At 45.1% G+C, this 72,089-nt stretch overlaps 1 protein-coding gene and 1 long non-coding RNA gene across 2 annotated transcripts; one reads left to right on the forward strand and one right to left on the reverse strand.

Annotated features, from left to right (window-relative positions):
- Nucleotides 1–3,223: 3,223 nt before the first annotated feature.
- Nucleotides 3,224–4,157, reverse strand: LOC123495030 (uncharacterized). Its single transcript, XR_012189721.1, has 2 exons — nt 3,925–4,157; nt 3,224–3,699 (listed from the first exon to the last, which is right to left on the reverse strand). It is a non-coding gene; the product is annotated as an uncharacterized lncRNA (long non-coding RNA).
- A 30,321-nt stretch (nt 4,158–34,478) lies between these two features.
- On the forward strand, nt 34,479–35,288 carry LOC109733895 (uncharacterized). Its single transcript, XM_020293111.4, has one exon. It carries the CDS (start codon nt 34,584–34,586, stop codon nt 35,205–35,207), a length of 624 nt encoding a protein of 207 aa, XP_020148700.1. The 5' UTR covers nt 34,479–34,583; the 3' UTR covers nt 35,208–35,288.
- The last annotated feature ends 36,801 nt before the right edge of the window (nt 35,289–72,089 follow it).

Here is a 72,089-nt window from a genome sequence, read left to right on the forward strand (position 1 = left end):
AGCATGAAGAAACTCGATACTCTCATGGTCTAAGGAATCATGCAAACGTTAACCATCTCTGTGTTATGTACCAATAAACTTGTGACGAATGAATCTCATAGCATAACATCAATCCGGGTCGATTCAACAGAAATGTTCTCTTAACATTGTGCCCTCAAGGTTGCTGACATAGACATGCCCATGATCAGGAAAACATAACCATCATGCAACACTTGAGCTAGTCTTAGAGGCCAGACTAGGAATACATTTTACCGTTTATTATTCCACACGTGCATATGAGTCTTCCTCCGAGCCTCGTGGTTATTGCAGACTCGAGAACCATAGCAGTTATAGCATGGAACATAAACATAATTATGAACTCGGAGATAAATAATATCATTTATTATTGCCTCTAGGGCATATCTCCTACATCATTAACCCTGCAACAACAACGGGAGGAGTGAGCAAAATAGCAAAACCAAGGACAACAGAAGGCAAAAGAAAGTCAACGGAGCACGAAAAATTGCAAGCGAGATTTTGAAAAGTCAATAGTGCATGCTTTTGAATAACCCAAAACATAGGTAATACTTCAGTCATTTCACGAAGACCCTAGATATATAGAGCCTACCATCCTTCTAGTTGTACTGCACACCAACTGTGACCAAATCCTGCAAGTTGCAGGTGGTTCATCACCAAAGGCGAACACAACAAAGGTGGACACCATAGAAACTGACTTTATACAAGTGAAAAGATAGTATAATGCAAGAATATAATAAGGACAGCAAATCAATCAAACTAAAAGCTCCTATAACACTATAGATGAACCATGGCAAGCATGAATTGGTCTAGTCTTGAGTCCAATGAATCAAAGAATAAATGGCTAAATCAAAGAATAAATGGCTATCACTACGTGAAGAGTAGGCAAATACTAACGAAAATTCTAATACAGAGTTAAAAAAATAGACATGGTGTCTCATGGCCTGCCGCTCATCGCCATATGATGCTACCGTCTGGATTACCGATCATCGAATCTGCAGATGGCATAATAATTTGTAGAACTAATTTAGGATACTTAGCAGGCTTCTACAAGCTTGAATTGAAGACACACTATTATTCCTGAAGAAAATAAGCAAGAGTCTACAAAAGTTCTTCCTTATCCTATATAATAACTTTGCAATGAAAAATAAAATATATTAAGAAACACATCAGGTGGTCATGCATGCAAGAGCACAACTATGCCATTTTGAATCGATGTCACAGATCTACCTTTCGAGAATGACCATAACTCGCAAAACTCAAAAGCATTGTCTTGCAAAGATCACCAACAGTCATCATGCAATGCATGGTGCTACTCTCTGAACCTTCATGTGAACCAACATCAAATTGGTAAGACAAATATTTCAGATATGAGGGTGTCCAAGGGGGGAAATTAGGAAACATGAGAGTGCAGAGTAGACTACTACCCGCATCTCCAGAAGTAAAGCCCTATTTCCATAAAACCAATCATGATACTTAGAACAATCATCAGAACCACAAGAAAACAGAACACCTACAAGTATGAACAAGAAAAATGAGCAGATTAGCATGGAAGGAAAGAAGTAGGAGGAGGAGGACCATGGAGACGAATTGTTGTTGCTTGAGTTGCGACACCACCGACAAGGACGATGAGGAGGTGGCGAGAAGCGCAGCGTCGTCCCCCTTCCCTGCTGGAGTTACGCCGCCACCGACAAGGAGGATGTGGAGGTGGCAAGAAGCGCGGTGTCGTCCCCTTTCCGCATCCTCTAGTGGCCCCTGGCCCATCACCAGCCTTGCTACTCCTTCCTTCACCTCCATATCCCCTGACTGGTCACTAGCATCACTGCTCCTCCCCCCCCCCCCACCTCCGTTCATCACCTCAACTGCGCAGATTCTGCTGCATATCGTCCTCCGCGACCTGGAGTGACGCGCAACGAGAAGAGTGGCAGAGGATGAGGCTGGTGGGATGGGGAAGAGGAGGGGCTCGTGGTAGGTGCGGGGATGGAGGAAAGGGCGGCGACGCAACAGGAATCAGTGGAGAGGAGAGGAGGCGACGAAAGAGGAAGGAACGAGGGTCGCGGCGACGTAGGGATCCTAGGACGGGAGGCGATTGGGGCTTGTGGACGAGAGGGAATTGGGCTAGGTTTTCACTGCACCCTGATTTTGCACCACGCAGCCCGCAAAAAACCCACTGACTGACCTGTGGACCCTAGAGACGATGGAGCCCACCAGTCATTCAGCGTCAGCCGAAGTCATGTATGTTGATGGTTGACTAGTTGACAGCAAGGTAATAACGAATATAGTAAAACGATCGAGCGGGGGAAAATCAAGCCTCCTTTGGTTCATAGGGCAGGAAAATCGTAGGAATTGGAAAATCATAGGAAATGAGATGACATGTATCTCATATCATATGAGTAGGAATAAGAAAGGAGATACCCTTTGATTCACATCATAGTATTTTTTCCATTGAGTCTAGGCTAATGTTTATTTTCCTACGAAATGTGAAGGATTGGAAGAATTCCTCCATAGGAATAGGATTCCATTTCTATAGACGAAATGGCTCTAAAGGAATTTTTCCTATAGAAATCCTATCCCATGATATTCCTACAAGGTTTGTCTACACCAAAGGAGGCATCCCTCCGTTTACTTAGGCCATTCCCAATGCTCCATGGTGTACAGGTGCTTAGCATGCCACATAGGCAAATAATCTGATGTGGCAAGGTAGTTAATAGGAGAGAGAAGATCTTGATGACCCCATGAAGAACCAACGCCACGCGCGGGGACCTATGCAAAAGACTTAAATGAAAGAAGTTTGCCCTATGCATTGTGAACTTCATGTGCTAAACTACGTTCATTGTGAAGCTTAGATGGGGTTCCAAGAGTATTAAAGAGTTTAGCACATGAAGTTCACAAACTAAGCATCTATGCATTGTGAACTTCATGTGCTAAACTCTTAATACCCTTGGAACCCCATCTAAGCACCAATGCATTGGACATAGCCTTATACCAGGCCACTATGAAAAATACATATTGCATCTTTATAAGGCCACTAACACAAAACGAGGTAAAAATTAATAAGGTTTTCTCATACAAGCAAACATGTTTAATACCGCTTGCATGCAGTGATAATTTCACTCGCTACTTCCTTGCTCCCCTCGGTCTCCTATTCGCTTGCTATTTATCTCTTGAGAGGTGTCAGTGAGTTGGCTTCCCGTGGGAGTAACTGATAAGAATCTGAACACAATATTCAATACTGCCTTGTCTCATAATGTAACACATAACAAAAGACAATTAAAAGGATAAGTTTTCAGCTCTTGGTTGCTTAAATAGAAAGCAACAAAAGCAAAAGGCTGCATTTTTATGAACGCTATATTCCAACCAGCCACGATGATTTTGACCAAGAACCATGAAAGCTGCTAAACCCTTTTCCTACCCATTTCCGTTCATATACATGATCAGTTGGTTGGCATGGACCCTTACTAATGTACTCCCTTCTAGCCAGATCTGTAATGTCTGGATCCAAATTCTCAATAGGTATTCTCTTACCAGGATCTGGTTCGGTATCACCGGGCTTAAGTTGAGGTGTAACATGAGGAACATCATCATTTGCTGCAATTGAAGGGCCTGTTTCTGTTACTATGGAATCAGTGCTTTGTGGTTGAAAAAAAGATGTCAGTGTCCTGGTTCTTTGTTCATCTTGTGTTCCTGTAAATTTGAACAAAAAATAGGAAACTACTTTATAATGCAACAACAAAACAACTAATCAAAGTAGTATTTTGAAGCATCATTTTGAATGGAACTAATATATTGAAAGGGTAATTTGAAGCATTAATCCAGAGAGCAAAAACATCTAACCGTTGGTGCTGCCTGCTTTGTCAAAGGAAATTAGGATTTGGGAGTGGGAGTGGTCACTGGGCAGAGGAGGAATACCTGGCCGGCTGGCCGGATGGTGGCGGGAGGCCGGAGGCGGGGCGAGGTCGCCAGACGCCCGGACGAGCGATTGCGTGTGGCGTCGCTGAACGAGAGTCCGGGCGAGGTCGTGGGGCATTGGGGCGAGCGGTGCCGCTAAACGAGAGGCCGGGCGAGGTCGCCGGACGATCAGATCAGATGGACGAGGACGTCGCCTCGGCGGACGAGCAGATGGATGGGGACGGGGTCGCCGGATTTGACGAGTGGAGCGGTGAGCGGCGGCCGATGGGTGGCCTTTTCTCTGCTTCTGCTCTCCTGTTCGAACGGCGGCTGGCTGCGCTCGATGCGTTGGGTTCAGTCGGGCCGAGAGGGGCAGGTGCTGGGCTGGGCTGTGCCTACGCCCCAGGCCACTTCTGAAATTTTCTATAATATAGGCTAATTTTTTTGCCATGGCCTTGGTAGCCCGGGGCCCAGCTACGGCTTTGCATGCGTGTATCAATTGAAATTAAGGTGTACGTGCATGTTTTTTTGAGACAAATGAGTACGTGCATGTATCAACCGAAATTAAAGTTTTACTTTGTTCAGTTGGGCCGTCAAGCTTTATTGGGCTGCATGGGTCAGGAAAGATTGATCGTGCCTGGGGAAACCGATCGTGGGGGGAGCTCCTATTGGGAAATCCCTATTCGCCGCTCGCTGCGGCAAAATGTCGGGCTACCGCAGATGGCAGCGCAGCGAACGACAAACCTGGGCCGGCCCACTTATACATAATGCATCCAACCGGTTTTAGAAAGTTCCCTGCACCGGGTTTTTTCCTGTATCATTTTTTCTGGTTCTTTTTCGGCTTTCTATTGTTTTTTCATTTCTTTTTTTTCGTTTTTTTTCTGTTTTTCGGCTTTCTATTGTTTTTCTATTCTTCTCTTCTTTTCAAAAAAAATAAAAAATTTAAATTTTGTTCGTGTTTCGAAAAATGTTCAGTCTTTTAAAAAATGTTCTCAAAATTAAAAATCTGCTCTTGTTACACAAAAAAGTACAAAAAACTTTCGAAAATTGGAAAATGTACCGGATTTCTATTTTTTGTTCACATATTAAAAATATGTTCGCACTTCCAAATTTGTTCGGGATTTTTCAAAATTGTTCTCCATTTCAAAAAATGTTCTCAAAATTCAAAAAATGTTCATACTTTAAAAAATTGTCCGCGCTTCCAAATTTGTTCAGGAGTTTTCAAAATTGTTCTCTGTTTCAAAATTTGTTCTCAACATTCAAAAAATGTTTGGGAATTGAAGAAAATGTTCCAGCTTTCCTAATTTGTTCACAAATTCAATAATAGTTCATGTTTTTCGATTTTATTCACAAATTCAATAAATGTTCTGGAAGTTTTAAAAAGTAAACATTTTTATTTTTTTTCCAGAAATTCAAGAAATGTGCCCCTTTTTCAAATGTTCACATCATCAAAATGTTCCTGTTTTACAAAATTTGTATGAAAATTCAAAAAATGTTTTTATTTTGAAGAAAATATTCATAATTTCGGAAAATTCAGTTGTAGGAGGTCTTGGATTCGACCCAATAAATGGACTGTAGTTCTTTGGATTTTTTGCGAATTAATGTTTAACATTAGTCTCTGTCGTATACGTCTTTAACTGTCGGGCTGCTAATTCAACATGACATGGTCTACGTCGCAGTGGTTTGCACGGCAGGCCAATTAGTGTGAAGTTGTGTGTTCGAGTTACAGCGCTAGCGTGATTTTCTTTTTTGCGATTTTTTCATCTCGGGAACGCGCCGCCGCGTGCCACTGTAAATGGGCCGGCCCACGATAGCCGCTCCTGTGCGAAGCGCCGGCACTTTGCCGCAGCGAGCGGCCTATAGGAGCTCCCCTCCTATTGAGCACTGTAGGCGCCGGTTCGCGCCGCTGGCGCTCGCAAGGAGGCGAAGTGGGCCGGCCCAGCAACGTGATATAAACCAAAAGGCAAAGGAAAAATGTCAGGTTAAAAAATCGGGGAGACGTCAGACTTGAACTCCCGACACCACAGTAGACACCCACACAAGTTAACCACTGGAACATGTTTAGTTTGTTGATTACTTGCGGAAAACTGAGCGATTTGACCTTTCATCAAGTAAAACATTAAACATATACTACTAGTATTATATACGCACTATTAATTATTTGACTAAAGAAAACATAAATATGACAAAGCATTCACTTGAACCATGAATTGAAATGAAAACTCCAAAAAATGGAAAAGTTCGTGAATTTGAGAAAAGTTCACCGAATTTAAAAAAACATTGAATTGAAAAAATTCATCCCATTTGAAAAAAAAGATCATCAAATTTGAGAAAGAGTTCATTGCATTTGAAAAAAATCATCCAATTTGAAAAAAGTTCATCCAATTTTTTAAAAAATCATCAAACTTGAAAAAAAGTTCATCGAATTTGAAAAAAAGTTCATTAATACTAATAACAATGTCAACGAATTTCAAATGTTCATTAAATTTGAGAATAGTTCATGGATTTTTGAGAAAAGTTCATCAAATGTTCACAAATTTTGAAAAAGTTCATCAATTTGGAGAAACGTCCATGGATTTTTTTAAAACGTTCGTTCATTATAAAGAAAAAGTTCATCAATTTACAATCGGGCATTTCAGAAAAAGAAATAAAGAAAAAAGGAAAAAGTACATAAAAATAGAAAAAAGAAAAAGAGATGCGAACTGGGAAATGAAAAAAAAGCGTGGAAGCAGTTTCCTAACATAAGTTCGTTATGGCCCTAGTGGTTAGCTCGGTGTGCTGGGAGGGGAGCTCCTGTACGCCGCTCTCTGCGGCAAACAGCTGCAGTTTCGCATAGGGAGGTCTCTTCCTGGGCCGGCCCATGAACAAGACAAATCGGTAGCGAGCACGAAAAAGAAAGACGCCATACGACGGGATCGACGCGCGCAACTTACCACAAGCTCTAAACTGTTGAGCTACGGAAGGTTACTGAACAAGAAACAACATCCAGCACAGATGCAACATATATATAAAATTTCGAAAGAATTTTCTTTAAAAAAAACCAGAGTTGCTTACTAACACAAAATTTTGAAAACTGAAACATTTTCAAAAACAGGAACATTTTCTGAATTTCTGAATGAATTTGGAAAAAGTAACATTTTCTGAAATTCCTGAAAAAAATTAATTTGTGAACAAATTTGGAAACCTGAACATTTGTTGAATTTGTGAACATGTTTAGAAAAAGAGGAACAGTTTTTTAGAATTCACATTTTATTTGAATTTTAGAAAAAACATGAATATTTTTTAAAGGCGAACAAATTTTGAATTGTGAACGAAACTTTTTGTAAACATAAATATTTTCAAAAACATGAACTTTTTTAGAATTTTAGAACAAACTTTTGAAATGGGAACAATTTTGAGAATAACGAACAAATTTTGAATTTTTAGAACAAATTTCGAAATGGAGAACAATTTTGAAAATCCCAAACAAATTTGAAATGTGAACAGTTTTTTAATACGTGAATTTTTTTTGAAAAATAAGAACATTTTTTGAAATTTGTGAATTTTATTTTTGAAAATAGGAACATTTTCTGAAATCCATGTCATTATTTGAAAAAATTTCAAATTTGGAACAAAAAATTTTAAACCAGGAAGTTTTTTTGAATTTGTGAACAAATTTTGTAAAACAGGAACTTTTTTTGAATTTGTGAACAAAATCTGAAAAATAGGAACAGTTTTTGAAATTCGGTAACAAAATTTGAAAATAAACATAAAAAGAAAAAAGGAAAAGAAAAAAAGGAAAAAGAAAAAAGAAAGAAACAGAAAAAAGAAAAGAAACAGAAAGAAGAAAGAAACAGAAAAAAAGAAAAGAAAAGAAAAACGAAAAAGAAGAGAAATAGGAAAAAGGAAAAGAAAAAAGAAAAAAACTGAAAAAAAGCCGGTTCAGGAACCTTCTAGAAGGTTCCCAAAACCAGAAAAAACCGGCGGGAAACATCATAGAAGGTTCCCAAAACCGGAGTATGCTGAAACGGGCCGGCCCACTCGGTCCCTCGTAGCACCTCCTCCTGTTCGAAGCATCGACACCTTGCTGCAACGAGCGGCGAGTAGGAATTTCCTGCTGGGAGCGCATAGATCTAGAGATCAATTCTCTAGCTCGCACCATTTTTGCACTTCAAAACAGATACAAGGAAACGCTAAATGGGCCGAGCCCAGCTAAGGCGCCTGTAGGCGCCGGTTTGCAGAAACAGAAGAAACCCGCGCCTGTAGCGCTAAATAGGATTTGCCGATCGTGGGTGCTTGACGGAAAGGAGCCAATATTAGGCAACTTTACTTTTATTAGATTTGTTTTTGTTAGATTAGATAGGAGGGTATTGATTGCATAGAGTCCAACACAGATACTTATGCAACTTTTACGAAAAAACAAATATATACGGGAAGGTGGAACCGTGGGGAGTGGGACTTCTTTCTGTAGCATTTGATTTTCCCTTTTTTTCTACACTTGTGTAGATCTATTTTTAAATCTCAGCCGTCAATCTTTTATGTCAACACAAAATTAACGGATATAAAGAGGTGACGAATGAAGAATTATGAATGCTTCCTCCTTTTAATATTTGGTATCAGGGCGAGGCCCGCAAAATATGAGGCCCTTTGCCAAACTCTAAAATGGGCCCTACTTTCACTAAAAAAACTACATTATTGTCAATAATTTTCTTCAACCTCAACATTGTTTTTTTTCACCGCCTGGCCATCTCTAGGGTTAGAATAATTGTCAAAATTATTATCACGTGCATGGTATTGATCAAGTGACCGATTATCAGAACACACTTGTGGTTTTTTTATAACAAACTTATTCATATCTCCTTTCTGAGACTAAGTTAAATCCCCAAATTTTTGTCTCTTGCTACAATTTTGCTAACTAAATTCATGTTTTCTAAATAAAGACATGCCATGGACCTTGCAGTACTAGATGCCTAATAGATGAAAAGAATAAACTTAGCTACAAGCTTTGGCAAAAGAAAATAGTGGGTGGAAGTCGGAACTCACAGTCGAGGCCTCACGGGGGATCACCGGTCATCGATGTGACAACACTTAAGTACTCGGAGATTGGGAGATGGCTTGAACTTTCGTTGCCTTCAGACCTTCCCTACCGTCTGCGGGCTGCCGTTCCTCATTGAGACCTGATACAAGTCATCAAGGCATCAAGAATCAAGAACTGAAGAAAAGATTAAACCTAAAAAGGATAAGGATTCTTGCCCGGTCCTGCCCTCCTGAGACGGAGCAGTGAGCAAGGAGCCAAGGGGGAGCCCTAACCTGCTGGGTGCCGCGTTGATGGCCACCAGCGATACTTGTGCGGAGGGAGCTCATCGGAGATGGCGACTCCGGCGAGACGGGGCCGGTTCAGCAGCTCCAACACCACCAGCTCGCACCAGAGATTCACCAGGAACACACTGGAGGAGTTGGTCGAGCTCGAGCGGCTCTTGAGAGGTGGGAAGCAGAAGAGGGGATCGCCGACGAACTCCGATCGGGGACGGCGGCCAGAGGCCTGCCCGGCCGGGCTGCGGCTATCTACGGCGTCGTGGTGTGTGTGTGAGTGGGTTGAGGTGCTCGGAGAGGCTGGGGAGTGGCTGTACTTATAGGCGAGAGAGGAGAGGGGCTCGGGCTCCGCCGGAGTTCTCCGGAGACGGCGCTCGGTGACGAGAGGCGTCAGTGAGAGGGGGAGAAGAAGACGTAGCTCACACGGGCACTGTGGGAGGGCGGAGACGAGCACAGGAGCGCGGGTGACGACGAGCACAGTGGCACGGGCGCACTGTGTGCTTGGCCGTGTCGTGCACGTGCCCGCTGCGGCGAGCTCCGGTGTCGGCCAGTGCCAGGGGAGAGTTAAGGGCGTCGGGACGATGATTGTGGCGAGGTTTGGCAAGGCGCGGCGAGCGGGGAAGTGAGCATGAGCGCAACAGAGGTTCGGGCACGACGCAGAGCGCGTCGGATGCATGCCAGCACGCTTGGACGAACACGGTCACCGCGTGAACTCTGGCATCACGCCGCGTAGTGCATTGAATTCATGTCTGGCATGTAGTCCTTAATGGTTTGGATTGAGCCAACGCTTTGAGTTGATCACAAGTGAACTGTGTGCGAGTGTATCTTCCTGGCAAGTTTCTCGATAGAAACTTGTAAGGTTAACTGAGAAAAATCTAGAAGTAGTTTAGGGCTGATCTTTGCTGGTTAGTAGTTTCTTAGGAGGGTAACGAAGCCCTAAAAATCTCAGCTTCATTTGATCAAGAAAAAATGCACTTCCTGTAGAAACTACATGTTCTATCCAGAACAGAAATGATTTTCTGTAGCAAAAATATTCCAAATGACTATGAAATATTTTTGCACAGGGAGGTGTGCCAAGGTTCACATAATATTCAGGAATTTTTTCAGATTTTTGTGTGCAAGAAAAATGAGGGTTGCTTTGGAGCATATGTTGCTGAAGTGGTTTTCACGGAAGAAAATGAATATTTTGCCATTTTGGGATATATCAGAGAGGAAATGATGGGTTTGAGAGAGAGGTGGGTCACTTGGGTGAAAATCAAGGACATGCCCAAGTGATTAAGTCCGAGTGAGTTGATTAAAAACTCCAAATTCAAATCAAATGGCTAAGAGATCCAGAAAAAGAAAAAGAGCAAAAACCAGGCTGTCATAATTAAAGTTGTATAATATTGCCATGGAACAATAAAAAAATATAGATACGGTGAAGTCATATCATTGCTCAACATGGAGAGGACTTTGCAAGGCCTATGAATTTTAGGAGGATATGCAAATAACCTTCGATCTTGGGCCCGAAGATCTAATTGACGATAATATCAACAGTTGGGGGGGATGTGGAGACGTTTCGAGATCTACCTCTTTGTGAGTTTGTCAAATAAATTTGTTAAGTAGTTTATATTGTTTATTTAAAAATCATTTACGTCTTACTTTCATTGACAACTTATTTCCATTTTTGAAAAAATGTACGGAAGATGGTAGAGAAAACCTAGTAAACTGATGGATCTGAACTAAGTTATGAGGAGAAAGATCATATCTCATTTATTATGGATGTTGAGAATTTCAATAACAATTATGAAACACCTCCATATTATGGTCAATACGTGCCACTAATGCACGTGTTGAACTACGGTAATATCCATGAAGATGGCATGGTAAGATTTTTATTATTATGACATCAGTGCATCTTTTCCATACATTCTTCTAAAGCTAGACTACAGTCCTAACTACGTTATTACTAGTCGTCAACCCGTGCATTCGCACGGGCTAATCAGAAAATTATAGAAATGTTTTATGGATGGGCCTTTCAAGTATGGACTGATACTCTTTGATATTTTCAGGCACAGTGCCACTAATAGTTGCATTATTTGATAATATGTGTATTGCTTAGTAACTGAGTTATTTATTCTTATCCCTCTCTTGACTTTAGTTTCTGTTCGTAGGCGTTACTGCTTCGACTATGAGAATTGAGCTGTTAGAATCTTTTTGAGTGCATATTTCTTCTGTATAGCTATTTGAAACATGCTTTATATTTGTCAGATTGTATATATGAATTTTCTTGTTAGCATTACTCCTTGATGGTTCTTGCTTCATCTATTTGCGATTGCTACACATAAAAGTGGAATGCATGTTTTGGTAAATTCATTTGACAGATGATCAATATTTATCGTTGAATTGATGTAAAGATGTTGTGTAGTAGCACAGAGAAATTCCATCTAAGTATTTTGTCTTAAAATCTCTCTTGCCTGTATTGCTGATTTCTTCTTGGTCTTTTACAACTATTTCAATTTTTTTGGGAAGTATAGATTGTTATTGTAATAAAATAGAGAGCAAAGAGGGAAGTTCTTTTCTTCTGTACTTTCGAACTACCTCTATATATCAATGTCAAGATTACGTCTCTCATAGAGATGCTACGTAAAAAAATAAAACACATAAAGGCGATACATTTTTTCCACATACTGTCTATTATGCATTCCAAGTCCTGTAGGGTTGGCCGCTGGATGCTGGATCATCAAACTTTGTTCCTCTCTCCCTTCCAAACAAAACCAAGAGCACGAAGAATATGGACAACTTACGAAAATAAGGGTGAAAATAAGATTTCAGGAGGAAACAGTTCTCGAGGAAGGACTTCAATGTGCTAACAAAAGGCAGCAACATGGTTGTGCCATAGACAGGTGATTAGTGACATGACAAATTATACTTGGCAACCCATGGGTTCACGCGCCCATGGACACCCGACCCGAATAGGTAGGGTATGGGTCGCTGACTCTGTCCATGGGTTTTATCCATGGGTTATAACCCGATTAGTCGTGAGTAGGGTATGGTATAGGTTTGTATCTGTTGAGTATAAGATTATTAGAAAAGACGAGATAGACTAGGATTTGTTCTGGCTTGTTTTGTACTTCAAGTACTTCATTGTACTCCTATATATATGCCCACGAGGCTCAAGCAATAAAACATCGAACTATTCCACCAATCCTCTCTCTCCCTTCTAACATGGTATCAGCCTAATCACGATTCAAACCCTAGCCGCCGCCACTTCCGTCACCCGCGCGCCGTCCTCGGGGCGGTCGGCCCCCATGACCGCCGCCGGGGGCCGCGCCGCCTGTACCTAGGGTTCGTCCGCTGGCCGTGTTGGCTCGCTGCCCTAGAGAGTCTTTTTTTCCGATCCTTTGATCCAGGTTTTCTCTCTCTCGCCGGTCGCTTTGATCGGCGTATTTTTTTTGGTTTTCCGGTCTATGTGATCCGGTTTGCGTCGTCCACCGCCGCCGTCGACCCCGTGTGCCTCTACTCCAACACCGGCGCGATCGGCCGGCTTCTTCACCGACCAGGCGGCCTCGCGCGTCGTCCGCGCGTCCGCCCGTCGGTCGCCCCGACCCGGCGGCCTCGCGTCATGCAGCGGCCCTTCGCCGCCGCCGTCCGCGCGATGACCCGCCCGTCGATCTACGCCGGCCGTCACCGCCCTGCTCCGACCGGTACTCCTGCATCACCCCAACCCGGCGGCCTCGCGCCATGCGGCGGCCAATCATAGCCGCCCTGCCGCTTGCGCCGCCGGCTTCAACTCGGACTCCGCTGCCACCGCGCCTCCACCGAGCGGCGTCCCCGACCTCGGCGCGATCGGATTGATCACCCGCCTACCGCTGAGACCCGCCTCATCTACGCCGTGCGACCGACCTGGCCCGTCGGTTGCGCGCGCCTCCGCTGGCCCCGTGAAGACCGTTCCGAGTTCAACGCGCCCCTCTACGGATCGAGCAACGGGCTGGCGCTGCGTCGCCCCGTCGGGCCGCAGCGCCGCCGCCCCGTGGTTCTTCTCCCGACTGCACCGACCCGCGTCACCGCTGCGTCGCCCCTTCGGGCCGTAGTACCGCGGCCCGCGGTCCACCGCCGCCCAGAGGCCATCTGCTCCAGGTCGTCCCCGTGGCAGCTCCGACCCTCGCGCCACCACTGCGTCGCCCCGTCGGGCCGTAGCGAGGATGGCACGCGGTCCACGCCGACGTCCCGAGGTCGTCCCCGCGGTTGCACCGACCCGCGCTCCTCCAGCGCGCCGCCCCTTCGGGCTGTCGCGCCGCGGCCCGCGGTCCCTGCCGCCACCCCGAGGTCTTCCCGCCGTCACCTAGACCTGCCCGCCGCCGCTGCGTCGCCCCTTCGGGCCGTAGCACGGCGGCCCACGGTCCACTTCGTCGTCCACGCGCGTCGACCTCCCGTGGTATGCGCCGCGCCGTCTCCCTTGGCGCGGGAACGCCACCGCCCGCGCCGGTCTTCGTCACGCTGTCAGGGTTCCTCGCCTACTTCGAGCACCGCCGCCGCACTTCTAACCTAGCCGCCGCCGCCGCCGCTCTTCTTTGGCCGCCGCTGTGACGCCCGGATAATCAAGCTACAGTAAACCTCTGCTAATGGTTCCACGTCAGCTCGGTTACTGTTGATAACTGGAGTTAGTTCAAAAACGATTCAAATTAAAATCTAAAATATAGGCAAACAGTAACATTTTCAAATATCAAAACTAAAATGTTCGGGTTGTGTCAAATAAATCGTAAGTAATTATGGTGGAGAAACCAAGCTTTGATAAAATATTTAAAGGCTCTAAAACAATTAAAACAATAGCGAAAACAATTAAACAAATGCCTATTGAATTTATAAAATGCCAAAACTATTTTATTATGGGTTAAGGATTAATCTCGCAGTAGTTTGTTGATAAATACAAATTTGGGCACTAGTGGTAACTTTTGTAAAACTAAAAAAATAAAAGAAACTACAAATAAAAAAAGAAAATAAGAAAAAGTAAAGACAAAACAAATAAAAAAAGGAAAGCAACCCCCCAACTGGGCTCCGGCCCAGCAACAGCCGGCCCAGCTGCGGCCCAGCACCACTCCCCTTGTCCCCTTGTCGGTGGAACCCTATCCACCCCGTCGCCCCCCACTACCCCTCGATCCCCCTCTCGCTATCTCTCCCCTCCCTCTCCCCCGATCCAATCGGGATCGGGCTCAGATGCTGCCCCGCCGCCGCTCCCCCAGAGGCCGCCGCCGGCGCCGAGCACCGCCACCCCCGGCCTCCTCCGCGCCTCTCCACTCCCTCGCGCGACGCCCGCCTGGAGCCGCGGCCTCGCCTCGTCGCCGACCCGACTCCGTCGCCGGCGCTCCCCGTCCCCGTCGCTCGTCTCCGACCTCCTCCCCACCGGACCACGTCGAGCCTCGCCGCCCCGCTCCTCTTCAAACGCCGGTGAGGGCATCGCCCTCCCCCTTCCCTGCCTCCGCTCCGTGCCCGCCCCGTCGTTCCCCATGTAGCTCTCGGCGCGCGCCCCAGGCCCTCCCCTGCTCGCCCGCCACACCGCACGCGCGCCCTCTGACCCGATTCGGCCGTGCCCTGGCCGCGCTTGCGCGTGCCCCCCCCCCCCCCCCGCGCGCTGGCCCGCGCCCACTTGGCCTCGACCGTGTCCTCCACGCCCGTGCGCGTCCGGCGCCTTGCCCGCGCGACCCCGCTCCGCCTTGCCGCCCGCTCGCGGTGGCCTCGGGCCCTGCTTGCCCGTGCTGCCGCGCCGGGGCTGCGCCTTCCGCCGCCCCCTGCAGCCTGTAGCCGCCGGCGCCTATCGCGCTCCCCCGCGCCTGCCGAAGGCCGCCACGGCTCGTCTCGCCGGCGCGCGTGCCCCGCAACTCCCCACGCCCGGTGTTGCTCCCGCTGTCGCCGGCCACCGAGGCCCCAGGCGCGCTCGCCCTCGCCTCTCATGGCGTCGGGTGCGAGCACCCGCTGCACCCCCTGAGCCACTGACACGGGGACCCCACCCCCAGAACGTAAAATAAAAAGATACAAAAAAGAATAAAATAATAATAATAATAATATATTAAAAACAATTAATTAATTAAAGAATTAATTAACCTAATTAATTTTTGATTAATTAAACTAATCTAATAACTAAACTAATTAAACTATTAGTTAATTAATTAATCAGTCAATGACAGGTGGGTCCCGCACGTCAGTTTGACCCAGTCAACGCCCTGTTGACTGCTGACGTCATGATGATGTCAGCAGGCACTATTCTGGATAATGTTGAATTAAATAAATTAAATAAATTCTAAAATGATTTAAAATTTTAGAAAATCATATAAAATAAACCGTAGCTCAGATGAAAATACTTTCTACATGAAAGTTGCTCAGAACGACGAGACGAATCCGGATACGCAGCCCGTTCGTCCGCCACACATCCGTAGCATAGCAAACCTATAACATTTCACCTCCGGTTCATCTGTCCGAAAACGCGAAACACCGGGGATACTTTCCCGGATGTTTCCCCTTTCGCCGGTATCACCTATCCCTACGTTAGGTCACCCCTAGCACAACGTATCGCCGCGTCTTGCTTTGTGTTACATTTGATTGCTCTATTATTTATTGTGTTCCCCCTCCGTTACTTCTTTCCGGTAGACTCCGAGACCGCTGCCGATGTTCGTGTGTTCGACTACATCGAAGACGACCCCTCCTACTTGCCAGAACAACCAGGCAAGACCCCCCCCCCTTGATCACCAGATATCGCCTATTCCTTCTCTATACTGCTTGCATTAGAGTAGTGTAGCATGTTACTGCTTTCGGTTAATCCTATACTGATGCATAGCCTGTCATTGTTGCTACAGTTGTTACCCTTACCTGCTATCCTACTGCTTAGTATAGGATGCTACTGTTCCATCAGTGGCCCTACACTTTTGTCCGTCTGCCATGCTATACTACTGGGCCGTGATCACTTTGGGAGGTGATCACGGGTATATACTATATACATTATATACATGACACATGTGGTGACTAAAGTCGGGTCGGCTCGAGGAGTACCCGCAAGTGATTCTGATGAGGGGGCTGAAAGGACAGGTGGCTCCATCCCGGTAGAGGTGGGCCTGGGTTCCTGACGACCCCCGACTGTTACTTTGTGGCGGAGCGACAGGGCAGGTTGAGACCGCCTAGGAGAGAGGTGGGCCTGGCCCTGGTCGGCATTCGCGGATACTTAACACGCTTAACGAGATCTTCGTATTTGATCTAAGTCTGGCCATTTGGTCTATACGCACTAACCATCTACGTGGGAGTAGTTATGGGTATCCCGGCGTCGTGGTATCAGCCGAAGCCTTCGTGACGTCAGCGACTGAGTGGCGCGCGCCGGATTGGACTGGAACGCCACTAGGCTAGGTCTGCTTCCGGCCGCGTACGCAACGTGCAGGTGTGCAATGGGCGATGGGCCCAGACCCCTGCGCGCATAGGAGTTAGACCGGCGTGCTGACCTCTCTGTTATGCTTAGGTGGGGCTGCGACGTGTTGATCTTCCGAGGCCGGGCATGACCCAGAAAAGTGTGTCCGGCCAAATGGGATCGAGCGTGTTGGGTTATGTGGTGCACCCCTCCAGGGAAGTTTATCTATTCGAATAGTCGTGTCCCTCGGTAAAAGGACGACCTGGAGTTGTACCTTGACCTTATGACAACTAGAACCGGATACTTAATAAAATGCACCCTTCCAAGTGCCAGATATAACCCGGTGATCGCTCTCTAACAGGGCGACGAGGAGGGGATCGCCGGGTAGGATTATGCTATACGATGCTACTTGGAGGACTTCAATCTACTCTCTTCTACATGCTGCAAGATGGAGGCTGCCAGAAGCGTAGTCTTCGACAGGATTAGCTATCCCCCTCTTATTCTGGCATTCTGCAGTTCAGTCCACCGATATGACCCTTTACACATATACCCATGCATATGTAGTGTAGCTCCTTGCTTGCGAGTACTTTGGATGAGTACTCACGGTTGCTTTTCTCCCTCTTTTCCCCTTTCTACACCGGATTGTCGCAACCAGATGCTGGAGTCCAGGAGCTAGAGATCCCGAGGATGATTCTACGTGGAGTTCGGCTTCGAGGAGTAGTTAGGAGGTCCCAGGCAGGAGGCCTTGCCTTTTCCATCGTTGCTACTTTTGTGCTAGCCTTCTTAAGGCAATCTTGTTTAACTTATGTCTCTACTCAGATATTGTTGCTTCCGCTGACTCGTCTATAATCGAGCACTTGTATTCGAGCCCTCGAGGCCCCTGGCTTGTATTATGATGCTTGTATGACTTATTTATGTTGTAGAGTTGTGTTGTGATATCTTCCCGTGAGTCCCTGATCGTGATCGTACACATTTGCGTGCATGATTAGTGTACGGTCAAATCAGGGGCGTCACAAGTTGGTATCAGAGCCGACTGCCTGTAGGGATCCCCCTTTCCAACTCCTTGGCCGAAGTTGATTCTAGTCATTGCTAAACTTTTACTAACATGGTTGTGTGGCTTACAGGCCCACGTCGCCATTGGGTGGTATTAGGATCTTTTATTCCTCGACCTTTACTCTGGGACTCTGAACTCTCTTCTATTCGGGTTGAATGATTTTGCTAAAATCTAACTTTAGGTTCTCGAAAACACTTTCTCCCAGAGAGCCCCTTCAGTCCAGATGATCGCCGGCTGCACCGAAGAATTTCGAAGATACTCTTCGATGTTCTCTCGAGACTTTGTGCCCGTTGCTTTTTCAATTCCCTATCACCGATATATCCCTATGGATAAATACATACACTTGCCGTTCATACCGTCAGTCGAGGTTGCTCTTGTTATTACTAGATACCACGAAAAATTTGCCAATATCTTGAGAATCCTTTGTGCCTACTGCCTTGCAGTTCCTTGCCACCTGAATACCCCTACGGATAATTTCTCGCCCTTATCGAGTATCCGTTCATCCCCAGTTGTTCATGTGTTTCACAATGGTCTTCGAAATACTATTCGATCCTCCAAAAATCCTTAGTAGCTTATTGCTCTGCAATACTTGTCTGCTTGCATTATGGATGCTTTCCATATGTCTGGCAATTTTCGTTAGTATCCTTAGGCACCGTCATTTTGATCCTATTGATTCAACATGAGTGCGAATGCACGCAATCGTCAGTTGATCCTTTTAAATTATCTTTCCGGCTCAGACGTCATTTTAAACATGAGCTGGATCTCGACCAATCAAATTGCCGTCGATTGTACCCCTAAGGCTATTCAACTTATCCATCCTTAATCAGAGCATTGCTTTGATCCCTTGTCTTGGAATTCATAATTCCTTTGCATTTGAGCTTTGAGTTAGTCAGTTGTTTCTATAATCCGATGCACTTGCATTCCTTCTTCCTTTGATAGAGTACCGATACTCACATCAGCTCCGTTGTAGACCACCAGACCTCTTGTTGGATTATTATCCGACAGTGTCCTCCATATTCAAATAACGTTGTGAGCCTTTCCACGGATATATAAAGCCTTTGGTAAATTGTATCCTCTGCTTTCTCAACCATGCTCTGTTTTCGAGCTGGTGATATTTACTATTGAAGCTTGTGGTATATGTTTCCACGATACCCCGATGGGTTGAACATATGCCTTCCTTAATATGTGTGAACTCGAAAGTTTTCACGAGTCATACTCTTCTGGTATTTTGCCAGATAAAATTTCAACACTACAACTTCTTCGAAAATGAGAAGTGAATGAAAGGTTATGCATTGGAGAAGTGGGAGTCGACCTTGAACCTTTGTGTTCATGCCCATGGACACGATGTAGATCCTATCATGGAAGCTTCTTATAATAATAACTATTTCCCTGGTATAATATCATCTGGTATCGGTGAATTGATCCTTTGCGATCGTGGTTCCGACCATGTTCTCCTTTAAATACCATTTCCTATGCAAGTTTAAGTAATTGTCTTCTATAGAGCAATACCCCAATCCACCCTCTACTTTGATCTGTCGTCGAGTATTGCCCCCTGGTATCTCGAGATTATCACGGAACCGCATAACTTCTTATGAGTTCTTCATCAAGTACTAAATTCTCACGGACTACTATTTTTCCTGGGTTTTGAGTGGTTAATCACTCGAGTACCCCGATAATTGAATCGAGTCTGCACTACGTTTCAACAACTTTTAGTAATGTTCCTTACTTACGAGTTTGTACCCGATCGCGTTATTCCTAGCCTGTTTGGCTATATCATTATCTTGATGATTTTAACTGTGCTACCTGGTCCTTATTCCCGGAGCACCACTTTCGACGATGAGCTAAGCTTACGTCGATTTTCCTCGTCATATCGTTTCACCTCGAACAACAAACTTGACCCCGAGTTTGTGTAGTATCCGTGGCTCCAATAATCTTTTGTTGCATCAGTCCTTTTGCTTGATGCAGTCGCTGATCAATTGCTTCTTCGTGGATCCCCTCGACAACAAAATGTCGTGATCATCATCAACATTTTGAGCTCTTCCAGGATATCAATCGAATTCATGATGAGAAATGTCATCCTTGCCCTCGATGATTTATCTTATCATCGACCACTTTATTGCCTTCCCTCCATCACAAACATGATCGTGTTTTGTGCTATACCTTGAGTTCCTTGCTATCCGGCGTTTGTTCTTCTTTACCTTGGAATATTACCATCTTTTATGTCAAGTATGTCATGAGAATTTCACCACCTCTTATGAGTTATTGATGCAAGTGATGCTTCTCGCCATCACCGTTCTTTTCTTGGTCCCCGTGTTCCAACCGGAATACCGGCAAATGGACTGTGATGTAAAAAAAAATCAAAACTTCTAGCAACCCTATTGCTTGTAAGTTAATGAATGATAGTTACATTCTTTGTGTTTTGGATATCGAATCACCATTCTAACATTGATCATGCTACCTAGGCCCATATGTCGGGTGCACCTTTCAACCAATGTTTAAATTGTGTATGATTTCCTCGAGCATACATCATTATATCATTAGATCTGACAAATGTTATCTCCTTGTTCACATAGTTGTGGAAATCCATCTTTTGGATGGATCCTTTTTGTTTCCAAATTCTGATCTTCACCTGTTGACCATGTCGATGCTATCTCGAAGCATGTCTATGGTACTCCGATTTTCAACGGGAACATTTGAAGCACAATGCTAAATGTTTCCTGCGCAATTATCCAAACACCGTTGTATGGGTAATATCATGAAAATTCTCTCCCGTACCTAAAGAGTTTTCTACATTATATCATGTCATGGATATCATGCTCTGCTTGTCCTTGGGAAGGATATACCCTTGAAATATGTGTTTAAACACATTTTCCTTTCCATTCTTCTGTTTAATCTGATAATCATATTTTCCTTTCCATTGTTTGGTTTAACCTTTCTGGTGATCTATATGATCTAAGCAGTAATATTCTCCTGCTTATGTAAACACCTCGGTGTACAACTCTGTCAGTAAGACCCTGTTACTATTGATGGTGAAATTTCAGTAACCACCGATGGACGAGAACTTTGCCTAATGGTCCGCCTCGTTTCAACGAGCAGGAAAATGGTTCTCTTCGTCCCTCGCCCTTGGTACCGATGATGTTGCCGACATAACTGACATGCTACTCTCTGACATGCCTTGCTATCATGACCGTGCAAGATGTCACCGCTCCTATTTTTACCACATGGTGGGCCCCTAACCCACAGAGGTGGGCCCATAACCCACAGTTCCACAGGATCAAAACCTGACTCTCCTATACCCCCTGTTCCCAAATTTATTCATCGCGCATGGCCTCGTATATGATTCACGGACCACCGTCATACTGATCTATACTGGCATCAGACATAATACTTATTCCGATTGCTTTGAACCCCCTTTCACACTTTTTTTCAGGCTTCGAACGATTGCCTACCCGTTTGAAACTTCTCATGGTACTTTCTTACTTGCTCTCGGCTTTTTCTTAAGATTTAGTTCGAGAGTTACTTTCCGCCACCTTCCCCGATGATATTGACCAGATAGTCAACCTTGCAGAGGTCCGTTCTCCCAGAATACCCCCTTATTCTTTCGTACGTACGATGGAGTTCCCGAAGAAAGGACGACAACGTCATCATGATGACCTGAAACAGCAGAATGAAGACATCAACGTAATGGATCAACCTCTTCGAGAAGAACAACCAAGACCAAGAACACTCCGTAGAATTTCGTAACCCGAACCTTCCCCCTTTACTTCCCTCTTAAATCTCGGGACGAGATTTCTTGTAGTGGAGGAGAATTGTGACGCACGGATAATCAAGCTACAGTAAACCTCTGCTAATGGTGCCACGTCACATCGGTTACTGTTGATTACTGGAGTTAGTTCAAAAATGATTCAAATTAAAATCTAAAATATAGGCAAACAGTAACATTTTCAAATATCAAAACTAAAATGTTCGGGTTGTGTCAAATAAATCGTAAGTAATTATGGTGGAGAAACCAAGCTTTGATAAAATATTTAAAGGCTCTAAAACAATTAAAACAATAGTGAAAACAATTAAACAAATGCCTATTGAATTTATAAAATGCCAAAACTATTTTATTATGGGTTAAGGATTAATCTCACAGTAGTTTGTTGATAAATACAAATTTGGGCACTAGTGGTAATTTTTGTAAAACTAAAAAAATAAAAGAAACTACAAATAAAAAAAAGAAAATAAGAAAAAGTAAAGACAAATCAAATAAAAAAAAGAAGGAAAGCAACCCCCCCAACTGGGCTCCGGCCCAGCAACAGGCCGGCCCAGCACCACTCCCCTTATCCCCTTGTCGGTGGAACCCTATCCACCCCGTCGCCCCCACTACCCCACTCCCCCTCGATCCCCCTCTCGCTCTCTCTCCCCTCCCTCTCCCCCGATCCAATCGGGATCGGGATCAGATGCTGCCCCGCCGCCGCTCCCCCAGAGGCCGCCGCCGGCGCCGAGCACCGCCACCCCCGGCCTCCTCCGCGCCTCTCCTCTCCCTCGCGCGACGCCCGCCTGGAGCCGCGGCCTCGCCTTGTCGCCGACCCGACTCCGTCGCCGGCACTCCCCGTCCCCGTCGCTCGTCTCCGACCTCCTCCCCATCGGACCACGTCGAGCCTCGCCGCCCCGCTCCTCTTCAAACGCCGGTGAGGGCATCGCCCTCCCCCTTCCCTGCCTCCGCTCCGTGCCCGCCCCGTCGTTCCCCATGTAGCTCTCGGCGCGCGCCCCAGGCCCTCCCCTGCTCGCCCGCCGCACCGCACGCGCGCCCTCTAACCCGATTCGGCCGTGCCCTAACCGCGCTTGCGCGTGCCCCCCCCCCCCCCCCGCGCCGGCCCGCGCCCTCTTGGCCTCGACCGTGTCCTCCACGCCCGTGCGCGTCCAGCGCCCGCGCTCACGGCGCCTTGCCCGCGCGACCCCGCTCCGCCTTGCCGCCCGCTCGCGGTGGCCTCGGGCCCTGCTTGCCCGTGCTGCCGCGCCGGGGCTGCGCCTTTCGCCGCCCCCTGCAGCCTGTAGCCGCCGGCGCCTACCGCGCTCCCCCGCGCCTGACGAAGGCCGCCACGGCTCGTCTCGCCGGCGCGCATGCCCCGCAACTCCCCACGCCCGGTGCTGCTCCCGTTGTCGCCGGCCACCGAGGCCCCAGGCGGGCTCGCCCTCGCCTCTCATGGCGTCGGGTGCGAGCACCCGCACCAGTGCGCCCGCTGCACCCCCTGAGCCACTGACACGGGGACCCCACCCCAGAACGTAAAATAAAAAGATATAAAAAAGAATAATAATAATAATAATAATAATATATTAAAAACAATTAATTAATTAAAGAATTAATTAACCTAATTAATTTTTGATTAATTAAACTAATCTAATAACTAAACTAATTAAACTATTAGTTAATTAATTAATCAGCCAATGACAGGTGGGTCCCGCATGTCAGTTTGACCCAGTCAACGCCCTGTTGACTGCTGACGTCATGATGACGTCAGCAGGCACTATTCTGGATAATGTTGAATTAAATAAATTAAATAAATTCTAAAATGATTTAAAACTTTAGAAAATCATATAAAATAAACCGTAGCTCAGATGAAAATACTTTCTACATGAAAGTTGCTCAGAACGACGAGACGAATCCGGATACGCAGCCCGTTCGTCCGCCACACATCCGTAGCATAGCAAACCTATAACATTTCACCTCCGGTTCATCTGTCCGAAAACGCGAAACACCGGGGATAGTTTCCCGGATGTTTCCCCTTTCGCCGGTATCACCTATCCCTACGTTAGGTCACCCCTAGCACAACGTATCGACGCGTCTTGCTTTGTGTTACATTTGATTGCTCTATTATTTATTGTGTTCCCCCTCCGTTACTTCTTTTCGATAGACTCCGAGACCGCTACCGATGTTCGTGTGTTCGACTACATCGAAGACGACCCCTCCTACTTGCCAGAACAACCAGGCAAGACCCCCCCCCCCTTGATCACCAGATATCGCCTATTCCTTCTCTATACTGCTTGCTTTAGGGTAGTATAGCATGTTACTGCTTTCGGTTAATCCTATACTGATGCATAGCCTGTCATTGTTGCTACAGTTGTTACCCTTACCTGCTATCCTACTGCTTAGTATAGGATGCTACTGTTCCATCAGTGGCCCTACACTCTTGTCCGTCTGCCATGCTATACTACTGGGCCGTGATCACTTTGGGAGGTGATCACGGGTATATACTATATACATTATATACATGACACATGTGGTGACTAAAGTCGGGTCGGCTCGAGGAGTACCCGCAAGTGATTCTGATGAGGGGGCTGAAAGGACAGGTGGCTCCATCCCGGTAGAGGTGGGCCTGGGTTCCTGACGGCCCCCGACTGTTACTTTGTGGCCGAGCGACAAGGCAGGTTGAGACCACCTAGGAGAGAGGTGGGCCTGGCCCTGGTCGGCGTTCGCGGATACTTAACACGCTTAACGAGATCTTGGTATTTGATCTGAGTCTTGCCATTTGGTCTATACGCACTAACCATCTACGTGGGAGTAGTTATGGGTATCCCGGCGTCGTGGTATCAGCCGAAGCCTTCGTGACGTCAGCGACTGAGTGGCGCGCGCCGGATTGGACTGGAACGCCACTAGGCTAGGTCTGCTTCCGGCCGCGTACGCAACGTGCAGGTGTGCAATGGGCGATGAGCCCAGACCCCTGCACGCATAGGAGTTAGACCGGCGTGCTGACCTCTCTGTTGTGCTTAGGTGGGGCTGCGACGTGTTGATCTGCCAAGGCCGGGCATGACCCAGAAAAGTGTGTCCGGCCAAATGGGATCGAGCGTGTTGGGTTATGTGGTGCACCCCTCCAGGGAAGTTTATCTATTCGAATAGCCGTGTCCCTCGGTAAAAGGACGACCCGGAGTTGTACCTTGACCTTATGACAACTAGAACCGGATACTTAATAAAATGCACCCTTCCAAGTGCCAGATATAACCCGGTGATCGCTCTCTAACAGGGCGACGAGGAGGGGATCGCCGGGGTAGGATTATGCTATACGATGCTACTTGGAGGACTTCAATCTACTCTCTTCTACATGCTGCAAGATGGAGGCTGCCAGAAGCGTAGTCTTCGACAGGATTAGCTATCCCCCTCTTATTCTGGCATTCTGCAGTTCAGTCCACCGATATGACCCTTTACCCATATACCCATGCATATGTAGTGTAGCTCCTTGCTTGCGAGTACTTTGGATGAGTACTCACGGTTGCTTTTCTCCCTCTTTTCCCCTTTCTATACCGGATTGTCGCAACCAGATGCTGGAGTCCAGGAGCTAGAGATCCCGAGGATGATTCTACGTGGAGTTCGGCTTCGAGGAGTAGTTAGGAGGTCCCAGGCAGGAGGCCTTGCCTTTTCGATCGTTGCTACTTTTGTGCTAGCCTTCTTAAGGCAATCTTGTTTAACTTATGTCTGTACTCAGATATTGTTGCTTCCGCTGACTCGTCTATAATCGAGCACTTGTATTCGAGCCCTCGAGGCCCCTGGCTTGTATTATGATGCTTGTATGACTTATTTATATTGTAGAGTTGTGTTGTGATATCTTCCCGTGAGTCCCTGATCGTGATCGTACACATTTGCGTGCATGATTAGTGTACGGTCAAATCAGGGGCGTCACAGCCGCCGCCGCTACCTCCGTAGCCGCCGTCGCTGCCCGTCCAACCCCTTCGTCTTCGTCTAGCACCAGCCCGTCGCCAGCGTCGCCGTCATCTACCCCGACCACTTCATCTACTTCGACAATTGCGGGCGACATTGGCCCCGCGTCGATTGGCGCCGCAACCGTCGTCGAGTCCTTCTCTGCTGGCCTCTCCGACTTCTTCGACGTGGCGTACAGCTCGTGCAGGTCCCGGGCTACGCATGCCCAGTGCTGGCAAGACCGCCGCGTGCCTTCGTCCACGACGGGTCCCCGGGCCTGGCAAGTGCGGCGCTTCGTCAACTTCGTCTTCGTTCGTCTACGCATGCCCGGTGCTGGCAACACCGGTGCATGCCTTCGTCCACGATGTGTCCCGGGCTTGGCAAACCTGCCGCGACGCGTCATCAACAACATCTTCTTCCCGGCGCACCACTACTTCGACACCACTGCGCCCATGCTAACTCGGCGCCCCCTTGCGCCCGCGGCTCCAGGCTACTTCCTCGACACTGGCCACCCCGACTCAACATCGACCACGGCATTCTTCGCACGGCTACCTCGACAACGGCTCCACCACCAACGCTCTCGGCTACCTCGACGAACGACACAAAGGGCTACCGCCTTGCTTGAGCAACCTCATCGGTTTTCACTCCAGGCACGACTCCGCGATGCATCGACAGTTACAACTGTGGGGGGTGTGTCCAGTCTCACCGTCTGCGTCGCTACCGTTGTGACTGCGGGGGGATGTTGAGTATAAGGATTATTAGAAAAGACGAGATAGACTAGGATTTGTTCTGCCTTGTCTTGTACTCCAAGTAGATCATTGTGCTCTTATATATATGTCCACGAGGCTCAAGCAATAAAACATCGAACTATTCCACCAATCCTCTCTCTCCCTTCTAACAGTGTCCATGAGTGACCCGATGAGTTGCCCGATTAATATCCGTAATTGAATAAATATTTATTCTATATTACATTTGCCTACTTTTATTTGAATGCCCTTCATAATTATAGAAGTATAAACCAAGACGCATTGTACTACTAGTAATTGATAGTAGTAAAATAACAGGACAAGTTACACGGCACGTCTAGCAGAACCATACGAACACTTGCCCTGAACATAATCATCTAGGAAAACGTTATTTTTAAACCGGATAATTCTTGTCTCGTGTAAACCGCCTTCTGCGTGCGCTACGCGTCCCGTAGAGGCCCACCCACTGCCCACAGTTTTCTGAGGGCATCTTCTATGGTTGTAAGATAGTTGTTGGTAGACTTTGTCACATAGGATTTTTGATGATGTGTCATACAATAAATGAGGGAAGAGAAGAAGGTTGTATGTACATAAACCAACACCCCTTACACAAGCTCCAATGTAAATAAGAGAGCCTTATTATTGTCTCACATCCTATTGGGCAAACTAGATACAATCCATTGGAGTTGTTATATGTTAAGGTGTTGGTTGATGACATGGCATATTTTTACCAACAAACTAACATACAAACTATTGGAGATGCCCTTATCTACAGCCGGGAGGCACGCAAACCACCCACTCTTTTTCCTCTCTCTGCACGAGATCCCCTTCGTCTCTATCACCTTCTTCTCTATTGGCTCCTCTTTGCCATGGATACGATCTCAAGCTGCTGCCCCCAAGCCCGTACTCTCCGTTTAATGTTTTGCAAAGCATAGCCGTGATGTGAAGCAAAGATGGCCGTTGCCGCCGCGCTGTGTTGCAACAACACTCGTCGGCTCAGCCGTTGGTGGGATGCAGCGCTTATCGGCGTTGCAGGGGAGACCCGCGCGATGCTCACCGGTGTTGATGGGGACATCGGTGCGGCCATGCAGCGCCCACCGGTGCTGCTAGCTGTATAGGAAACGACACCGCAGGATGGCATCGGTGCTGCACCATCGTCCGGTGCGACGCGCTCGTGACGCCGCAGTATCGCATCGGTGCTGCAGACCGGCGTCTGGCGTGACGCGCTCGCAGTGCTGTAGACGACGATGGCGCCATCAGGGCTTCGCTGAAGCTCCACCGGGGCTGCAATGAAGCGCCGCCGGAGCTACAACGAAGCGTGCCGGAGCTGGAATGAAGCTCCATCGGTGCTTCTGTGGAGCTTCGCCGCAGCGTCGGGGTTGCAGTGAAGCGTCGCTAGAGGCTGCAATGGAGCGCCGCCGGGGTCGTAGGCTGCAACTGGTAGAAAACAGGGCTTCCGTTCGGGCCTAGCCAGCCCATTAGTCCCGGTTCACTCACGAACCGGGACCCATGGGGGAATTTGTCCCGGTTCGTGAGCCCAGGGGGCCGGCCGGGGACTCGTGGGCATTGGTCCCGGTTCGTTTCGACCCATTTGTCCCGGTTCGTACTCCTGGCCCACAACCATTGGTGCCGGTTCTTGGCTCGAACCGGGACAGAAAGATGGGATTTAGTCCCGGTTTATACCATGAACTGGGACAAATGAGTTGCCTATATATACCCCATCGCCGCAGCAGAGCACTCCACAGTGCTCTGTTTTTTGCTGGCCAGCGAGGGGGGCATTGGGTGCTCTAGCTCACCTCCCATGCACATGAAGTGTTCGATGAAATGCCCGAGCCACGCTAGTCAAGCTTTCTCCTCTCGAAGCTCGACCTCCGAGCTTCATTTTTCCCAAGATTTGTCTAGGTTTATATTAGCGGTCCGTCACGCCCCGTCCCCGTCTTCACCGCCGTCGATCGCCCGCGCCGATCTCGTCGCCGGCACCACCGTGGTGAGCCTCTTGGTCTTATCTTCTTTCTGAAAGAAAAATTCTTACTTTACATAGATACTTGTCTATTTTTCTTACTTTTGACACACATAATCTATACCTAATATTAAAGGGAGATGGTATTCTTGGTTTCGTCACGCTTCATTTGGTCCCGCTTCAGTTAATTTCTTGTCGCTATTTGGTTTCGTTACTTGTCACCTGTTTTGGCCCAATGGAAGAAACCCTTCTTGCGGCGCACTGTGGCCCAGGTCCGGAGAGCTAGCAAAAAATAAAATTGCCGATGGGAGGGTTCAATCTCATGACCTGCCAACCGGCCACACACATAGTTTGTCCAACTGACCCAGTTAGAGATATGAGAGAATTTTTTTCTCCCGTTGCAACGCACAGGCCTTTTCGCTAGTTATATATAATGCACGCAGATGAACCGGCAATGGATGTACGGTGACAGACACACCTCCGAGTACATTAAGGGCGTCCATGATTTTCTCGAAGTGGCTGAGGCAAACAAGCAGAATAGTTTTATGTGTTGTCCATGCCCTAAATGTGGGAATACGAAGTCTTACTCTGACCGGAAAATCCTTCACACCCACCTGCTTTACAAGGGTTTCATGCCACACTATAATGTTTGGACGAGGCATGGAGAAATAGGGGTTATGATGGAAGACGGCGAGGAAGAAGAGTACGATGACAACTATGTGCCCCCTGAATACGGTGATGCTGCTGAAAATCAAGAGGAACCTGACGATGTGCACGATGATGCTGCAACGGGCGAAGCTACTGAAGATTAAGAGGAACCAGACGATGTGCCCGATGATGATGATCTCCGTTGGGTCATTGTCGATGCAAGGACGCAATGCGGAGGTGTGTCTGTCACCGTACATCCATTGCCAGTTCATCTGCGTGCATTATATATATTTATGTGTGTCAAAAGTAAGAAAATTAGACAAGTATCTATGTAAAGTAAGAATTTTTTTCTTTCAGAAAGAAGATAAGACCAAGAGGCTCACCACAATGGTGCCGGCGACGAGATCGGCGCGGGAGATTGACGGCGGTGAAGACGGGGACGGGGCGTGACGGACCGCTAATATAAACCTAGACAAATCTTGGGAAAAATGGAGCTCGGAGGTCGAGCTTCGAGAGGAGAAAGCTTGACTAGCGTGGCTCGGGCATTTCATCGAACACCTCATGTGCATGGGAGGTGAGCTAGAGCACCCAATGCCCCCCCCTTGCCGGCCAGCAAAAAACAGAGCACTGTGGAGTGCTCTGCTGCGGCGATGGGGTATATATAGGCAACTCATTTGTCCCGGTTCATGGTATAAACCGGGACTAAATCCCATCTTTCTGTCCCGGTTCGAGCCAAGAACCGATACCAATGGTTGTGGGCCAGGAGCGAGGACCATTGGTCCCGGTTCGTGCCTAGAACCGGGACAAATGGGTCGAAACGAATCAGGACCAATGCCCACGAGGCCCCGGCCGGCCCCCTGGACTCACGAACCGGGACAAATTCCTCCATGGGTCCCGGTTCGTGAGTGAACCGGGACTAATGGACTGGCTAGGCTCGAACGAAAGCCCTGTTTTCTACCAGTGAATGAAGCTCCGTCGGCGCTGCACTAAAGCACTATTGGTGCTGTAATGGAGCTTCGCCGGCGCCGTCGGTGCAGCGTTGCAGCTTTGTCTCACCGTCGGAGGTTGCATTGGAGCTTTACCAGAGGGTGTCGTCGGGGCTGCATTTGATGTTTGCCATGGATAGCACCGGGAGGCTCTCGGTGCTATGCCAGATCGGACGTCCACCAACGCTAGAACGGACGGCTAGCTACGCGGATGATTTCTCTAGGAAATCATCCGACTGATGCGTAGCAGCCGCCAATCATCTCTATAGGCTCATTCACATGTTATTTTGGCCCAAAGCTAGTTCGACCATGGGCCTTTGGCTGGCTCCTGGGGTGACTTTGTTTTGGGCCCTAATGGTTGGAATCTACGTGCATGCAACACTGCTGGGCATGTTGCTCCTTCTTTAGTCCCACCTCGCTTAGCTAAGAGCGCAAGAGGTGGAGCTTTCCCTTATAAAGTGCGACTGAGAGAACAGGTGTCTTCACTCGTTCGGATGTGCGTCGACCAACATTTGGACCCGATGGGTGCCCGATTATCTCGGGTTGCCCGATGGGTTCGGGCGTGGGTCTCAGTCTAGACCCATGGGTAGGGTCGTGGGCGGACTATGAACCTGATTAGGAATCCGGGCATGCGTCTATTGGAGGTCTACCCGGTCAAACCCAACCCGATTGCCTGGTTGAGTTAGAACGTGTCGCTTCTACAAATTGAAATAAATCTGATCCCAATGCACACTGCTAGGACCAACACATTAAAGCCCAAGAACATGGAACACCAAAGCATGAAAGTAGTACTCCTCAAAAAATGAAAATAGCATGTACGTAGAAAACACATGAATTTCCACTTTTTTCACATTGCATGTCATTGGAAACTTATTTGAAATGAACATAAATGAACTGTGCGAAAGAAGGGAAAATACAATCACCTTGTTGCCATGTTGTTTTCCAGTGAACTTTGGACCATTAGTTATCCGGGTATGTCCCAGGACCATGCTCCACCAACTGTGCATGTGGCGTTGAGAGAAACAGATCATCAACTTGGCTATAATGTTTATTCGCTTTTCCACTTTATCTGTACATGACCTATAAAGAAAAAGGAGCTTCTGGAGGGGAGGCCAGCTCATACTTTGATTAGATTCTGGGAAAATCTAACTTTGAATACGTTGCTTCATGTCAAACTGTCAGTCCTTGTCTCATGTTTTCAAACGGTTGTAGCCACCATGTAATCCTTAGTCCATAGAGTCTCTTTCTCTGTTGACATCAAAGCAGCATACAGGATAACAACAATAAAAAACTTAATGGGATGGAGGTGAGACGTTCTTACTCTGAGGTCTTCAATTTTAATTAGCCTTCCAAGATTAACACTAAGAAATTAATAACTGAACATGGCATGTCTGACCTCATCACATCCGCCACTCTCTGTGAAGTCGCTTCTACCGCTTGTTCAAGAAGACATTATTTATCTAGCCGAGGTAGTTTTTGATATTCAACTCCCGGTTAGGCATTGGAAATGTTCCAGACAATGGCCTCGACCATGGGGTAATCTTCACCTCGCGGCTGTGCAAGATGACATCTGAGATGTTGATACAACCGCGATGTGCTAGTCATGGTTGGTCCACTCTAGCCATTAATCCGATGCTATTGTGGGTAGGGTTTCTAGCTTTGATAATCCACGCGACGGCGAGTACCTTAGAGCATGGTTAATAGAAACGCCGGCTACCGGCTGTATACATGTGCCATGTCAACAGTAGCCTTTGTAAAAGTAGGCTCGTGTAATAGGCCGGCTCTATACCAGCTGTTGCATGATCAGAGTAATCAATGCTTGCATGCATGGGGAGAAAGTAAAATACAATTGATTGGATTGTGAGACATAGGAGACTGTGAACAGCAGGGTTAGCGCTGGCTTTGGGCTACAAGCGGGCTGCTATTTCTCGCGTCCCGTGCTGCAGCCGGGCGACTGAGGAAGCGCTCGCTCTCTTCTCTTTCATGCATTTACTATCCTCCAGCTCAGAATTTTGCTGACGTGGAATCGCTTGTAGCCTACTGAGTAAGACTATTATACTTGCTCTTAGACAACGCAGGCTTGGTGTCCCTGCTAGGCACCACAGGACAAGGAGTATACCAGTGCACCAAACCCTGCGCCAATAGCACGTATAGGCCCTCTAATAGTAACTCGAGGAAACCTATGATTATGTTCCCCCATTTGTTAATCCATCACCAGTTTAAGTACAGGTGTTGATAAAAAAAGAACTGTGAGTATATAATATCCAAACAGTACCTATTTATAAACTGAAATAGGATTCGATATCAGGATCAGGTCCGCCTACATCCATTTGTTCATTCATCACCAGTTTAAGTACTGGTATTTATTTAACATACAAATCAGGGAATCTTGAGTGCACCGAAGTTGCACCTGCGATATTGAAAGCTAGAAACAGTGAACAGTGATACAATAATATATTTTTTGGGTTTCATATATATCGAAGTGCAAATGCGCCATTTCAAATGGGCGATCTGATTATCAGTGAACTAATTCATCATGCTGGTGAAGTCATACCTGGATGTATGGTGCAAGATGTCCGATTTGATGGCCGCGTGTGTTCCTCTTCCTCCAGTGCGACTAACTACTATATTACTCATGAAAATGACCTTGGTCATACGATCAACAACATCAACATCTAAGCATATGCCAGATTGGTTTTAGGTTTCCATATAAGTATTGCATTATTTTTTAATATAAAGCTATGCTAAGTTTTTCTATGGAAAGGTACGATCATCTTTTCAAGGAGGGTACGTGAGGGGGGTGTTATGTGTATAATGTGTTTTCTTATACACTGGAATTTCTAGGATTGACTCGGCCACACCAGTTTAATGAAATTTTTAGGGTTGATCTATACCGTAACAACTCGGCCCATCAAATTAACGGCTCCTTATTACTGATTAACCTGGTAATTTCTTGGGAGTCCCTAATAATTAGTATAAGTCTAGATTTTGTTCTTCAACAGAAAATCCCGAAGGATTGTGTGCCTCATCTGATGTTTACGAAAGGTCGCATTGATGTTACTAGCTTACGGCAAATTTGCCTAGGATTTACCGTTGTTCACACAAGATTTCTCGAACCGATGAAGACCTCACAATCAAAAAATGGAAAAAAGTTATGAATAATCGTAGGAAGCTACTTGAAAGCAACATTGTGCAAGGCGCTCGAATTGGAGACAGGATACTCTTAGAGAGGGGCTATGTTGTTTTATGTTATTTTACCTTAGAGAGGGTAGCAGGTCCTAGCTAGTACTCATGATTGTGTGCTAAGAACAATTAACTAGGATTGGTTATGACTATGATAACGAGTAGAAGTTGTTAGATGACTATGATGATGATGGGCATGACTTGTGTTATTATGATAATGATGATGAGTTATTATTATTATGACGATGCTGAGTTGTTATATCATTATGAGCATGATGAGCTATTATATCAGTGGGTGAAAGAAACGTGGATTAGATTCAAGTGGGCGCAACATGGCACAGATCCAATGTACTACTAATCAAAGCACTTTGATTAGTAGTACTAATCCATGTCTCTTTCACCCACTGAGTAGTAGTACTTTCGATGTGTGCCATGTTGCCTCCACTTGAATCTAATCCACCTTTCTTTCACCCACTGATATAATAACTAATCATGATCATAAAATCATGTGATGAGACTACTATATAAAACTAGTACAAACATAGTGCAAATACTCAGAAGAAAATGAAAAAAAGGAAAATTTAGCAGTAGCACTGGTTGGACACAAGCTACTGTCCACCAACGCTACCGCTAAATATTAGGAGTAGCCAGGGCCCAATCCACGCTACTGCTAAATAATACACATCGCCCTAGTAGTAGCGCTGGTCCCCGCGCTACTGCTAGGCAAAAAACCCACGCTACTGCTAGGGTTTTACCTAGTAGTGATAGCAATACCATGAGATCCTAAACAAGCATTACTGCCATCAGATCCAAAGTGGGCATTAATACCATGACATCAAAACCGAGCATTAATATTCATATATTGGACACGAATAAACAAATGCATGAGCATTATTAACACGATATCTAAAACAAGAGCGCACATCACATTTATGCACGTTACACATACTAATATAAGCAGATCCAAAATGATCACTAGTGTATCTCTGTGAATTTGTTTGATAATAATCATTCGAATACGGGTGATCAAGATATATTGCATTCATGAATCTATAGATACAGAAATATGATTATACATACAATGAAAATATAGATATTTGTGAATATAGAGGGCATGAATACTAGGAGATCGAATGTTTGCATTAATACCACGAGATTCAAATTGAGCATTATTATTAAAAGACTTGACACAACTGCACAAGTGCATGGTCATTGGTTACAAGAGATACAAAACAACCACACTACATTTACGGAAATTACATACATTCATAAGAGGAGATGCCCTCTATGTTAATTCATTTCACAATAGCAATTGAATATCCACGGCCAGGCTGTATTGCATGAATCCATCTATGCCAACATCTTTTTGAGTTCAATCCATCTACGTGAATTACATGTATATATGTAAGAGAAAATACCAAATGAGACTTGTCTATAAATACATAGGGCATTAATACCACGGGATCATAAATAAAAATTAATACCACGAGCTCCAAAGAGAGCATTGCTACTACGAGATCCTAAATGAGCATTGATATTCATAGATTAGACATGAATATTCAAGTGCACAAGCATTAGTAGCACGAGATCCAAAATGACCATACTACATTTATGAAACCCCAATACATGCACTATAAATAATTGCCAACATAATGTACATCACCTACATCCATCTATCTCTTCCCTACACATCCTTCTATATACATTCAGTTCCACCTATCTTGGCTTCAAGACAGTTCGAGGTTTCTAGGTAGCATTGCACCAATGACAACAACAATGATGACCACCATCAGCTTCTCTGCCATTCTATTCATCTTGCTTTCTGTGGCAATCACTGCTGAGACCAATGACTCTGGTAGTGGCATGGCGAGGGTGACCAACGTCATGGTGGAAGCATGCAAGAATGCCTCAGGCTATCATCATGAGCTTAAAACTATGACACATGAATTTTGCTTGTCGACCCTCCGGTCAGACAATAGGAGTGTGGAGGCAAAGGACCACCTTGAACTGGTGCTAGTTGCCATCGACATCCTTAAAGGCCGCCTCACCACTGCCAATCACAACATTGAGAAAATGCTAGAAAAAGCAAAGAATGGCACGGTGCCAATGCGCGATCTTAGTATTTGCAAGGTGTACTATGATACAACAATGAGAATCGTCAATATATGTGATGACATGGTCAAAGATTTCCGCGGAGATAAGGGCAGGCTAAAGTCCTTTGAGCTTCCTCGTTGTGTTGACAGAGCGGGCTACCCAGTTGACGAGTGCTGGTTCGGTCTTCAATTCGATATGCCATGGGCGGATGCATTGATGAGTGAAAATCGTGAGATTGACATGGTGGTCAACCTCGACTATGCCTTCCTAGCACCATATGATGTCAGTGATTAATATAATGCTAGTTTTGTCTGCGATAAATGATGTTGTAGCAACATCAATTTTATTTCATTTAAAATAATGTTTAAAGTGTCACATTTGTTTTACTCTTCTTTTGTTTTACACTTATTTTGTTTTACTCTCTCTTTCTCCATGTATCTACACACACACACACACACACTATTTGTGATCATGAGATCATAATAATATTATGATAACTGCAGCACTAGTTGAACTGCACTCAAGGACAAATTGAACTTCGGCAAACAATGTCCAAACGGGGCTTGCGATATACTGTGCGAAAACTATGGACACGAGGATCACAACCTATGTTTGAGGCTTTTGCAAAATCTACACAGTTTATAAGCATATTTTTCAAACCGTTTTCTTCAAACAAAAAACATGAAGTGTATTTTCGAGCTCGATTCTAAAACGTTTATCGGAATGAAGCAATTCATATGCCGTTGGAAAGATGCTACAAGGCTGCTAATTACACAACGGTTAAAGGGAGATTCGAAAAAACACAGAATTTCTCAAACCAAACTTTCGAACTCATATTTTTGGCTTCAAACCAAACGGCCCATCTGATTGACGCAAATGATATGGCAGTGGAAAGCTTATGAAAATGCGCTTGTTTTTCATGTAGAAAGTACGTTCCAATTTTAAACATATTAAAAGCAATTTGAAATAGGTTGAAGTTTCACCGAGAATGCATTTTCCCATTTGTTTCTCAATGGTTTGCTGGAACACAACCAATGATTTGGCCTTTGAAAGCTTGAATATATCCGAAACATTCCTGTATATATTATTTCTCCAAACGCTTTACGGTTTTAAGTCAGTTTCGAAAATGGCCAAAACCAATTTTTGGGCGCCATTCTCATGAACTTTATTTAATGGGAAACTTTTATAGAGAGAGTTTTCTCTAATTCCTAGCCATTTTGAAATAATTTTAAAAACAGCAAAATCATGCATGTTGCTTTCATCACGAAAACAGAGTCTTCGAAAACGTAGTGCATGAAGAAGTTGTCCTTATGGGGTTTGTGTGTTTGAACTTCACTCTGTTTCTTGTGTAATTGTTTTGCCCATGACTCCGAAACCACTCATAGGAATTGATCAAATGATACACCGACAGAAACTATTGAAGTGGCACAACTTTTCTGTGCTGAGTATTTTTCCCATTTTTGCGGCGGTTTAAAACATTTTTTAATACGTTTAATGAAGTATATTGAGAATGTTAAAGAGGTATAATCAATGCCTGTACTAGGTGTATTGAAGATGGGAGTACATACTCCCAAGAGTACATAAAATTAGTCATATTCTAAGATACCCCAATACGAGTTTTGTGTGGGTCTATTTTACTAACACTCTTAAGATCTTATTCTACTACCACTTCCTTATTCTAACCCTAAAAAACACTTTCTTATTCTCCTAACAACACCGTGTTGAGCGAACCAACCTGTGGTTGGATGGTTAGAAGGACAGTGGTATCCCCAGCCCACCAGGGTTCAAGTCCTGGTGCTCGCATTATTCCTGGATTTATATCAGGATTTCCGGTGATGCGCTTTCAGTGGGAGGAGACGTTCCCGTCAACGACGAGGCGCCTACGGTGACTTCGTAAATTTCAAGATCACATACCAGTTCAGTCTCTCGAAGGTGCTCATAGGGGTAGGGTATACGTGTGTGCGTTCATAGAGGTGAATGTATGCGCGTATGTATGAGCGCTTGCGTCTATACTGATGTTTAAAAACAACACCGTGTTGATCAGTAGCTACATACTAACCCGACAAAAACAACCGTCCCAAACAGCGGGGAAAAAAGAAAACCCACCCCACATTATCCTCTCTGTCCCAGAACTTCCATCTAGTCCCGATGACCACCCCCTCCCAGCCCGCCACCTCCCCATGGCACTGCACCATCTCCCACCCTGCGGCGCACTAACACCGCCCTCCCACGCGCCGCCACACCGTTGCCTCCTCCGCGCTGACGAACCGCCTCCTTCCCCATGCCACGGAACCACCTTCGTCCATGCGCCTCCTGCCATGTCCATCCACCAACACCTCCCCTAGCCACAGCCATCGCCACTCCCCTGGCCACGGCCGTTGAAGGCCTCCTATGGTCACTGTCACCGCCTGCCACTGGCTGCCACTGGCCTCATAGGTCGCGCTTCCCATGCCTGTAGTTGCCGAGCCCCCTCTCTCTCGCACGGACGGAGGTAGAAGAAGAACCGGAGGAGACAGCACTGAATTTTGCCGGCAACCAACGCCGCCACAGACGCACCAACGCTCTAGTCTTTTCTCTTTTCAGCTGGCTCAAACCAAGCAGTACACAGAGGGTATTTATGCAGGGAGTATGCACGCACGAACGCCGCGATCCACTCCTGTCCACACCCCCACGACGCGTTGCACGATCAGCTCGCCTGGCCGAGCGCACGGCGCGCCACTACGCGCACGACGTGGTCAGCTCCAACAGAACGACAACGGCTAACCTGTAACTCTCGACGACTCGGACACAGCCACATACCGGCGTCCGACCGAACCAGAACACACGCACACACACAGGGCACACCCGCCACGGCTACGTACAACCTAGACATGCACCTACATGCTGGTTGATACCTGTGTTTTGACTTTCGGTTTGCATTATTTTTCGTCCTTGGCCGAAATGGCCGAATTTCGGACATTTCAAATATTTCGGCAAAATCTCGGACGAAATTTCACAAACAAAATTTGAATTTTTGAACGAAATTTGGCGAAATTTGAACAAAATTTGAAATGAAACAGAGCATAAGTACAGCAAGGCAAGAACTATCAGGAGAATTATATGATATTTAGCAAATAAGCTCTAGGGATTAATAAAACTGCATCTATCCAACAACCATCAGCCTCCAACGTAACATTATAACAGTACTAACATCAGTTCGAACCATCTTTGTCGCCCTTGATGCTGCTGCCGCTGCTCCGTGCTCCTGCCTGCGTTGAACTGGTCCGCTCGTGCACGGTCACCTCCTTTGCCGCAGCAGTCGAGCACCATGCCGTAGCCTTGGAGAAACAACAGAGAGGAGGTGGCTGAGGTGGAGGAAGCTAGGGGACACTGGAGGTGGGGCGCCTTGGCCGGAGAACGAGAAGTGCCCTGTGCGCGGCGGCGGCAGCGGCACACAGGAGGAGAACGAGAGGAAAAGAGCTTTCTAGGGTTAGGGCGCTCGGTCTCCTCGTTTTGTATCACCCGATCCATAGTAGGAACTCATTGGAAGCTGGGCTAGGCCAAAAAAATGTAAGTTGGGCCGAAATTTTTGGCCGACAGAGACATATGCCGGGCCCTAGCGAAATGTCCGAAATTCGGCCGAAATTGGTTTTTTTCGGCCGAAAATCAAAACACAGGTTGATATTGACGCCGTGGATAATTTCTAACATTCTCCTCCTAAGCCACGACCTCGCCGTCACCGGAGTTGTTACAGCTCTTGTCGATGTCGTGACCACCACCGCGGACCTGACGCACTGACGCCGGTCACCACCGTGCATGCTTCATCGTCTCCGGCGACATACGCCGAGCTCCTTCTCTGCCGATGACACACACCTGGCGTCCCTCGGCAACAAACGCCGTCGATGCCGTCATGCTCAAACACGAGCCTTCCCGGACGCCGCTTCACGGCGTCGCACTGCGCCGCTGCGGCCTCCGTCGCCGCGCAGCACCTCCATGCTGCCATGCCGTGCCGCACGTCCACGGCCTCTACACCACCACACAGCGCCTACGCGGCTGCCGCGCTCGCCGCAGGCCGTCTCCGCGTCCGCCATGGCAGCCGCAGTGCAACGCACCTCCATAGGCCAACACACGGCCCGGAGCTTCACCGCGCAGCCACCGGCGAATGCCGCCACCGCCGGCATGCCCCCGGCAAGGGGAACGACGCCCAAGACAACTAAGCTCATGATACCAATTGTAGTTGCCGAGCCCTCTCTCTCTCTCTCTCTCTCTCTCTCTCTCTCTCGCACGGACAGAGGTAGAAGAAGAACCGGAGGAGACAACACAGAAGCATGAGCCATGGACATAGCACTATAGGTGGAATAAATGGTGGTTGTGGAGAAGACAAAAAGAAGGAGATAGTCTCACATCAACTAGGCGTATCAATGGGCTATGGAGATGTCCATCAATAGATATCACTGTGAGTGAGTAGGGACTGCCATGCAACGGATGCACTAGAGCTATAAGTTTATGAAAGCTCAAAAAAAAACTAAGTGGGTGTGCATCCAACTTTCTTGCTCACGAAGATTTAGGGCAATTTGAGGAAGCCCATCATTGAAATATACAAGCCAAGTTCTATAATGAGAATTCCCACTAGTATATGAAAGTGACAATATATGAGACTCTCTATCATGAAGATCAAGGTGCTACTCTGAAGCACAAGTGTGGTAAAAGGATAGTAGCATTGCCCCTTATCTCTTTTCTCTCATTTTTTTATTTGGGCTTTCTCTCTCTTTTTGGCCTCTTTTTCTCGTCCGGAGTCTCATTCCGACCTGTGGGGGAATCATACTCTCCATCATCCTTTCCTCACGTGGGACAATGCTCTAATAATGAAGATTATCACACTTTTATTTATTTACAACTCAATACTTAGAACAAAATATGACTCTATATGAATGCCTCTGGCGGTGTACCGGGATGTGCAATAAATCAAGAGTGACATGTATGAAAGAATTATGAACGGTGGCTCTGCCACAGATACGATGTCAACTACATGATCATGCAAAGCAATATGACAATGATGGAACATGTCATAATAAACGGAACGGTGGAAAGTTGCATGGCAATATATTTCGGGCTATGGAAATGCCATAATAGGTAGGTATGGTGGCTGTTTTGAGGAAGGTATATGGTGGGTTTATGGTACTGGCGAAAGTTGCGTCGCACTAGAGAGGTTAGCAATGGTGGAAGGGTGAGAGTGCGTATAATCCATGGACTCAACATTAGTCATAAAGAACTCATATACTTATTGCAAAAATATATTAGTTATCAAAACGAAGTACTATGTGCATGCTCCTAGGGGGATATATTGGTAGGAAAAGACCATCGCTCATTCCCGACCGCCACCCATAAGGAATACAATCAATAAATAAATCATGCTCCAACTTCATCACATAACGGTTCACCATACGTGCATGCTACAGTAATCATAAACTTTAACAGAAGTATTTCTCAAATTCACAATTACTCACTAGCATGACTCTAATATCAGAGTTAATTGTACAGAAGTATCATAATTGGGGCATTACATGTAGATTGATACCATTTTTTATAATTTTTATGTGTCAGTACCAAGTTTGGGGCTAGCCGTTACAAAAAGGTCTAAATCGCGTATAAACACGTATTGACAGTGTATCTGACCGAAAGGTCCCGCCTGTCAGGTGCCTATGTGGCAGGTTTTTTGCAGAAAACCCCCTAGCTTTATATGTAGTCACATAAATACCCACTATTTCGCAGGAAAAAGTCTTCTTAGAGGGGGTTTTTTTCGTTCGCAAGTTTTCCACAGACTAGTTTGAAAGTTTCCGGCAAATTGAACAAACAAATAACAGAAACGAAAAATAACGATCCGCCAGGCTTCAAACCCGCGACCTGTCGTCGAAGCGCTGCGCCCGCTAGCCACAACGCCACAACGTCGCTGTTGATGAGACCCGGGAGAAATATTTATTATACAAGAGACGCGCAAGCCACTATCGCGTACGGGCCGGCCCACTAGTGTCCCTCAACCAGTTTTCTTTCTGTTTTTTTCCCTTTAACGGGTTTTCCGGTTTTTCCTGTTTCTTTCTTTTTTCTTTTTCCCTTGTTTTGTTTTTCTGTTTTTGTTTCTGTTTATTTTATTTTATCATTTTTCGTTTTTATTTTTGTACTTTGTTTTCAAGAAAATGTTTTGAAATCCCAAATTTTGATCATGATTTCGAAACTGTTCATGGTTTTCAAATTTTGTTCACATTCTGAAAAATGTGCTCATAATTCAAAAAAAAAATCAGTATAGATCACAAAAATGTTCAATGTGTATATAAATATAGTTCCGTGTATATCAAAAAATGTTCAAGGTGTAGCAAAAAGTGGTTCAACATACGTTAAAAAATGTTCGATATATGTAAAAATGGTTGAGCGTATATCACAAAAAATCTTCAATGTGTATTTAATTATTGTTCAGTATATTTCACAAATTTTTTAATGTGCAATTAAAATTTGTTCATCGTACATTACAAAAATGTTCAAATTATATTAAAATATGTACAACGGTCTAAATTTCGACTTCTTTTGTCTAGCGTTGCATTTAGTTCTTAAATCCTCGCGCGGCCAAAAATAGCATTTACACTCATCAGATCGAGTGGCAAAGAACTGTTCCTTTCGATCATCTGGTCTCGAGTTCGATTCCTCGATCCATCGTATTTTTTGTGGAATTTTAGAACCGACTCTGTACGACGCAACGAGTGGGCTGACTCATTAAGAAAGTGCCCCGCGCGAAAGCTCGTCTGTTTAACGGCTCGCTAAGCCCAACTGCCGGCCAAACGTTTCGAATCTCTTATAAAAGAGGTATCGCCTGCATGCCTTCGCGGGGGACGCCCTGGCGTCTTGGCTAGCGCGCGCAGCTGCAGAACCGCAGATCGCGGGTTTGAATCCTGTTGGCGCATTATTTTTCGTTTATACTTTATTTGTTCAATACGCCGGGAACTTTCAAACTAGTCCGTGAAAAATTTGCGAACGAAAAAAACCCTCTCATTAGCCTTTTTTACCGCGAAATAATGGGCATTTATGGGATTACATATAAAGCTAGGGGGTTTTCTGCAAAAAACCTGCAACATGGGCACCCGACAGGCGGGCCCCGTCAGTCAGGTACACTGTCAGTATGTATTTATACGCGATTTAGATCTTATTGTAATGGCTAGCCCCAAACTTGATACTGACGTGTAAAAATTACGAAAAGTGGTATCAATTTGCATTTAATGCCCCAATTGTGGTACTTCTGTGCAATTAACTCCTAATATCACCATCTTCATATCTCAAAACAATAATAAGGAATCAAACTTCTGATAATATTCAACGCATTTTATATGAAATTTTTTATTATATCCTTCTTGGATGCCTATCATATTAGGACTAAATTTATAACCAAAGAAAATTATCATGTTGTTTAAGGACTCTCAAAATAATATAAGTGAAGCATGAGAGTTCATCAATTTCTATAAAATAAAAGCACCACCGTGCTCTAAAAAGATATAAGTGAAGCACTAGAGCAATATTGCCTAGCTCAAAAGATATAAGTGAAGCACATAGAGTATTCTAATAAATCACGATTCATGCGTGTCTCTCTCAAAAGGTGTGTACGATGATTGTGTCAAACTAAAAAGCAAAGACTCAAATCATACAAGACGCTACAAACAAAACACATATCATGTGGTGAATAAAAATATAGCCTCAAGTAAAGTTACTGATAGACGTTAGTATAAGAAAATAAATCACCACTTTTGATACTATTGTGAACTCATTCTTTATTTATATTTGTGTAATATATAATGTATTCCAATTTTTCCATGGTTCATACCCCCCGATACTAGCCATAGATTCATCAAAATAAGCAAACAACACTTAGAAAACAGAATCTGTCAAAAACAGAACAGTCTGTAGCAATCTGGATATTTTGAATACTTTTGTGACTCCAAAAATTATGAAAAATTAGACAACCTAAGCAATTTGGATATTAATCTTGTGTAAAATATTCAAGCATTTATCGCGTTCCGGCAGCTCAGATCAATTCTGTCGCTGGGCGCAAAAGTTTCTGTTTTTCAGCAAGATCAAATCAACTATCACCGTAAGTTATCCCAAAGGACTTACTTGGCACAAACACTAACTAAAACATAAAAACCACCTCTAACCAGAGGCTAGATAAAATATTTATCGCAAAACAGGACCTAAAAAGCAAAACCAAAAATAAAATTGGGTTGCCTTCCAACAATCGCTATTGTTTAATACCCATAGGTTTCTAGGTATTGTCATCTTTGGGTTGCAATCCATAAGTGGTGCTCGTAATAAATTTTCTTTCTTGGAAAGTGTTCCATGCCCTTCTTTAAAGGAAATTGAAATCTAATGTTTTCTTCTTTCATGTCAATAATTGTACCAATCGTTCTAAGGAATGGTCTACCAAGAATAATAAGACGTGTAGGATTGCAATCTATACCAAGAACAATGAAATCTACGGGCACATAATTGCTATTTGAAAGAATAAGAACATCATTAATCCTTCCCATAGGTTTTTTAATAGTGGAATCCGCAAGATGCAAATTTAAAGAACAATCATCAAATTCACGGAAACCTAACACATCAAATAAAGCTTTTGGAATCGTGGAAATACTAGCACCCAAATCACACAAAGCATGGCACTCATAATATTTAATCTTAATTTTAATAGTAGGTTCCCACTCATTATAAAGTTTTCTAGGGATAGAAACTTCCAATTCAAGCTTTTCTTCAAAAGATTGCATCATAGCATCAACGATATGTTTAGTAAAAGCTTTGTTTTGATTATAAGCATGAGGAGAATTCAACATGGATTGCAACAAGGAAATACAATCTATTAAAGAACAATTATCATAATTAAATTCCTTGAAATCCAAAAGAGTGGGTTCATTGCTACTTAAAGTTTTGACCTCTCCAATCCCACTTTTATCAATTTTTGCATCAAGATCTAAAAACTCCGAATCATGGGGACACCTTTTAACTAAAGTTGACTCATATCCAGTTCCATCATTATCATGGTTTATATTGGAAAACAAAGATTCAATAGGAGTCACATCAATCGCTTTAAGATCTTCATCTTTATTTTCACGAAAACTAGAAGAACACGCTTTTACAGCCCAATCTTTTTAGCACACATCTTAGCGGTTCTTTCTTTGCACTCATCAATAGAAATTCTCATAGCTTTGAGACACTCATTGATATCATGCTTGAAGTTAATATTTCAAGCAAATGCCCGGATTGAGAGATATGAAGTCTCCAATAAGTTCGCCCCTTCTCTTCTCCACTAAGGCCCAATAGGCCCATTACACTCCTCGGGGGGTTCCGGTAACCCCCCGGTACTCCGGTATATGTCCGAAACCTCCCGAAACACTTCCGGTGTCCGAACATAGTCGTCCAATATATTGATCTTTACGTCTTGACCATTTCGAGACTCCTCGCCATGTCCGTGATCATATCCGGGACTCCAAACTACCTTCGGTACATCAAAACACAAAAACTCATAATACCGATCGTCACAGAACTTTAAGCGTGCGGACCCTACGGGTTCGAGAACTATGTAGACATGACCGAGACATGTCTCCTACATATTCTACGAAGATCTTTATCGGTCAAACTGCATAACAACATACGTTGTTCCCTTTGTCATCGGTATGTTACTTGCCCGAGATTCGATATTGGTATCTCAATACCTAGCTCAATATCGTTACCGGCAAGTCTCTTTACTCGTTCCGTAATGCATCATCCCGCAACTAACTCATTAGTCACATTGCTTGCAAGGCTTATAGTGATGTGCATTACCGAGAGGGCCCAGAGATACCTCTCCGACAATCGGAGTGACAAATCCTAATCTCGATCTATGCCAACTCTACGAACACCATCGGAGGTAGAGCACCTTTATAATCACCCAGTTATGTTGTGACGTTTGGTAGCACACAAAGTGTTCCTCCGGTATTTGGGAGTTGCATAATCTCATAGTCATAGGAATATGTAGAAGTCATGGAGAAAGCAATAGCAGTAAACTAAACGATCAAGTGCTAAGCTAACGAAATGGGTCAAGTCAATCACATCATTCTCCTAATGATGTGACCTCGTTAATCAAATGAAAACTCATGTCCATGGCTAGGAAACTGAACCATCTTTGATCAACGAGCTAGTCAAGTAGGGGCATACTGGTGACACTATGTTTGTCTATGTATTCACACATGTATTATGTTTCCGGTTAATACAATTCTAGCATGAATAATAAACATTTATCATGATATGAGGAAATAAATAATAACTTTATTATTGCCTCTAGGGCATATTTGCTTCAGTCTCCCACTTGCACTAGAGTCAATAATCTAGATTACACATTAATAATTCTAACACCCATGGAGTCTTGGTGTTGATCATGTTTTGCTCGTGGAAGAGGCTTAGTCAACGGGTCTGCAATATTCAGATCCGTATGTATCTTGCAAATCTCCATGTCTCCCACCTGGACTTGATCCCGGATGGAATTGAAGCGTCTCTTGATGTGCTTGGTCCTCTTGTGAAATATGGATTCCTTTGCCAAGGCAATTGTACCAGTATTGTCACAAAAGATTTTCATTGGACCCGATGCACTAGGTATGACATCTAGATCGGATATGAACTCCTTCATCCAGACTCCTTCATTTGCTGCTTCCGAAGCAGCTATGTACTCCGCTTCACACGTAGATTCCGCCACGATGCTTTGTTTAGAACTGCACCAACTGACAGCTCCACCGTTCAATAAAACCACGTATCCGGTTTGTGATTTAGAATCGTCCGGATCAGTGTCAAAGCTTGCATCGACGTAACCATTTACAACGAGCTCTTTGTCACCTCCATAAACGAGAAACATATCCTTAGTCGTTTTCAGGTATTTCAGGATGTTCTTGACCGCTGTCCCGTGATCCACTCCTGGATTACTTTAGTACCTCCCTGCTAAACTAATAGCAAGGCACACATCAGGTCTGGTACACAGCATTGCATACATGATAGAACCTATGGCTGAAGCATAGGGAACACTTTTCATTTTCTCTCTATCTTCTGCAGTGGTCGGGCATTGAGCCTGACTCAACTTCACACCTTGTAACACAGGCAAGAACCCTTTCTTTGCTTGATCCATTTTGAACTTTTTCAAAACTTTATCAAGGTATGTGCTTTGTGAAAGTCCAATTTAGTGTCTTGATCTATCTCTATAGATCTTGATGCCTAATATATAAGCAGCTTCACGGAGGTCTTTCATTGAAAAACTCTTATTCAAGTTTCCTTTTATGCTATCTAGAAATTCTATATCATTTCCAATCAATAATATGTCATCTACATATAATATTAGAAACGCTACAGAGCTCCCACTCACTTTCTTGTAAATACAGGCTTCTCCAAAAGTCTGTATAAAACCATATGCTTTGATCACACTATCAAAACGTTTATTCCAACTCCGAGAGGCTTGCACCAGTCCATAAATGGATCACTGGAGCTTGCACACTTTGTTAGCACCCTTTGGATCGACAAAACCTTCTGGTTGCATCATATACAACTCTTCTTCCAGAAATCCATTCAGGAATGCAGTTTTGACATCCATTTGCCAAATTTCATAATCATAAAGTGCGGCAATTGCTAACATGATTGGGACAGACTTAAGCATCGCTACGGGTGAGAAAGTCTCATCGTAGTCAACCCCTTGAACTTGTCGAAAACCTTTCGCAACAAGTCAAGCTTTGTAGACAATAACATTACCGTCAGCATCAGTCTTCTTCTTGAAGATCCATTTATTTTCTATGGCTTGCCGATCATCGGGCAGGTCAACCAAAGTCCACACTTTTTTCTCATACATGGATCCCATCTCAGATTTCATGGCCTCAAGCCATTTTGCGGAATCTGGGCTCACCATCGCTTCTTCATAGTTCGTAGGTTCGCCATGGTCAAGTAACATGACTTCTAGAACAGGATTACCGTACCACTCTGGTGTGGATCTTACTCTGGTTGACCTACAAGGTTCGGTAGTAACTTGATCTGAAGTTTCATGATCAATATCATTAGCTTCCTCACTAATTGGTGTAGGTGTCACAGGAACCGATTTCTGTGATGAACTACTTTCCAATAAGGTAGCATGTACAGTTACCTCATCAAGTTCTACTTTCCTCCCACTCACTTCTTTCAAGAGAAACTCCTTCTCTAGAAAGGATCCATTCTTAGCAACGAATGTTTTGCCTTCAGATTTGTGATAGAAGGTGTACCCAACAGTTTCCTTTGGGTATCCTATGAAGACACATTTCTCCGATTTGGGTTCGAGCTTATCAGGTTGAAGCTTTTTCACATAAGCATCGCAGCCCCAAACTTTAAGAAACGACAACTTTGGTTTCTTGCCAAACCACAGTTCATAAGGCGTCGGCTCAACAGATTTTGATGGTGCCCTATTTAACGTGAATGCAGCCGTCTCTAAAGCATAACCCCAAAACGATAGCGGTAAATCAGTAAGAGACATCATAGATCGTACCATATCTAGTAAAGTACGAGTACGACGTTCGGACACACCATTACGCTGTGGTGTTCCGGGTGGCGTGAGTTGCGAAACTATTCCGCATTGTTTCAAATGAAGACTGATGACCCACAAGTATAGGGGATCTATCGTAGTCCTTTCGATAAGTAAGAGTGTCGAACCCAACGAGGAGCAGAAGGAAATGATAAGCAGTTTTCAGCAAGGTATTCTCTACAAGTACTGAAATAAGTGGTAACAGATAGTTTTGTGATAGGATAATTTGTAACGAGCAACAAGTAACAAAAGTAAATAAAGTGCAGCAAGGTGGCCCAATCCTTTTTGTAGCAAAGGACAAGCCTGGACAAACTCTTATAATAGGAAAAGCGCTCCCGAGGACACATGGGAATATCGTCAAGCTAGTTTTCATCACGTTCATATGATTCGCGTTCGGTACTTTGATAATTTGATATGTGGGTGGACCAGTGCTTGGGTGCTGTTCTTACTTGAACAAACATCCCACTTATGATTAACCTCTATTGCAAGCATCCGCAACTACAACAAAAGTATTAAGGTAAACTTAACCATAGCATGAAACATATGGACCCAAATCAGCCCCTTACGAAGCAACGCATAAACCAGGGTTTAAGCTTCTGTCACTCTAGCAACCCATCATCTACTTATTACTTCCCAATGCCTTCCTCTAGGCCGAAATAATGGTGAAGTGTTATGTAGTCGACGTTCACATAACACCACTAGAGGCTAGACAACATACATCTCGTCAAAATATCGAACGAATACCAAATTCACATGACTACTAATAGCAAGACTTCTCCCATGTCCTCAGGAACAAACGTAACTACTCACAAAGCATATTCATGTTCATAATCAGAGGGGTATTAATATGCATAAAGGATCTGAACATATGATCTTCCACCAAATAAACCAACTAGCATCAACTACAAGGAGTAATCAACACTACTAGCGACCTACTAGTACCAATCCCGGACTTGGAGACAAGAATTGGATACAAGAGATGAACTAGGGTTTTGAGAGGAGATGGTGCTGGTGAAGATGTTGATGGAGATTGCCCTCTCCCGATGACAGGAGCGTTGGTGATGATGATGGCGATGATTTCCCCCTCCCGGAGGGAAGTGTCCCCGGCAGAACAGCTCTGCCGGAGCCCTAGATTGGTTCCGCCAAGGTTCCGCCTCGTGGCCGCGGAGTTTCGTCCCGAAAGGTTGCTTCTTATTTTTTTCCTGACGAAAGACCTCATATAGCAGAAGATGGGCATCGGAGAGTCACCAGGGGGCCCACGAGGTAGGGGGGCGCGCCCTAGGAGGTGGGGCGCGCACCCCACCCTTGTGGACAGGGTGTGGGCCCCCTGGTCTTCATCTTTGGCAAGGATTTTTCATTATTTTTTATAAGATGTTCCGTGGAGTTTCGTGACTTTTGGAGTTGTGCAGAATAGGTCTCTAATATTTGCTCCTTTTCCAGCCCAGAATTCCAGCTGCCAGCATTCTCCCTCCTTATGTAAACCTTGTAAAATTAGAGAGAATAGGCATAAGTATTGTGACATAACGTGTAACAACAGCCCATAATGCAATAAATATAGATATAAAAGCATGATGCAAAATGGACGTATCAACTCCCCCAAGCTTAGACCTTGCTTGTCCTCAAGCGAAAGCCGATAACGATAAATATGTCCCCATGTTTAGAGGTAGAGGCGCCGATAAAAATAAAATACGGACATGAAGGCATCATGATTATTCTCATAACAGCAACATATATAGACATTGTCATACTATTTCTTTTGTTCAAGTAATAATCCATTCACAATGCAGAGTACAAATCATAAACTTTATTGAGAACCAACAAACTATAATCTTAGTCATTGAAGCAATTGCAATTTATCATAACATCAGAAAGAGTCTATGTCAGAGCTTAATAGCAAGTCCACATACTCAACTATCATTTAGTCCTTCATGATTGCTAACACTCACGCGATACTTGTGTTTACGGAGTTTTAATCGGACACGGAGTAAGATAGGGCTTATAGTTTCGCCTCCCAACCTTTTACCTCAAGGGTAATGTCAACAATAATAACTCATGCCCCTACATCTAATTAGATATATCAATCAAGATCTTTCCAACATACTGTGCTTGCCAAAGGATAAAATGAAAAAGGAAAGGTGAAGATCACCATGACTCTTGCATAAGGTAGGAGATAATAAATAAAAGATGGGCCCTTCGCAGAGGGAAGCAGAGGTTTCCATGCGCTTTTATGGTTGGATGCACAAAATCTTAATGCGAAAGAACGTCACTTTATATTGCCCCTTTTGATATGAACCTTTATTATGCAGTCCGTCGCTTTTATTTCTTCCACAACACAAGATCGTATAAAGCTTATTTCTCCCACACCAATCAATCATACATATTTAGAGAGAAATTTTTATTGCTTTGCACCGATGACAACTTACTTGAAGGATCTTACTCAATCCATAGGTAGATATGGTGGACTCTCATGGCAAAACTGGTTTAAGGGTTTTTGGAAGCACATGTAGTATCTCTACTTGGTGCTGAGAATTTGGTTAGCATGAGGGGGAAAGGCAAGCTCAACATGTTGGAAGATCCATGACAATATACTTTATCTCAGATATAAGAAAACATAACCCATTACGTTGTCTTCCTTGTCCAACATCAACTCTTTAGCATGTCATATTTTAATGAGTGCTCACAATTATAAAAGATGTCAATAATAGTATATCTATATGTGAAACCTCTCTTTCCTTATTACTTCCTATTAATTGCAACGATGACCAAAGCTATGTTTGCCAACTCCCAACAACTTTTAATCATCATACTCTTTCTATGTGAAGTCATTACTCTCAATAAGATCAATATGAACTCTTTGTTTCTTTTCATTCCTTTTATCTTTCTTTTTTCACTCAAGATCATGGCAAAATAATCAAGCCCTTTACTCAACACTAATCTTTATTATATAGCTCACGGACTCGATTACATAGAGGGATCATAAAGCAAAACTCAAAACTAGATCATGCCATAAACTTTATTCTACTAGATCAAGATACTACTTATAGGATCGAACTAAGAAAAACGGTAAAGATAGGAGATGTGGTTGTGATACGATACCGGGGCACCTCCCCCAAGCTTGGCAGTTGCCAAGGGGAGTGCCCATACCCATATGATTATGTCTCCTTCTGTGTTGTTGGTGAAGAAGGTGGTGGTGATGTTGACTTAGTTGATGGCATAGACTTCTCCCTTAATTTGCGCTTGAGGACGGAATTTTGGTCCCTCAACTCATCAATCTCCCACTCCAGGGTTAATATCTTTTTGCATAAGTCCTGCTTATTTTCCTGCAAGAGACGAAAAGGGATAAACTCGATCTTTGGTTTCTTTACCCTATCAGGGAGACTTGACTTTTTGAACTCCACCACTACAGGAAACAACTACTTTGCCGTCTGCCACGGCGGACGGCAAAGGCTCGAACGGCGGACGGCAAAGACCTTTGCCGTCAGCCGCGGACGGCAAAAGGCTCCGGCAAAGAAGGCTACGGTAAACAGCTGCTTTGCCGTCTGCTTCCTGGCGGCAGACGGCAAAGGCTCTTTGCCGTCTGCCGCGGACGGCAAAGAGGGCGGACGGCAATAATTGCGCTGTCAGTCCGTTAAGTGGCTAACGGCAGACCTTTGCCGTCTGCACTGACGGCAAAATTTCTCTGGTCTTTGCCGTCTGCCGTATGATGTCATCTACACGTCACTAGATGGCAGGTTCTTTGCCGTCTGCCGCGGACGGCAAAGTCTTGGTCGTCTGCCACTGTAGGCAAACTGACCAAATGGGTCAGCTCCCAGGAAGCACAGCTGGATGCCACGTGGCCTCTTTGCCGTCCGCGGCAGACGGCAAAGAGCCCGTTGCCGTCGGTGGCAGACGGCAAAGAGCCTGCATATTGGATTTTTTTTTCTGTTTTTTATTAAATCCCACAATTTTCACAGAAAATATATATGACATATAGATATATTTCACAGGCATTCATAAGCAAGTCCATAAGCAAGTTCATGTATTTCACAGGCATTCATAAGCAAGTTCCATCCGTACATATTACATAAGCAAGTTCCATCCATCATTTCATACATAAACAAGTTCCATCCATACATAAACAAGCACTCCATAGCTAAGGTGACTAGAATGAGAAGACAAGAATGAGAAGACAAGAATGAGAAGACAAGAACAAGAAGAGTAGAACAAGCACTCTGTCCAGCACATAATGAAATCTGCAAAATGGCAAAATAAGAAAGTTAGAAATGGATCTTTTTAGCTCACTTATGTGAAATGGATCGTTTTTGAGGTAACTAAGGTGAAATGGATCGTTTTTTAGCTCACTTAGGTCAAATGGATCGTTTTTGAGCTAACTTAGTTGAAATGGATCGTTTTTGAGCTAACTTTGTTGAAATGGATCATTTTTGAGCTAATTTAGTTGAAATGGATCGTTTTTGAGCTAACTTAGGTGAAATGGATCATTTATGAGCTAATTTAGTTCAAATGGATCTTTTTGAGCTAACTTAGGTGAAATGGATCATTTAAGAGCTAATTTAGGTGAAATGGATCGTTTTTAGCTCACTTAGGTCAAATGGATCGTTTATGAGCTAAATTAGTTGAAATGGATCGTTTATGAGATAACCTAGGTAAGATGGGTCATTTTGGAGTTAACCTAGGTGAAATGGGCCATTTTAAAGCTAACGTAGGTAAAATGGATCATTTAGGAGCTAATCTAGGTAAAATGGGTCATTTTTGAGCTAACTTGGATGAACTGCATCATTTATAAGCTAACCTAGGTAAAATGGGTCATTTTGGAGGAAAAGAAGCTAACTCTAGGTCATTATGGTAAGCATATTGGAGGAAATAAAGCTAAGTCTAGGTCTTTATGCATTTGTTAAGCAAAACACTAGAGAAACTTACCGTGATCAGGGAGGTGTAGGAGCGGGGTGGCTAGTGCCGCTACCTGGAGAAGGATCGTGCGATGCGTTTCTGGAGTTAAGCTGCACCAAAGATCATTTCCAATGTCTCATTAGCATTACGACACTCAAATGTTAAGACTAGCAAGTAATGTCCATTCAAATTAAACTCACCGTGCTCCCAGGAGCAATCACTGGCATTGGCGGAGCGGGCTGACCGGACTTCTCGCACACAGACTGCACATTTGGTTTTCAGAACAGAGTCATACTAGTTAGTAATGAGACTCAAATGTTAAGACTAGCAAGTAATCTGCAGAAGAAACTTACCACAAGGAGCTCGTACATGGCCCTTGCCTGCATGTCATTCCGTGCCCTCTCCTCCTCCATCATCTTTCTCGTCCTCTCCTCCATCTCCCGCTGCCTCTCCGCCGCCTCCGCCAGAAGTTTCTCCATTCTATCTCTCTCAGTCTGTATAGCAGCCTGCAACACCACTCACATGACCATTTGTAATCATTGATGGAAGCGCACACAATGTAATGGAGAAAGATAACTGAGTACGTATCACTAACCTTGATGGCGAGTTGCACTGGCCGTTCACGAGGCCTTATCTCAGGAGCGGAGCTCGACTGGCGCGCCTTGATCTCCGGGAGAGTGCTAGGACACCGGATAAGTCCATCTCCAATGGCTATGGAGCCATGGGACCTCCCGCCACCAGATATCATCACCAGCTCTGGATCAATGGGACCCTGGCTCGGGTTAAAGTCCTCCCCTTTCCTCGCCTTCCCCTCATCTCTATATCTCACGAGCTTGTTGTGGGAGGAGATGTTGGTGAAGTTGTTTGCATCATCGAGGTCAGACTGAGAGAAAGCCTTGACTTTCTTGAAAGAGCCAGTGTGGGCCATGGCATACAGGTCGTACACCTCTGGCACCTTATCCGCCTTATTGTAGCGTGCCTGAAAGAGAGAAACAATGAAAATTAGTAATAAAGGGCTCAAGCTAGCATGATGAATGAATTGCATGAATCATGAAGCAAACCACATACCCAGTTGCGCCCGAACTGATATAAGTTGGAGCTGCCTTGATGGTGTGGCACACCTTCCATTTGGGCACGTTTGTCCTTGGCCTGGTTGTGGAGGGCTAGCCATTCTTTTGAGCACCACTCATCGACCAACACCTCCCACAATCCATCCGATCCGCACACCATCTCAGAGGCGCCTAAGTTAGCAAATAGAAACTTGAGCGCTACGGCTAAGAATTACTAAATGAAGGAACTTAAGTAGAAGGCCTTAAGAATTACCTTCATATACTGCTCCTTACTCAGGAACTTATCGCGGCACGCCGGCTTGGTCTTCTTGATACCACGCAAGGCGTAGTAGTCTCGAACAGCCTGCACCTGAGCCTCGTGCCGTAAGTTCTGGAGTAGGCGCTTGCAGACGTTCTGGATAACATTTGCCGCGTCCTCCTCGTATCCCTCCTCACACCTGTAGAATGTCTGCAATCAAATGAGACAATATTGATTAGTACAATTAATAACTAGCTAGTTGAAGATTTTGAAATGTGTAAAGGAGAAATTACCCAGAACGTCCTGATCACCATGTCTGCCCTCGTGTCGCACACGACACCGTCGATAATGACATTCGGCGGGGCCGGGGCAGCCACGTAGTGCTCCCAGCTCAACCCAAGCTCTGGAAGCCGACCCTCACCAGGCAACGTGACAAACCCCGGGAAGTTTTGCCGGCAAAGAACTCCAAGGACGGAGTTGGGCCGGCGGACACTATGATGGTGGTCCCAACCCCTGCAGCATGACAAGGCCAACGCATTAGTTATTTGAAGAAACGTGAATGCAGAAGGTACAAACATATTAAATGCACTTACGTACCTCTCCCCATCAGGGAAGATCAACCACCTCTGCTCGCGGGTCGCCGGCACGGACGGGAGCCGTGTAGCACCACGCTGGTAGACGGTGCCACCCTCCTCCTCAAGATCAGCGGCTCCCCGCCATCATCAGCATGGCCACTCGGCTCCTCGGGTTGAGTCGGCCAGGTACCCCATCCGGACGTGTGCTCCTCCGGGGTCTCATGAGCCGAACTCTCATGGGCCGAAGGCCAGTCGACCCGAGGCTCGTGGGCCCAAGACCCGTGGACCGGAGTCCGTGTAGCCTCCTCCTCGGACGAGTCCACCCTAGCAGTCACGTGCTCGGGTGAAACAGCTGGGGGTGGCGGCGAGGAAGGCGCCATAGCAGTCACCCTACCTCTTCTCCCGCGACCACGTGCCCCACCTCCTCTCTTCCTACCTCATCCCCTGCTGGGCACCGCGGTCGACGAAGAAGGGCCCGGCGGTGTGGACATACTGTCTAGCAACGCTCGGCGGAGAGGTACGTCTGGAATCGAAGACCTCAGACCACGCGCCGACGAAGAAGGGGCCTTGGCGCGCTCCCGACCAGCGCCCACCATCTTTCAACACCTGCCATGACAAACAGTAAACGAAATTAGTACAACATAAAAAAAAGACCGACATGAATAATAATATGTGTATCACTTAAGTGTACCATCATCAAGTACAACATTAAAAAATTTAATACCTAACACTACTAATAATCTCGATCAGTATCATCAATAAATGCATAATCATCATCATCACTATAATCAATGACGGGCTCATAGGGTTCAGTGGCATCAACATGTGCAAGGCCACCTTGACGTAATCGGTCAAGCAATGACAGGTCATCCGCAGCAGTAACCTCTTCTTGTTCCGGCTCTTCTTGTTCCTCCTCTCGGGTGATGTCGGATTCACTGTCGCTGTCTACTTCAATGTTTTGGGGTGAAGTATAGCGGTTCTTGAAACGCTTTTTGGAAAGACGTGTCTCTTGGAAGAATTCTACTTCATATGTGTCTGGGTTAATGTGAGGTTCATAATCCTCTTCCTTTGGGGGAGATAGTCTAGCACGTGGCGGCACTTCATAAACGACATCCCAACCTTTCAGATTTGGATTAGTTTGGCAGGCCCACGGTAGATAGAATACTTGGGTCGCCTGTTGAGCCGTAATATAGACATCAGGAACATCTAAATGGGTGCTTTGGTTGATTTCAACTAGCCCTATATGTTCATGAGTCCTTCTAGTCTCCTTCAGCTGAAACCAATAACATTTGAAGACTACGACATTCGGTGGGTTTTCACCATAGAATAGAAGTTCATAAATTGCTTCACCTCTCCCATAATACTCGGTACCTCCTTCGCCGATAGCAGATACACAACAATTTGTAGACTTTCGGTCGGCCATAGATAGCTCTTTGCCATAGGTACGAAAGCGATACCCGTTGATGTCGTATTTGTCAAATGAACGGATCTTATAGTCAAAACCATTAGCGACTTGTCTCAATTCGGCGTCCATAGACTCTGAATTAGCCTACAAGTTTAATATGAAAGGATTGTTGCATTACGCACAAATTAGCGAATGAAACCGGGATAGCCGCCTACAAATTAGCCTACAAGTCTAATAGAAATTACCGTTTGTTTGAACCAAGAGATGAAACCGGGATAGCCGCCTCCTTGCTTTGCGAGAAGCTCATACGCTTTGACAGAATCCTTTTGGATCACCGCTCCATACGAGAATAAGGCGACGTATCGACTGTATGAAATATCCAGGAATAAGAGCAGTTCAAAGGAAATAGAAGTTGCGAAACTATGTACCGAGAACTTACTCGATGTACGGCCGCACTTCTATCAGGTTGTTGAAGATATACAACGAAATGGTCTGCCATTGTTTGTTATCCAAAGATACTGGATTTGAAACACTGGCTGGTGCGAGATTCCCTTTGAATAGGCTGAGGTTGGATCCACCCTTTTTAGGGTCGTCAGCATTGTACCGAGGCTTCGGATTATGCAAATGACGATTTTTGGCTTCGTAGTGTGCTGTCACGAAGTTTGCCGCCTCCTCAGTGATGAATGCCTCAGCCATCGATGCTTCAATTCTACGTTTATTTTTACATTTTTGTCGAAGCGTCTTCTGCATCCTCTCAGTTGGGTAGCACCAACGATTTTGCATGGGCCCCCCCAATCTTGCCTCGGTCGGGAGATGCAAAATCAAATGTTGCATTGGATTAAAGAAGCCCGGTGGAAAGATCTTCTCTAACTTGCAGATCAACTCCGGCGCCAACTCTTCCATTTCGTCTAGCACGCCAGGCGATAGTTCTTTCGCACAAAGAACACGGAAGAAATAGCTGAGTTCTGCCAGTACTAGCCATTCATCCTCAGGGATGAAGCCACGCAACATCACCGGCATTACCCGCTCAATCCATATGTGCCAATCATGACTCTTGAGACCAAATATCTTCAATTTATCAAGACTGGCCCCCCTCTGTAGATTCGCTGCATACCCATCGGGGAACATCAACTGCATTTTCACCCACAAGATAATTTCCCTCATAGCTGGCCTTCCAAGATTGAACCATGCCTTTGGCTTCGTCCAGTTCTGCTTTCCTTTCGGTTCTTTCATGTTTTGTAACGGCCTATCACATAGCGCCTCCAGATCGACTCTAGCCTTAGTATTATCCTTTGACTTCCCATCTATGCCGAACAATGTACCAAAAAGTGCCTCGACGATATTCTTCTCAGTGTGCATCACGTCGATGTTGTGTGGGCAAAGGAGGTCTTTGAAGTAAGGCAGATCCCATAAGCATGTTTTGTGAGTCCAGGCGTGCTTAGAATTATACCCCTTGAAGTACCCTGGACGCTCTGGATCTGGCTCGAGAGCGTTTAACTGATCCAGGGTCTGTTGGCCTGTCAATGCAGGTGGTGCAGAGTTTTTGACAACTCTACCTCTGATGAAGTTCTTCTTGTCTTTCCTGAACTTATGGCGAGGATTCAGGAACTGTCTATGCATGTCGAAGCAAGAAAACTTGCGACCGGCCTGAAGCGAACGAAACTCAAGAGCTCCCTTGCATGTGGGGCACGGGAACCTTCCATGCACACACCAGCCAACGAATAGCGCATACGCCGGCAAGTCATGCGTCGAGTACATGTACCAGACACGCATTATGAAGTTCCGTTTGCTATAGGCATCGTATGTCTTGAACCCATTATTACAGGCTTCTTGCAATTCATCCTTAAGCGGTTGCATGTACACATTCATATTTTTCCCCGGATAGTTGGGCCCTGGAATTATCAACGTCAGGAAAATGTTCTTTCTTTGCATAATCTGTCCGGGGGGGAGATTGAGTGGAAAGACAAATACGGGCCAACAACTGTATTGGGCTGCCGTCATACCAAACACACTGAACCCATCCGTGCTGATGCCGACTCGAGGATGCCTCGGATCTGCCGCTTTGTCACCATGTAATTCATCAAACTTTTTCCACGCAACACCATCCGATGTGTGTACAATCATCAGATTCCCATCTGCATCTAGTTCGGTTCTTTTACCCGTTTTGTGCCATGTCATCTGTCTGGACGTCTCTTCGACCATGAAAAGATGTTGAAGTCTTGGTACGATTGGCAAATACCGAAGAACATTAACGGGGATTTTGGTCTGTGTCTTCTCACCCATACCGTTGTCTACCACAACATACCTGGAAGACTTGCAAATGGGACAATAGTTCAAGTCCGCATAGTCAAGCCTAAACAAGACACATCCTTTTTCACAGGCATGTATCTTATCATAGGGCATCTTCAGTGCACGGAGGATTTTGTCCGGCTGGTACAGGTTTGCAGGCATTACATGGCCTTTGGGTAGAAAGCGTCCAAATACTGTCATCATTGCATCGTAGCATTCTCTGCCCAAGTTGAACTGAGCCTTCAGAGCCATTACTTGTGAGATGGCATCCAACTGACAAAGCTCAGTGTGCTCATGGAGCAGACGTTTTGAAGACTCCAACATTTCATTGAAGGCCTTTGCAGATTCCTCCATCTCCTCGTCCGAATCCCGAGCATCATCAAAGTCTTGCACCATGTTTTCCATCCCGGTACCATGCTCGTCGGTGCGACGACGATCCACCTCAGCTCGGTCACGTTGGGCAGACTCACCATGAAATATCCACACCGTATAATCGGGCTAAAACCACTCTTCTGCAGGTGTTTGCCCATTTCAGCTCTGTCCTCTTTTCCCAATTGCCGCACCGTAAACGGGGGCACCAGGTTTTCCTCTGGCCATTTGCAAATGCGGCTCGCACAAACCCCTTGGTTTTTGTGAACCATTCAGTGCTCCATTTGTTCTGACCAGTGTGACTGGTGTACATCCACGCACAATCACTCATCTTGACTTTCAGAGCTACTAGACACACACCAAATATATATATATATATATATATATATATATATAATTCACCATGTATATATTCATCAGTTGATCTACTTTGTCAATTTTATTACGTCCATGCAACCTACACTCTAATAGGTAATGATAGGTCCTAATCCCATCCGAGTATGTTTAGATTGGGTTCATTTTCCCATGCTATGCTCCGGATCCTACGCAAAATTTCGGCAGCACCTCCCCGCTGTTCTCCTGATACACGTCTCTGCAATAAACAGAGAGGATGTGTACCCGGAGAACAACAGGGGAGGCACTGACGAAATTTATGCGTCGGATCCGGAGCAAAGCATATGGGAAAACGAACCCAATCTAAACATACTCGGGCTGTCCATGGATAGTGTTGGACAATTCGAAAGAATCAAGGTTATAAATATGCAAATGCATGCATATTTATAACTATGACGCTTTCGAACGGGAGACACATATTGGTTACGCATACTGATGATTCAAGACACATATGTAGCTAGCCATCAAGTTTCATCGGAATAGATCAAATAATTAATGGGGGAGGAGGACATGTCATTTGTGCTCACCCACGAACGAAGGGGCAGAGCTCGTCAAACGCGCGGCGAGGTCGTCGAACACCAAACCTCGCAGCGATGAAACAACTGCACATTTAAAACTACCCGATCAACACAATTATATATGATGTTTTTCATAACAAAATCGAAAGATATATGACCTAACTAATAATTTACAAATATATGACCCTGTCGGCTTCTGGAAGGCCAAAGAACACCTTTTCGGGAGGTGCGGGGGTCGGGGTGTCGTGTCGGTCTCGGGGTGCCGTGTCGGGGTCGGGTCTCGGGGTCGGGGTGTCGGGTCGGGGTCGGGGTGCCGTGTCGGTGTCGGGGTCGGGGTGTCGGGTCAGGCTCGGGGTCGGGGTGTCGGGGTCGGGGTCGGGGTCTCGGGGTCGTGGTGCCAGGTCGGGGTGCCGGGTCGGGGTCGGGTGCCGTGTCGGTGTCGGGGTCGGGGTGTCGGGGTCGGGGTGTCGGGGTCGGGGTCGGGGTCTCGGGGTCGGGGTGTCGGGTCGGGGTCGGGGTGCCGTGTCGGTGTCGGGGTCGGGGTGTCGGGTCAGGCTCGGGGTCGGGGTGTCGGGGTCGGGGTGCCGTGTCGGTGTCGGGGTCGGGGTGTCGGGTCAGGCTCGGGGTCGGGGTGTCGGGGTCGGGGTCGGGGTCTCGGGGTCGTGGTGCTAGGTCGGGGTGCCGGGTCGGGGTCGGGGTGCCGTGTCGGTGTCGGGGTCGGGGTGTCGGGTCAGGCTCGGGGTCTCGGGGTCGGGGTCGGGATCTCGGGGTCGGGGTGTCGGGTCGGGGTCGGGGTGCCGTGTCGGTGTCGGGGTCGGGGTGTCGGGTCAGGCTCGGGGTCGGGGTCTCGGGGTCGGGGTCGGGGTCTCGGGGTCGGGGTGCCGGGTCGGGGTCGGGGTGCCGTGTCGGTGTCGGGGTCGGGGTGTCGGGTCAGGCTCGGGGTCGCGGTCTCGGGGTCGGGTTGTCGGGTCGGGGTGCCGGGTCGGGGTCGGGGTGCCGTGTCGGTGTCGGGGTAAGGGTGGGTGTGGTGTCAGGGTGTCGGTGTCGGGGTGTCATGTCGGGGTCGGGGTGTCGTGTCGTGTCGGGGTGTCGTGTCGTGTCCTGTCGGGGTGTCGTGCCGGGGTGTCGTGTCGGGGTGTCGTGTCGTGTCCTGTCGGGGTGTCGTGCCGGGGTGTCGGTGGTCGGGGTCGGGGTGTCGGTGGTCTTCTTCTTCTCCTCCTCTCCTCTAGCTTTCGCCTCCTCCTCCTCTCCTCTTTCTTCTTCTTCTTCTTCTTCTTCTTCTTCTTCTTCTTCTTCTTCTTCTTCTTCTTCTTCTTCTTCTTCTCCTTTTTCCTCTTCTTAAACCTACCACTAAGTAACCTAAAACAAAACTAAAACTAAACTAAAAGTAATCTAAACTAAAAAACAGAAAAAACAGAAAAAAAATCTAAAACTAAAAAACTAAACGAAACTAAATCTAAAACTAAACTAAAAGTAATCTAAAACTAAAAATCTAAAACTAAAAAACTAAACTAAACTAAAAAAACAGAAAAAAAAGGAGAAGAGGGGTGGGGCTCACCTGCGGCAGGGGTGGGGCGCTCGCTGACGGAGGGGCGGCGGGGGCGCCGCCGACGGAGGGGTGCTGGGTGGCGCTGGCCGGGCGGAGGGGTGGGGGGGACGGGGCGGAGGGGTGGGGGGCCGACGGGGCGGAGGGGGCGACGGGGCGGAGGGGTGGGGGCGACGGGGCGGAGGGGGTGACGGGGCGGCGCCGGGCGGCGGGTGGGGGGGCGACGGGGCGGAGGGGTGGGGGGCGGCGGGTGGCGAGGGCTGGGGGCGGCGGCGGCGGGCGGGCGGGATGTGCACGGTGGCGGGGCGCGTCGGGGAGGAGAGAGAGGAGAGAACAGAGAGTAACGAGCGGGGGCGGGGGGTACGGGCCGTTAGGTAATCGGCTCTTTGCCGTCCGCCTTTTTGCCTCTTTGCCGTCCGCTGGCGGACGGCAAAGAGGTGGGGCGTTAAGTTTTTTTCAAACAGGCGGGGGGTGGGGGCCACCTCCCTCTTTGCCGTCCGCCAGCGGACGGCAAAGATTCTTTGCCGTCTGCTAGCAGACGGCAAAGAGCTGATGGCAAAGAGCTCCTTTGTCGTCTGCCATTTCTTTGCCGTCCACTTTTTGGTAGCTGATGGCAAAGAGCTTCTTTGCCGTCAGCTAGCAGACGGCAAAGAGCTGGCAGATGGCAAATTAGCTGATTCCAGTAGTGCACGTGCATATCCCGAGGTTGAGGTAATGGGGCTTCATCTTCATCTGAGCTCGTCTCCTCCTTCCCCTTGGGTTCATAGTCCTCTTCTTCCTCCGTGGTCCAACCATCGTGCTCCACATCTCCATAGACCTTAGGATTTGCTAGGTAATCATCCACATAGCTTTCTCCTTCCGAATCCTGGGATGACATGTTAATCTAATCTGCAGTAGGCCAACTCGAAACAAGAACAGAGGATATTTGCGTGATAAGGGAGTCAAAACCTTCGGGAGAATATATAATGAATTTTTACCGACCAAAATACGTATCGTGCCAGAAAACGAAGTCCGGAAGGCACACGAGGTGCCCACGAGGTAGGGGGCGCGCCCAGAGGGGTAGGGCGCGCCCTCCACCCTCGTGGAGCCCTCGTGTCCTTCCCGGACTGCTACTTATTTTTCTATGTTTCTAAATATTCCAAAACGGAGAAATATTGCCTTAAAATTGTTTTGGAGTCGGTTTACTTACCGTACCACATACCTACTCCTTTTCGGAGTCTGAAACGTTCCGGAAAGTGTCCCTCATGTATTCCTCCGGGGTTACGGTTTCAATAACATTGGTTTCAACATTTATGGGATTACCTGAGATATAATGTTTGATTCTTTGACCGTTTACCACCTTCGGATTTGTGCCTTCGAAGTTGTTGATGTTTATGGCACCGGAACGATAGACCTCCTCTATAACGTAAGGGCCTTCCCATTTAGAGAGAAGTTTTCCTGCAAAAAATCTTAAACGAGAGTTGTATAGCAATACATAATCACCTACATTAAACTCACGCTTTTGTATCCTTTTGTCATGCCATCTTTTAACTTTTCTTTGAACAACTTGGCATTTTCATAGGCTTGGGTTCTCCATTCATCAAGTGAGCTAATATCAAATAACCTCTTCTCACCGGCAAGTTTGAAATCATAGTTGAGCTCTTTAATAGCCCAGTAAGCCTTATGCTCTAGTTCGAGAGGTAAGTGACATGCTTTTCCATAAACCATTTTATAAGGAGACATACCCATAGGATTTTTATATGCAGTTCTATAGGCCCATAATGCATCATCAAGTTTTTTGGACCAATTCTTTCTAGACCTATTGACAGTCTTTTGCAAAATTAATTTGAGCTCTCTATTACTCAATTCTACTTGGCCACTAGACTGTGGGTGATAAGGGGAGGCAATTCTATGATTAACATCATACTTAGCAAGCATTTTACGGAAAGCACCATGTATAAAATGTGAACCACCATCAGTCATTAAATATCTAGGGACTCCAAACCTAGGAAAAATAACTTCTTTAAGCATTTTAATAGAGGTGTTATGATCAGCACTACTAGTTGGAATAGCTTCTACCCACTTAGTAACGTAATCAACAGCAACTAAAATATGTGCATATCCATTAGAGGCAGGAAAAGGTCCCATATAATCAAAGCCCCAAACATCAAATGGTTCAATAACAAGTGAATAATTCATAGGCATTTCTTGACGTCTACTAATATTACCAATTCTTTGACATTCATCACAAGACAAGACAAACTTATGGGCATCCTTGAAGAGAGTAGGCCAATAAAATCCAGATTGCAATACCTTATGTGCAGTTCTATCTCCAGCGTGGTGTCCTCCATAAGCTTCGGAGTGACACTTGCATAGGATCTGTTCCTGTTCATGCTCAGGTACACAACGTCTAATAACACCATCTACTCCTTCTTTATAAAGATGTGGGTCATCCCAAAAGTAATGTCTCAAATCATAGAAAAACTTTTTCTTTTGCTGGTATGTGAAACTACGGGGTATAAATTTAGCAACAATGTAATTAGCATAATCAGCATACCATGGAGTACTACGAGAAGTATTTATGACATTTAATTGCTCATCAGGAAAGCTATCATCAATAGGTAGTGGGTCATCAAGGACATTTTCTAACCTAGACAAGTTGTCTGCAACGGGGTTCTCAGCTCCCTTTCTATCAACAATATGCAAATCAAATTCTTGTAGAAAGAGAACCCATCTAATAAGTCTAGGTTTAGCATCTTTCTTTTCCATAAGATATTTAATAGCAGCATGATCAGTGTGAATAGTTACTTTAGAATCAACAATATAAGGTCTGAACTTATCACATGCAAATACAACTGCTAAAAATTCCTTTTCAGTAGTAGCGTAGTTTCTTTGAGCATTGTCTAGAGTCTTGCTAGCATAATGGATAACATTTAATTTCTTATCAACTCTTTGCCCTAGAACAACACCTACAGCATAATCACTAGCATCACACATAATTTCAAAGGGTAAATTCCAATCTGGTGGCTGAACAATAGGTGCAGAGATCAATGCTTTCTTAAGTATTTCAAATGCTTCTACACAATCATCATCAAAGACAAATGGTATATCTTTTTGTAATGAATTAGTCAGAGGCCGAGAAATTTTTGAGAAGTCCTTAATGAACCTCCTATAAAATCCGGCGTGACCAACGAAACTTCTTATACCTTTGATGTCCTTGGGACATGGCATCTTTTCAATAGCATCAACCTTGGCTTTATCAACTTCAATACCTCTTTCAGAAACTTTATGCCCCAAGACAATACCTTCATTAACCATAAAGTGGCACTTTTCCCAATTCAAGACAAGATTAGTTTCTTCACATCTCTGCAAAACTCGATCAAGATTGCTCAAGCAATCATCAAAAGAGGATCCATAGACGGAAAAGTCGTCCATGAAAACCTCACAAATCTTTTCACAAAAGTCAGAGAATATAGCCATCATGCATCTTTGAAAGGTAGCAGGTGCATTACATAAACCAAAGGGCATACGTCTGTAAGCAAAAGTAACAAAAGGGCAAGTAAAAGTAGTCTTTGATTGATCCTTAGCCGACACAGGTATTTGAGAGAAACCAGAATAACCATCTAGAAAGCAATAATGTGTATGTTTGCATAATCTTTCTAGCATTTGATCAATAAAAGGTAAGGGGTAATGATCTTTCTTAGTAGCTTTATTTAATTTGCGGAAATCAATTACCATCCTATAACCCGTAATAATTCTTTGCGAGATCAATTCATCTTTATCATTTGGAACAACAATAACACCTCCCTTCTTAGGGACACAATGAACAGGGCTTACCCACTGACTGTCAGCAACGGGATAAATTATACCTGCGTCTAGAAGCTTTAGTATTTCTTTTCTTACCACTTCTTTCATCTTAGGATTAAGCCTTCGTTGATGATCGCGAACCGGTTTGGCATCTTCTTCCAAATTTATTTTATGTTGACATAGAGTGGGACTAATGCCCTTAAGATCATCAAGAGTATATCCAATAGCAGCACGGTGCTTCTTCAGAGTTTTCAATAATCTTTCTTCTTCATGCTCTGAAAGGTTAGCACTAATAATAACAGGATATATCTTCTTTTCATCAAGATAAGCATATTTAAGATTATCAGGCAACGGTTTAAGCTCAAACACGGGATCACCCTTGGGTGGAGGAGGATCCCCTAGGATTTCAACAGGCAGATTGTGTTTCAGAATAGGTTCTTGTTTAAAGAATACTTCATCTATTTCCCTTCTTTCATTCATAAACATATCATTTTCATGGTCTAGCAAATAATGTTCTAGAGGATCACTAGGAGGTACGGCAATAGAAGCAAGACCAATGATTTCATCCTTACTAGGTAATTCTTCTTCATGGCGTTGTTTACTAAATTTAGAGAAATTAAACTCATGAATCATATCATCCAAACCAATAGTAACAACATGCTTTTTGCAGTCTATCTGAGCATTAACAGTGTTCAAGAAGGGTCTACCAAATATAATTGGGCAGAAGCTATCTAGTGGGGAACCAAGAACAAGAAAATCAGCAGGATATTTAGTTTTCCCACACAAGACTTCAACATCTCTAACAATTCCCACTGGAGATATGGTATCTCTATTAGCAAGTTTAATTGTAACATCAATATCTTCTATCTCAGCGGGTGCAATTTCATGCTTAATTTCTTCATACAAGGTAATAGGTACAACACTAGCACTAGCACCCATATCACATAAGCCATGATAACAATGATCTCCTATTTTAACAGAAATAACAGGCACGCCTACCACAGGTCTATGTTTATCTTTAGCGCCAGGTTTAGCAATTCTAGCAGATTCACCACAGAATTGAATAGCATGCCCATCAATATTATCAGACAAGAGATCTTTAACAATAGCAATATTAGGTTCTACTTTGACTTGCTCAGGAGGTGTATAAGTTCTAATATTGCTTTTACGAACCATAGTTGAAGCTTTAGCAAGATCCTTTATACTAACAGGAAAGGGTGGTTTCTCAACATAAGAAGTAGGAACAACAGGATCATTATAAGTGACAATCTTTTCTTCAACTTTAGAAGGTGCAGCTACTTTTACTTCTATGGGAGGATGGTACTTAAACCACTTCTCCTTGGGGAGATCAACATAAGTAGCAAAAGATTCACAAAAAGAAGCTACTATCTCAGAGTCAAGTCCATATTTAGTGCTAAACTTACGGAAAATATCGGTATCCATAAAAGATTTAACACAATCAAACTTAGGCGTCATACCTGACTCCTTACCTTCGTCGAGGTCCCAATCTTCAGAGTTGCGTTTAATTCTATCCAATAAATTCCATCTGAATTCGATAGTATTCATCATAAAAGAGCCAGCACAAGAAGTGTCGAGCATGGTGCGATTGTTTTCAGAAAGCCGAGCATAAAGATTTTGCATAATTGTTTACCTTGGGAGCTCATGATTGGGGCATGAATACAACATTGATTTAAGCCTCCCCCAAGCTTGAGCGATGCTTTCTCCTTCGCAAGGCCAAAAATTATATATATAATTGCGATCACGATGAACAAGATGCATAGGATAATACTTTTGATAGAATTCCAATTTCAGTCTCCTATAGTTCCATGATCTCGTATCATCACATAGCCTATACCATGTCAATGCATCTCCCTTCAAAGATAAAGGGAAGACCTTCTTCTTAACAATATCATCGGGTATACCTGCAAGCTTAAATAGTCCACAAACTTCATCCACATATATTAGGTGCTCATTAGGATGCTTTGTTCATCTCCTACAAAAGGATTAGCTAGCAGTTTTTCCATCATACCCGAAGGAAATTCAAAGGGAATATTTTCATATTCATTTTCAGTAGGTTCAGTAGGTTGAGGAGCAACTCTTTGCTCTACTGGCCGGGGTGAAGATACCCCGAACAAGCCCCTCAGAGGATTAGTTTCCATAGTAACAAGTGACAGTAAATTTCAGCACACAATATAAATCTTTCCTTACCAAATTCCACCTACCAAAGGCGCTTCACTCCCGGACAACGGCGCCAGAAAAGAGTCTTGATGACCCACAAGTATAGGGGATCTATCGTAGTCCTTTCGATAAGTAAGAGTGTCGAACCCAACAAGGAGCAGAAGGAAATGATAAGCGGTTTTCAGCAAGGTATTCTGTGCAAGTACTGAAATAAGTGGTAACAGATAGTTTTGTGATAGGATAATTTGTAACGAGCAACAAGTAACAAAAGTAAATAAAGTGCAGCAAGGTGGCCCAATCCTTTTTGTAGCAAAGGACAAGCCTGGACAAACTCTTATAATAGGAAAAGCGCTCCCGAGGACACATGGGAATATCGTCAAGCTAGTTTTCATCACGTTCATATGATTCGCGTTCGGTACTTTGATAATTTGATATGTGGGTGGACCAGTGCTTGGGTGCTGTTCTTACTTGAACAAACATCCCACTTATGATTAACCTCTATTGCAAGCATCTGCAACTACAACAAAAGTATTAAGGTAAACCTAACCATAGCATGAAACATATGGACCCTAATCAGCCCCTTACGAAGCAACGCATAAACTAGGGTTTAAGCTTCTGTCACTCTAGCAACCCATCATCTACTTATTACTTCCCAATGCCTTCCTCTAGGCCCAAATAATGGTGAAGTGTTATGTAGTCGACGTTCACATAACACCACTAGAGGCTAGACAACATACATCTCATCAAAATATCGAACGAATACCAAATTCACATGACTACTAATAGCAAGACTTCTCCCATGTCCTCAGGAACAAATGTAACTACTCACAAAGCATATCCATGTTCATAATCAGAGGGGTATTAATATGCATAAAGGATCTGAACATATGATCTTCCACCAAATAAACCAACTAGCATCAACTACAAGGAGTAATCAACACTACTAGCGACCTACTAGTACCAATCCCGGACTTGGAGACAAGAATTGGATACAAGAGATGAACTAGGGTTTTGAGAGGAGATGGTGCTGGTGAAGATGTTGATGGAGATTGCCCTCTCCCGATGACAGGAGCGTTGGTGATGATGATGGCGATGATTTCCCCCTCCCGGAGGGAAGTGTCCCCGGCAGAACAGCTCTGCCAGAGCCCTAGATTGGTTCCGCCAAGGTTCTGCCTCGTGGCCGCGGAGTTTCGTCCCGGAAGGTTGCTTCTTATTTTTTTCCCGACGAAAGACCTCATATAGCAGAAGATGGGCATTGGAGAGTCACCAGGGGGCCCACGAGGTAGGGGGGCGCACCCTAGGAGGGGGGGGGGGGGCGCCCCCCACCCTCGTGGACAGGGTGTGGGCCCCCTGGTCTTCATCTTTGGCAAGGATTTTTCATTATTTTTTATAAGATGTTCCGTGGAGTTTCAGGACTTTTGGAGTTGTGCAGAATAGGTCTCTAATATTTGCTCCTTTTCCAGCCCAGAATTCCAGCTGCCAGCATTCTCCCTCCTTATGTAAACCTTGTAAAATTAGAGAGAATAGGCATAAGTATTGTGACATAACGTGTAACAACAGCCCATAATGCAATAAATATAGATATAAAAGCATGATGCAAAATGGACGTATCAAAGACCAAACTCGTAACTCAAATATTCTCCTCCACGATCAGATCGTAGAAACTTTATTTTCTTGTTACGATGATTTTCCACTTCACTCGGAAATTCTTTGAACTTTTCAAATGTTTCAGACTTATGTTTCATTAAGTAGATATACCCATATCTGCTCAAATCATCTGTGAAGGTGAGAAAATAACGATACCCGCCGCGAGCCTCAATATTCATCGGACCACATACATCAGTATGTATGATTTCCAACAAATCTGTTGCCCGGCCATTGTTCCGGAGAATGGCGTTTTAGTCATCTTGCTCATGAGGCATGGTTCGCAAGTACCAAGTGATTCATAATCAAGTGATTCCAAAAGTCCATTAGTATGGAGTTTCTTCATGTGCTTTACACCAATATGACCCAAACGGCAGTGCCACAAATAAGTTGCACTATCATTATCAACTCTGCATATTTTAGCTTCAACATTATGAATATGTGTATCACTACTATTGAGATTCAACAAAAATAGACCACTCTTCAAGGGTGCATGACCATAAAAGATATTACCATATAAATAGAACAACCATTATTCTCAGATTTAAATGAATAACCGTCTCACATCAAACAAGATCCAGATATAATGTTCATGCTCAACGCTGGCACCAAATAACAATTATTCAGGTCTAAAACTAATCCCGAAGGTAGATGTAGAGGTAGCGTGCCGACGGCGATCACATCGACTTTGGAACCATTTCCCACGCGCATCGTCACCTCGTCCTTAGCCAATCTTCGCTCAATCCGTAGTCCCTGTTTTGAGTTGCAAATATTAGCAACAGAACCAGTATCAAATACCCAGGTGCTACTACGAGCTTTAGTAAGGTACACATCAATCACATGTATATCACATATACCTTTGTTCACCTTGTCATCCTTCTTATCCGCCAAATACTTAGGGCAGTTCCGCTTCCAGTGACTAGTCTGTTTGCAGTAGAAGCACTCAGTCTCAGGCTTAGGTCCAGACTTAGGTTTCTTCTCCTAAGCAACAACTTGTTTGCTGTTCTTCTTGAAGTTCCCCTTCTTCTTCCCTTTACCCTTTTTCTTGAAACTAGTGGTCTTGTTGACCATCAACACTTGATGCTCCTTCTTGATTTCTACCTCCGCAGCCTTTAGCATTGCGAAGAGCTCGGGAATTGTCTTATCCATCCCTTGCATATTATAGTTCATCACGAAGCTCTTGTAGCTTGGTGGCAGTGATTGAAGAATTCTGTCAATGACACTATAATCCGGAAGATTAACTCCCAGTTGAATCAAGTGGTTATTATACCAAGACATTTTGAGTATATGTTCACTGACAGAACTATTCTCATCCATCTTGCAGCTCTAGAACTTATTGGAGGCAGGGGCGCACCCCCACCCTTGTGGTTGCCTCGGGACTCCTCTCCGATATCTTTTCGTTCCAGTATTTTTTATATTTTCCAAAAATATTCTCCGTAAATTTTCAGCTCGTTCCGAGCACTTTTATTTCTGCACAAAAAAACGACACCACAGTAGTTCTGCTGAAAACGGCGCTAGTCCGGGTTAGTTCTAATCAAATCATACCAAAATCATATAAAATTATTGTAAACATGGCATGAATACTTCATAAATTATAGATACGTTGGAGACGTATCAGCGCGCCAGGAGACCCAGGCGCGCCCAGGTGGGTTGTGCTCACCTCGAGGCCCGTCTTCGCATGATTCCAACACTGAAAAATCCTATAAATAGAGAAACCCCAGAAATAACCCTAGATCGGAAGTTCCACCGCCGCAAGCCTCTCTAGCCACGAAAAACCAATCGGGAACCCGTTTCGGCACCCTGCCGGAGGGGGAGATCATCACCGGAGGCCATCTTCATCATCCCTATGGTCTCCATGATGAGGAGGGAGTAGTCCATCCTTGGGGCTATATAAGGGTTTGTACCAGTAGCCATGTGTTTAATCTCTCTCTCTCTCTCTCGTGTTCTTGATGGCACGATGTTGATGTATCGGGGGCCTTTGTTAATATAGTTGGATCATATGGTGTTTCTCCCTCTCTATCTTGTTGTGATGAATTGGGTCTTCCATTTGATATTTTGTTTTATCGGATTGGATACTTTTATGGATTTGAGAGCAGTTGATATATGTCTTGCAAAAATAATACCCATGGTGACAATGAGGTATTATATTGATTCACTTGAGATATGTTTTGGCACTCAACTCGCGGATTCCCGAGGTGACATTGGGGTAATCTATGCATCTATATTCATGCTCGTTCTCGTCTTTTGTTTCTTTGGTAGAAATCTTGGGGCACTCTTTGAGGTTCTTTGTTAGGATTGAGTATTATGAATCTGAATTTGCTTTGGTGTTATTTTAGTACAAACACTTGATAGATCGATCGGAAAGAATAACTTGGTGTTATTTTAGTATCAACTCTTGGATAGATCGACTGGAAAGAATAACTACAAATAATTTCTTCTTCTGTTCTCCGCTAGATAAGAACTTTGGAGTGATTCTTCATCGCATGTTGAGGGATGGTTATATGATCCAATTAGATTAGCATTGTTGAGAGATTACACTAACGAAAGTACGAACCCTAGGCCTCATTTTCAAGCATTGCAATACCGTTTGTGCTCGGTTTTATCAATTGCTACCTTGCTGTTTTTTATTGTTCCTATTACAAAAATCAACATCTACTATCATTACTACACTTGTATCGCCATCACTAGTAGGAAACAGGGCATTACTCCCGGTTACAGAGGGCCTTTAGTCCTGGTTCTGGAACCGGGGCAAAACAAATGGGACTAATACCCCAAACCTTTAGTCCCAGTTGGCTTATGAACCGGGACTAAAGGGGCTCCACGTGGCCGCTGTGGGGCGCCTAGGCAGGAGGACCTTTGATCCCGGTTGGTAACACCAACCGGGACTAAAGGGCAGCCACACGTCAGCAGCTCGCAGGCGCTGGGTTTTTTTTTTTGAAAGGGGGTTTATTAGCGGTTTTGGATGGTTTAATTAGGGGTTTCAGATTGTGTTAGCTATAGCTACTACATATAGAGAGAAGTGACCTCTCTTTCTTCATGCTTGGTCAATGCTAGCTACTACATATAGAGAGAACTCGACGCTAGCTAGTAAGCAAATGAAGGAACCATTAATTAAACAACATCGTGATCATGAACATATATAAAGAGAAGTGACCTCTCTTTCTCCGTTCTTGGTCGAACAACAAGTTTTCGTATATCTATCCGACGCTACTACATATATACAATATAACATCCCTAACATCATCAATCGCCAAACTCCCATTGAATTTCTGTATGGTATTCTCCGTCTGGTTGTGCTCATCCCACACACGTACACCTTTTCCATTCCATAGCTGTAAAAGTTCTTCAACTAATGGCCTTAGGTACACATCTATGTCGTTACTGGGTTGCTTAGGGCCTTGGATGAGCATTGACATCATAATGAACTTCCGCTTCATGCACAACCAAGGAGGAAGGTTATAAATACATAGAGTCATGGGCCAAGTGCTATGATTGTTGTTGTGCTCCCCAAAAGGATGAATGTCATCCACGCTTAAACCAAACCATATGTTCCTTGCGTCACCTGCAAAGTCCCCCCACGTTCTCTCGATTTTTCTCCACTACGCCCCTTCAGCGAGTGATCTCAACTCCCATCTTTCTTATGGTCCTCTTTGTGCCAACGCATCAACTTGGCATGCTCTTTGTTTCTGAACAGACGTTTCAAC

Source organism: Aegilops tauschii, chromosome 7 (assembly GCF_002575655.3).
Source record: "Aegilops tauschii subsp. strangulata cultivar AL8/78 chromosome 7, Aet v6.0, whole genome shotgun sequence".
Lineage (NCBI taxonomy): Eukaryota > Viridiplantae > Streptophyta > Magnoliopsida > Poales > Poaceae > Aegilops > Aegilops tauschii.

Coding starts and splice junctions, on each gene's coding strand:
- LOC109733895 (XM_020293111.4), top strand. CDS start 34,584: ATGACAACAACAATGATGACCACCATCAGCTTCTCTGCCATTCTATTC.